This window comes from Uloborus diversus, unplaced genomic scaffold (genome assembly GCF_026930045.1).
Source record: "Uloborus diversus isolate 005 unplaced genomic scaffold, Udiv.v.3.1 scaffold_1294, whole genome shotgun sequence".
Taxonomy (NCBI): domain Eukaryota; kingdom Metazoa; phylum Arthropoda; class Arachnida; order Araneae; family Uloboridae; genus Uloborus; species Uloborus diversus.
The window spans coordinates 1-53,118 of NW_026557981.1; the positions used below are offsets into that span (position 1 = coordinate 1).

Genomic DNA, 53,118 nt, shown 5'->3' on the forward strand with positions numbered 1-53,118 from the left:
TTTCATGAACCCCTGCTTCCCAACGTTACCAAAGAATACCTAAAACTGACTTCAGTTTTGAAAAAAAATCTACAGAGAACCACAACCCTCTTTTCTACTAGCGTTGCTAAAAATTGCCTGAAACTCGGATTTTTGACTTAAATTTTTAAATTTTTGGTGGAGCCTTGATCTGTTATTTTTCTTCTATGTAAGAAAAATTTGGAAATAAGATAGTTTTCTTTCGTCATAAAATATTTTTTTAGTTTTATTTTAAATATTGTTAATCGTTCCAAAAGTAAAAAGTTCCTCTAGTTTCTTGGTTTAAAATTAACAATCTATCAAAAAAAAATACCGTTCACCGATCCAAGTGTTTAAAGATTTAACTGACTTAAGTGTGTGATTTATACTTTTAAAATGTCATTATTAGGTAAAAATTAAATCGGAAGGAAGGAATCTACTGTGGCCATCTGTCTCGATTTATGAGGACGTGTCCCGAATTTTGTAGAGAAGTTTACTAAGCAGTATGAATGTTAAAATTCATAAAGCTCAATTTTCCAAAAAGAAAAAAGAATTAACTTAAGGAACGCCGCCTGCCTACCCCCCCCCCCCCCCTCCGTATCTCCTTTGACTCCCTCTTTTTTCTGTGAACCTGCCACCTCAGGAATGGCACCCCAAGGAGAGAACAATCAGTAAAAACGTAATGTTCATTTGCTTTCATAATCTTCCTAATTAGCTTTTAAAACAAAAAGATGCTTTAAAACAAGACTCAACGCGTTATTTACAAGCAAGTAACTTTTGCAGCTAATACGAACAGCCTAATTTGTCATTAAATGGCTAATTAAGGCAGTGATTTAAAGAAGATTAAAGTTTATTCCTTTTACGTAGTTATTTTATCTTTCCTTCCGAGGACTTATCAAGAAGGGGCTTAGATGTGTTTGTAAAAATTTGAAGAAATTACCGGTCATTTTTGTCCGGTCAAATTTGAGTCTACGTTTCTTGATGTTTTGAAACACTTATTTGTCTAAAAAAAATTCTTCTAAAATTTTTTCCCATATCTTCTGACTAAAAAATGCAAATTGAAATTTTTATTCGAAGTGTGCTCCGTGCTGTATGCGGTTGTTAAGACAGTTACATAAAAGATTTCCTTTGTTGTTTCAAGAATCTATTATATTTAGTATGTTGCAGCTTTCATGAAACTTCGTGCTCAGACTTTCAAATACACTCTGTACATACTCTGTTTGTTTGTTTTTAATTACAAAAGATAATCTCCCACTGGCAGCACTTAACAGTAAAAACTAATAAGCACCAGTTCAAATTGATGGTGAATATCTATATAACAACAATTATCCGATTTCAAGAGAAATAATTGTGTAGCATTGTAATAAAGTTCGATTTCCTCACTCGCTTGGTGAGGCTCGCATTGAAAATTATCAAGCAGCAGTATCTTTTGTTGTTTATCTGTATAAAAACTTTTTGCTAAGTTCTTGCATTTTCTCTCGAGATATGGCAGTCATGCTTACCTAGAAAAATGTTCGATTGTGCTACATCCTCAGGCAATCAAAAACTTATTATATCCTTTCCTCATCGATGTTCATCTATAAACCATTTTCTTCGAATCTTTTCATCACTTTTTGAGATACATCAGTCAAACATGACGAAAAATCGCTTGATTTTTCCATCCTTTTAAAAGCTGTCACTTTATTTTGTAACATATTTTTTTCAATAAATTTGACTCCTTCTTCCCATATTGTTCTAAAAAGGTGTAATATCACACAGCTTGTTACCCCCCTGGGATCCCTTTGTCACAAACTGTCACAACTTCAAGAGCGACCTTATTTGTGGACTTCCCGTTAGAGCAATCGGTTCCAAAACTGTTCAGGATCAGTCTCAATCCGAGTCCACTTTGTGTCCCGAACTTTGTTCGGCTCTTTGCATTACTTTTTGACCAGAGCGCGCGAACTAAAAAGTATCTATAGTAATTTCCACTATATATTTTTTAACCCTGAATACATTCTGCGTGCCTTTGCGCTGCCTGTGACGCCATCCTTGTGATACCATGAGCGCCGGATATTTGAATCAGTGGTTAATTGAATCAGCCGCTTTAATGAATCAAATCCTCAAAAACAGAACGAAATCCAGCTTTAACATTGAAAAACTGGCGGATATTTGAATCAAACATGCCGCTTAAATGAATTAAAAGTGTGTGATTAACCATTTTCCAGAAACATGTCGTGCATCAGCACAGTCTGTTTTTCTTTGTATATTAGAAAAGAGATTTTTTCTTCTTTTGTGAACAGTGAAAAGAGAGAGAGCGTCTAGAGTAGGGCTGAGAGATATACCGATATACCTTCATATATCGATACATATCTACTACCGCGATAACGATATTTAGATTTCTATCCGTCCGATATATCGTTTGAGAAGGAAATACGGGACTTAAAATTACGGAGAAGTTAAACTACTGACTCAAAGTACATAATCTTTCATAGCTCTGTGTGATGGGTGAGTGTTTGAAATTTCAAGATATTATCTGCATTCTTCAAACAGTTATTTAATATTCAATTTTGAATTATAGTAAAAGGGAAAAATTAACAAGGCCGCCGAAGGTAAATGAGGACCTTTTTGCCTGTTTGGTCTCCGGATCCCCTCCCCCTATGAAGTTCTCAAAACTTATACTACTATACGATTCAGAATGGGGCCCTTCCAAGGACCGCACCCCTAGTTTCTGACAAAGCTGACATGGCCTCTCGTGGGCCATTAATAGTGAATGAGTGTTGGTTAAGAAAGCATCTTAATGCAACAATTAAAAATTAATGAATTGAGGTATCAAAACGATTCATAGTTCAAATTAAACATAAACCATTGATATCGAGCAGAATAAAAGGTTTAAGAAAAATACTGAACAGAAATATTTTTATTTAGAAAAAATGAAAAACCAAAAAATCCTAAAGAGATTGCTTTTGTCGCACATTTGAAAAGATGATAACTCGCTATCGCTGGCAGCCCTGAACTCCGAGCGAAACTGAGATTTCCAAACTTCTGTTGTCGCCAGACAAGCAAGCGGCATATTCGGAACTGAAGGAAATTTTTAACTCCGATGAATGAATTCAACTTCCGGATGCATGTGCGAAAATAGGGTTTTTATGTAAGTTATATACGCATAAACGGATTTGAAGCTGTAATGATTATAGCAATGCCAATGCGCGAGTACTTTCGGTTTTACGTTACTTCGGTAGTTCATAGCAGCTCTTTTGTTTGGTATTTTTTGACTTCAGTTTAAGACCGGAATTGAAAAAGTGAAGAAATTTTCGGGGTATTCGTTTTTCGGTTAAACTGCTTGTGAAATAATGATATTGATGAGATAATTGATTTTCCTAATAATATGCATTTGGGATTGAATCTGCTGAAGAAAAATCAATTACTTTTTCAAAATTAATATTAAAAAATGTGTGTGTCATTAAAAAACAATTAGGAGTGTGTTATTAAAAAACAATTAGGAAAACAATAGTTGAAAACGTATTTATATTATAATTAACTAAATAACAATTTTATTAATGCAAATTCACAGTTTACGTATGATTTTTGCCGAATTGTAATATAGTTTAGCCTTGCATATTTAATTATTTCATCAAATGTTACTTTTAATATAATTGTAATGTTACTTTTAATATAATAGTGAACGTGACTTCAGGTTTTTAAAATATTGTCAGAACGACTTACGATGATTTAAATGTTGTAACGTAAAGCTGGTTCCCAAATTCAACTAAAATAAAATGCATATTAAACGTCAAGGAGTCTCAATACATTATATGACATGGTGGCAGCTGAAAACGAACCTAAATTCAGCGATTTTGGCATGATAAAGGTTAGTAGTTATGCAATATAATAAAAGGTCAGTTAATAGATATATTCTGGCTATTGTGAAACTGAGTTTTTAATGCTTGATTAAAGATTAGTATACCTTAAAAATGGAGTTGAAAGCACCTTCAAGTATGAAATTATCCGGCAATTTGTCCGAGAACTGGAGTAAATTTAAGCAACGTTTTATGCTTTATTTGGAGGCATCCGATAAAATAAGGAAACCAGATAAAATGAAAGTAGCTTTATTATTAGGAATAATGGGCGAAGAATGTATAGACATATTTAATAGCTTCAAACTTAGTGAAGCAATTGGAAATAATTTTAACGAAGTTTTAAATGCTTTCGACAATTATTTTCAGCCAAGGACAAATACTGTGATTGCACGTTATAAATTCTTTAATAGCAGACAGAAGGAAGGTGAATCTGTTGACTCATTTGTCACAAATCTGAAAAATTTATCGAAAGACTTGTTTTGAGAACCAAGAGGACAGCTTAATTCGAGATTTATTAGTTATCGGTATACGAGATTCCGCGACGAAAGAAAAATTGCTCATGGAAACCGAGCTAACTTTGGGAAAAGCTATAGAGTATTGTAGGGCAAAAGAAGCCAGTACTAAACAAATTCAGATTATGAGTGAACATTCGGACTGTAATCCGAAAGACATAGATGCTGTTAAGGATAAAAATAAATACGGGAAAGATTTTAATAGACATAAAGGAAATAATGACAGCCATTGCAAAATGGACAAAAGTTGTTCCAAATGTAAAACAGTTCATGATTACGGAAAATGCCCAGCATATGGGAAAAAATGCTATAATTGTTCTCTTTTGAACCATTTTTCCGTTGCACGTAAAATGAAAGAAAAGAAAAAGAAGAAAATAAATGAACTTAACAGTGATGATAATTTTTCGACATCAAATGAAGACGAAGACAATTCAGTTAAACTAAACTCAGTAAAGTGTCAAATTAATACTTTAAAGTCAGAATGGAGAGAAAATGTTTGCATAAATAATAAAGAAGTATCTCTCAAAATTGACACTGGAGTCGAGGTTAATGTTTTGCCTTTCAAGATCTTTAAAGATGTGAAGAAAAATGAGAGTTTAGAAAAAACAGGGAAAAAGTTAACATCATACACGGGGCATAAACTGAAAGTTATAGGAACCTCTAAACTGATGTGTAAATTTAAAAATAAATCAGAATTGATTGAATTTTTTATTGTTGACCAAGAGTCAAGTGCTTTATTAGGAATTGAAACATGTGAAACTAGTATGTTGTGGCCATCACGAAACTTTCTTCTATATTTTTTTTTTTTTTTTCTGATCCCTCAACATGCTTGAAGAGGAAGCAATATTCCCAACAAAAACAAAATTTCACATGAAAAAACTTGACGACCATTCCAATGTCTGAATTATTGCAAAAGCAAAGCAAAAAGCGAAAAAATGAAAGTTATTTTAAAAACCTTGCTTAAATCAATTACAAATATTTTATTTATTAACAAACATAAGATGGCAACAGTTAAAAATTTTAAATCATTGAGATAATATTTCCGATCATTTCCATACAACTAAAATCACGAGAAATACGCAGACGACAATCTATTACGATTTATCTTTCTTATTGTTGCATTAATAAAGCTATTTTTATTCGCAAAAAAAAAAAAAAAAAAAAAAAAATCAACACCTCTTGGAGCGATTATCGTCCAAATTGAACCAAAGCCTGTTTACATATGGATTCACATATATTCCAAATTTCAACCAGAACGTAGCATTACTTCTTGAGATAGGGCACTCACAATGGAAAAAAAGAACGGGTGATTACGCTTCCCCCTTTTTAGCTGTTGACACCAAAATAAAATCAGCTCTTATACCCACTAAGGGCTACTTGCCGATAAATTTTTCTTTCATTCCGTTCATTATTTCTTGAGATACAGCAGTCACAATTGACGACAAAAAACGTTCTATAGCTCAACCCCCGTTTGAGTTATTGACACCAAAATTGAATCAGCAAAAAATTGAAAAAATTGAATCTGTTAATGGCAACATATGGACCAAATTTTGTTTGATTCCGCCAGTTACTTCCTGAGGAATAGCAAGCACGCGTAACTCAAAAAACGTCCCATTGCTCCATCCCCCTTGGAGGAATTCGCGCCAAAAACTAATGGGCACAAGTTCACATAGGGGCACATATGTGTACCAAATTTCGTTCGATTTCATGCGGTAGTTTTTGCTGTAGAGCGGCCACAAAAAACTGGTCACACACAGACGTGACACACACACACACATACACACACACACAGACAGACAGACATTTTCCAAAAATAGTCGAAATGGGCTCAGCACACCTCAAAACGTTCAAATCCGTCAAAATTCGAAAATCGAAAATTTGCACGAATCCAATACTTTCTTCTATATATTAGATATAGAAGAAAGTAAAAATGGGATTTGTTCATAGAAAGTCATCAGTTCATGTTGATTCTGTGCTTGGGAAGGATATTGTTAAAGATTTCCAAGATGTGTTTACTGGAAAATTGGGTAAATTACCATACGTGTATAAGATCAAGCTCGATGCCAGAGCTGAACCCCAAATTTCAGCTCCGAGAATAATTCCATATTCACTAAAATTGAAAGTGAAGCGTGAACTCGATAAAATGGTAGACCAAGGTGTCATAGAAAAGGTTGTTGAACCGACTGATTGGGTACATCCTATAGTGATAGTTCAGAAACCAAATAATCAAATTAGAATTTGCATGGATCCTCGGATATTAAATAAATACGTTAAACGAGAACACTATCCTATTCCTACACAACAGAGCTTATTTTCTCAGATTGAAGGAGAATTCTTTACAGTTCTGGATGCATCTTCAGCATTTTTACAGATACCCTTAGATGAAGAAAGTTCAAATTTATGTACAATTGCCACTACATTTGGGAGGTTCAGGTTTCGTAGATTACCTTATGGCTTATCGAGCGCTCCTGAAGCATATCAAAATACGATAGAATCTATTTTTAGAGATTTAGAGGGTATACTTGTCTATATTGATGATATCTTAGTTTTTGGTAAAACTGAAGAGGAACATGATAGACGACTCAAAGCAGTTTTAAACAGAGCCAAAGAAGCTGGTTTGAAACGCTCCCAAGAGAAAAGTCAAATTAAACAAAAGTCTGTTAAATATTTAGGTTATAACTTAACTAATGAAGGAGTTTCAGTTAATGACGATAAAATTAAAGCTATTGTTGATTTCAAAGCACTTACTAATAAAATAGAATTGCAGAGATTTTTAGGAATGATTACATACCTAGGAAAATTCATCGAAAATCTCTCAGACAGAACAGGAATATTGAGAAAACTACTGAGTAAGAAGAGTGAATTTGTTTGGACTAGTAATGAACAAAAAGTGTTTGAAAATTTGAAGAAATGTGTATCCATTGCCCCTGTTTTAGCGTATTATAATCCTGATTTAAAATCTACTGTCTCTGTTGATGCTAGCCAATACGGCTTAGGAGCAGTTTTACTACAAGGAGATCACAGAGTTTGCTATGCGTCGTGTGCGCTTAATGACACTCAGCAAAGATACAGCCAAATAGAGAAAGAACTTTTAGCTGTTGTGAATGGTTGTAAAAAATTTCACTACTTTATATATGGTACTGATACAGTTGTGGAGACAGATCACAAGCCTCTTTTTGGTTTGTTGAAAAAACCAATTGAAAATCTTTCGCCAAGATTGCAAAGAATGCTTTTTGAACTTTTAAAATACAGAATTAAACTTGTATATGTCCCAGGGAAGAAACTTTATGTAGCAGATGCTCTGTCTAGAAGTTCTACTAAGGTCTATGCAGACACAAGTTTCTTGGAGGGAGGAGCTGCAACTGTACATACGATTCTATCAACAACAGATGAACGAACAACTGAAATGCAAAATGCTGTAAAGGAGGATGAAGATCTATCCAGATTAAAGTTGTTAATACAAAATGGATGGCCAAAACAGTATAGTCAAGTTCCAGAAAAACTAAGACCTTATTGGAATTTTAAAGAAGAGTTACACGAGAGTAATGACTTGATTTTTCTTGGACATAGACTTGTTGTGCCAAAGACCATGCAGTCCTACGTGTTATCTAAATTGCATTCTGCACACCAAGGTATCACTACATGTCAAAATAAAGCTAAATTGTCTTTGTACTGGCCGAAAATGAATGAACATATTAAAGATTACGTGGAGCGATGCCAAGTCCGCCAAGAGCGCCAAACTGCAAATCAGAAAGAAACATTAATGCCTTATGATATTCCAAAACTGCCTTGGGAAGAAGTTGGCGTAGACTTTATGCATTTAGATGGAGATAACTTCTTACAAGTAATAGATTACCATTCAAAATTTGTAGAATTGAGGAAGCTGAACACGAAAACAGCTACAGCAGTGATCAGTGCACTTAAACAAATATTTCGTGCACATGGAATTCCGCAGAAAATACATTCAGACAATGGCCCACCTTTTGACAGTCAAGCATACTTGTCATTTTTGAAATTATATGATATTCAACCTATAACATCATCTCCTAGATATCCAAGATCTAATGGAATGATTGAAAGATCAATAGGGACAATGAAAAACATCCTTTTGAAAGTCAAAGCTTCTGGAGGCGATCCTAATTTAGCAATCTTGGAGTACAATAACACGCCAAAATTTAAATTGCCTTCTCCAGCAGAAATGTTGATGGGAAGACGCTTAAGGTCAGTGGTACCCCAGAAGACAATTTTATTAAAACCTTTATTTTCCACTAGAAGCACCATTCAGCAACTCAAAGAAAATCAAAACAAGCAAAGATATTATAATGATTTTTCAACAACGAAGTTAAAATCTTTAAATGTAAAAGATCCAGTGTATCTACAAATTCATCATCGTAAATGGATACCAGGAACTATTATAGAAAAACACAGTCAAAGATCATATTTAGTAAAGTCCGCAGAAGGAATTGTATATCGCCGTAATAGAATACACTTAAGACCAAGAAAGTTAGACGATTCCACCCCAGCGAAACAAACTGCTCCAGCTACTCCTAAAATGGCGAGACCCAAAAGAGCTATTAGACCGCCAATACGTTTTAAAGACTATGTTTGACTTTTTATTTTGCTTTGAAACTTTAAGCCAAATTTGAATTTTTAATTTTTCTTTTTTTCGTTTTATTTTATTGTTTCATTGAAAAGAAAGGGCGTGTAATATAGTTTAGCCTTGCATATTTAATTATTTCATCAAATGTTACTTTTAATATAATTGTAAGTGAACGTGACTTGAGGTTTTTAAAATATTGTCAGAACGACTTAAGATGATTTAAATGTTGTAACGTAAAGCTGGTTCCCAAATTCAACTAAAATAAAATGCATATTAAACGTCAAGGAATCTCAATACATTATATGACAAAATGTGGCACATAGGTCCTTTGATGGTCAAGAATTCGGGAAGATTTCGATAATTGGGAATCTGGCGATCATTTTCTATTGGCGTCAAATCATTGGCACCAATGCATGCGCGGGGATAATTTTTCCTTTCCGAAACGTAAACAAAGGGAAAAGCGTAGGGTTTTATTTACCAAAACTTGAAATGATTTTAAAGGCTCAACAAGATTTATGCAAAAGAAAGAAAACAAGATAATAATGAATTTCTATGTAATCTTAGCACTTATTATCTATAAAATCATACAACCATTTTCCCAAGACAATTCAACAGGACAACATCTTCACATTTAAACATTTTTTTTTTAATTTTAAGTTTAAAAAGTTACAACTTTTTAAACAAAGAACATAATGACCACTATTTACATTGGGTATAACTTTGATATACCCCCCCCCCCCCAAAAAAAAAAATTATGCGCCAAATATGGCACTACTACTGACTTTTTAGGGTTGCTGTTTCTTATTTTGGTTTTGCCAATTTAGGTTTTTTTCAGCTTTTAGGTTTTTGCTGTTGCCAAATTTAGTATTTTCTTGTATTTTGTATAATTTTTTGAGTTTTTTAAAAAAAGTTTTGTGAAAAAAAAGGCGCCAAAAACAGGTATTTCCCTTGGCGAGAAAAAAAAGTCGCCAAATTTCCGATTTGGGGGGTATATCAAAGTAGTTCCTTACATTGCAGTAGGTCATACGAATTTGTGCTAATAATAAAGTGAAAAAAAATATATCACCAATATTTTTGGAGAAAAAATATTTCAAATTTGGCACGGATCAAAGTCCGGATCATCATCTTCTTCTTCAAAAAAGGGAATGTCTCTCTCCAAATCTTCTGTACCTGAATCTGTCGGAACTCTATATTTCGGCATCAAATTCCTTCAGACTCAGCAGTTGGGGGATCAATATATTGCATTTCTAACCCTTGTTTGCCGTAACCAGGATAGACAGCAGCGATGTCCCTGAGGAATCGATCAAGTCGAGCGCCATTGTTTGCCAAACCCTGAAGACGGAAACGCCGATAATAATGCAGTGCCATATATTGGCGAAGCATTGGCATCGACCTTCGCGACTTCAGGGTTGTTTTTAGGATCCTGTTTTCATTTTCAAGGGGATTGATCGTATTTGTGGGATCTTTTTTGTCTACAAACTGACCCTTGCTATGGTTCGTTTTTTTTTTTTGTGAACCGCATAGGTAAACAGATTTTTAACGTTAAAATACTGTTTCGCCTCATCAGTACATATGTAGCTGGTATCTGGGTGGCAGTGTTTTTTAATAAGGGGCCACAAATCCCTCTTACTCTTTCCATTTACAAGGAAAAAAAAGCCCTTCTTTATCATCCCTAGAAAGATAAGGAGAAACGAATAAGCAAAACGTGCACACTACATAAAATGATCGATAGCGGAAACATCTAAAACATATATTTGCAATAGATTCCTAGTACGACCTGAGTCATATTAGGTGTAATTCTTCCTCGATTATATTTCCTAATCGTAAGGAACGTCTCGTCTAAACAAATGGTTTTTCCTACTCCCCCTAGAAGTTTAGAATGGTGGGAGGAAAAGACTTCAGCAACCTCTCGCATGTAGCTGAATAAGTTGACGATGGTTTCAGTGGACATCGTAGGATTTTTGGCTTTACTTTCCCACCGAAACTCACGCACCTCCTCCAGAATTTGCGTAAGAGGAAACTTCATTAAAAATGCCACAATAACCACCAAAATCTCCTGAAAAGACAACCGCAGATCATCGAAAAAGGTGTTCTTGGCGGGAGAAATCTAAAACAAGTACACCAAATTTAGCGAGAAATCGTTAGCTACGCATTACCAGGCTTACCACTGCATATAAATATTAGTATTGTAAGTTTTAAGCATTTCTATAATACAATAATGTTAAAATATTCATTAAACTTTAGCTTTTTAGCGTTATTTTCTGGCAGTCTATTTAACATTAGCCTTTGGCATCCAATCACCTGGCGACAGTTAGAAAAGTCACCAAAAATCTCAGTTACCGATTTTTTCCCCCTAATAACTTGGCTACAATCTGTGTGAGAGTTTGAGATTTATGGTAAGACCGATGATGAAGAAGTAGCAAAAAATCAAGTAAGGTAACCTACTAAAAGAGGGGAAGAAAAAGAAATACCTTCTTATTACATGGTCGACAGAAATAATAGAATCCAAATTTTCTGTTCTTGTCTTTTCTGGCATGCATTTCCTTTCCACAAGAACAAGGAGGACATTCATTAGGGTCAGGGGCAACCCCCATCTCTGTGAAAAAATTCAGGGCTACATTTTCCGATTCTAGCAGTCCGCTCCAAGAAATAATATTAAAGTGCCTTAATTTAGAATGCAAATCGTCTCGGGAACCACTAGCCATCTACGGCCAAAATTCGATAATTAAAATAAATTCAGGAAAAATTAAAAATGAACTAAATCAACGAATATAAAAAGTAAACTTACAAGTATATCCCAACTTCTGCAAAACGATTAAGGGTAGAATTACGGTAACCGGGTCGCGTTGGCGTATTTTTCCAAAAGCTGCCAAATTTGGCACCTACGACTCAATGTAAACAAAGCACTACAATGTAAACAAAAGAAATCATCAAATGAAAGTTGACCCAAAGACAAGGGGCGGAGCTTCGGATTGCTCAAACTATCACCTAGGTAACTACAACTGTTTATTAACCATTTTCTTTCTCTGATTGCAACCGTAAAGGAAAAAAAGCATTAAAATTCTTTTTTCTTTTTTAAAATATTGTACAATTTTTTTACAACTTTTATTATTTTTCTTACTTTGAAATAAATTTTGCAGAAAAGACAAATAAGAGGTAACTTTTTTCAAGACGTTAACTTAAACGTCGGAAGATAAAGCGAATGAGACATAAAAAGAAACGTGTTTTGGATTCGATACTAACAATAGCGAAATGATGAAATTTGACCTTTTAGTTTTTTCAGTAGAAAGCAAGTAAGCAAGCTTGTACAAGAAAGCTGAAATACAATCCATGACAAAAATGCGAAAAAAATTTTTTAATAAAAATATGCCGATACTGCTCTATACGTTTCCATTGCAGTAATATTGAACTCATTTTTTTCTGTGGAAAAGAAATAAAATATCTTGATGTATATGAGTGAAAAGTTTCATGACGCATATGGTGTTACACTTTTTATTAACAAGTTTAATCTCCTAAAGAACATTAAAATGAAACATAATTTTTTACCGAAATTTAACAACAGTAAAAGTTGGATAGAACACGACTTTAGTCCGAAATAATCTGAGAAAAAGCCATTAAAAACACTTACTGTTTAATTAAGACTTAAAACGATCTACTAAACATGTTAAATCACTTCAAAATATCCATTCAGTGAATGTTTTCATAACTAAAATTGTAATTCTCACTTACTGAATAAGTGATTACGATAATTAATGAATTTTAAATTTAAGATAGAACAATAAAACATGAAGGAAATAACTTACTGCGATCACATTCCAAAAACGTATCCAAAAGGTATGAATAACTAATTTTTAAATCTATAACTTAAAAGAATTAAAAGTGACAACATTTCGCGATGTAAAATTTCATAAAATGTTTCGAAGATCTAAAAATTGAAAAAACACAATATGTTGCCAATTTTCGGAAAAAATCACATTTGAGAAAATTTAAAATATTATTCCATGGAATTAAAAAAAAAAAAAAGTAAGATTTATTGTACAAATAAATTACAATTTTTTAAAGGTGAATTCTGAAATGGCTGATTGGCCGAACGAATGGCAAATCAGCTTGGGTGTAGGGTTACCAAAATTGCTCCGTCGCCAAATAAGGCAGCGGGTTGCCAGAATGAAATATTTATCGCCGCGACCCGGTTACCGTAATTCTACCCGATTAAGAATTGTGCAGGAGTAACTATGTTAAGAATTTTGAATATTAATGCTGTGAAAATTCAGCTAAGATCAAATTTAAATAATTCTCGCTCAAAACGTAATTTATTTCACGAGTTTAATTACTCGCGACACAAAAATTTAATCAAATCCTTTAGATTAATAGTAGGGGAAAAAATAGGGAAATATTTGGACTCGTGGGATTACCATAAAGCAACAGATAGGAAGAGAGTTGCCAAAATAAATAAGTATCGCAAAAAATTTGGCGACCGCGCCAGATTCCCAATTATCGAAATATCCCCAAGAATTCACATAGGGCACTCTTCGTTCACAATCAGAACCCCCCCCCCCCCTCTCGCATCGGGGGTTTCCTTTTAAGAATTCAGTTTTTGTCGGATCTTTGCCTAATTTGACACAGCCGTTCTTTCATGCTTAGGAACTTTCATAGGGAGTTTTTCGCCTACCTATGAGGGAGGGGGTGCGGTGCAAAAACACCCCACGGAGGTTTTCCTTATACAAATCCAATTTACGTAAGAATTTTGAAAATTTTTGCAGAGAGGTCCTTTGCTGCTCAAGAATTAACATACGGTACTTTCCGTTCGCACTGGGGGAAACCCCCCCCCCCCCTCCCACAAGGGATTTCCTTACACAAATCCACTGTTTTCGTCGGATCGTTGCTAAATTTGGCACAGCGATTCTTTGATGGTCAGGATTTGTCATAGGGTTTTTCACCTATCTATGAGGAAAGGGGGAGGGTTACACCACACAGGGGGTTTTCCTTATGCAAATAGAGTTTTCGTCGGAATTTTTTCAAACTGGCACAGCGGTCCTTTGATGCTCAAGAAATCACATAAGTTTCCTTCGTCGGGTGTGTGTGTGGGGGGGGGGGGGGGGGGGGGTTCGCCAGAAAATCCGTGAAATGGAATTATTTTGAAAAAATCCAATGAAGTCTAAATTTAAATTTTGAGTCACAGAATTGTTCTTTGTACACATTGACGGGAAGTTGACAGCTATTTTTTTTTCTTATTTTTTAAACCTAATTGTTAAACATGTGTCACTAGACGATACTTTTATTTTCGAGGTAGACCGTGCAACGCCGAGTTATGCAGCTAGTGACATATAAATTAGTAGAGGTATATTTCATAGTTCAAAGGTATATTTCACTGTGTGCTTAATGGGTGTATGGTGTGATTGCTTCCAAAATTTATAGCTGCATTCTTTAAAGATTTCTTATTAGTATCTTACTTTAATGTTACTCAATTAAGAAGTAAAAAGTCTTAAAGCAAGAGCTATTAATTGATTAAAAATAAACTATTTAAGACGTCAATACGAAATATAGTTCTAAGTAGAGATTCTGTATACGGATACTATATACGTATTTAGGATCTCTAGTTCTAAGTATATTCAAATTATTAAGACTGCTCAAATTAAAATACTTAAACAAAATATTGAATTGAATATTTAAAACGTTTTCGTTGCGAAGCACTTTTGTCATGCATTGAACTATACTATTTGCACGTCCCCCTCCCTCCAGGAAAGTTTTTAATTAGAGAAAAAATTGTATTTATTATATTTGGAAATGTTTTTTGTTGTTTTTCGATATAATATGCATTGAACTATAGCCTTTGCAGCCTCTCCCCCCCCCCCGGAAAATTTTGAATATTTCCGAGACTATATCGATATATCGAAAATATCGATAGTTGGAGAACGATATATCGCGGTATTAAATTTTTGATATCGCCTAGTCTAGAAAGAAAAACTGTCTAGAGTGCACAGATTTCTTCGGAAAGGCAAAAAAAAAAAAAAAAAAAAAAACAGTAAGATGGAGAGAGACATGGTATCGATGCGCTCTAGGTTTCATTAGAGTAACAATGTGCGAATTCTGATGCCTATAATTAAAGAACTATGACTATGACATTGAATAAAGAGGGCCTAAATTAATTACTACCTATTTTTATCAATCAACAGCAGATAAAGTTTTCGAAGCAAAAAAATTAAAATTTGAATTTTGTAACTGCTTTTTCATATTGTTTTATTATAAAAGTTCTTTAAATTATCAAAGAATTAAAATTTTGAGGAAACGGTATAAATTTTAATTATATACTTTATCTTGTTTGACTAAGAAAAAATAAAGTTCTCTTAAGTTGTGTGCAGAATTCCACATTGAAAAAAAAAAAAAAATACACAACTTCACTTGATTGAATCAGTCGCTTTACTGAATCAAAGCTGTTTGAATGAAACATGATTCAAATAAGCGGCGGTCACTATATTTGTTATCGTAACGTTTGTTGCTCGTGATTTTGTTAGCGTAAAAGACTGAAATTGGAGTATGTCGACTTTCACCGGAAATATTCGGACTTCCGCCGATGTCTTTGGTATATGAATGTTGATGTTCACCGGCTTAATGTCGACATTTATCAGATTTCGGACTTTTACGAGTAATGAATATATAAACAATCTTTCTGTCGAATTGATTGTCCCATCTCACCGATCATAAAATTTCTTTGTTTCCTGCTTAGACATTACATCGCTCTTTTAATTTAGTACGCCAGTGTTTGTACTCTAAGTATGAGCGAAAGACAAATAAGAAGCAGAGATACACCGAACCTATGTTTGTGTATTAACATTTTATTTGTGCAATTACTGAAACAATTTTTGACTCTGGAAAAATGAGCTTTCATAAAAATTTTTGAGTCAGAAAGAGAATTCTTCCGGGAAGAAATCACTGCACAAAGAAATATAACTGGAATTCATTGCGTCAGAATAGCAAAGAGCCCACAGAAAAAGAGGAAGCAAACTGAAAATCACAATAAACAGAACAAATACTGATTCATTCTTGGTCTTTTTGGCGTTTTTTGATCTGTAAAAAAAAAGTACTTATGTAGCAAAGTTGTTTTTACCTGCTAAAATTTTCAAGATAAAAACATCATTATTAAATAAAAACGTTTAAAATAATTTGAATGGAACATTGAGAGTTAGTACTAAAGGGCTAAATTGGGAACTAGATTTAAGTTGCATGAGTAGAAAATCATAAAAAGGGCACAACTGGTCGCCAGAACGAAAAAATAATCTTTACTAATAATGAAATGTTTAAAGTATCTCTGTTTGTCTGTAGGATGTCCTGATCTCTGTGACGCGCATAGCGCCTAAACCGTTCAGCCGATTTTCATGAAATTTGGCACAAAGTTAGTTTATAGCATGGGGGTGTGCACCTTGAAGCGTTTTTCGAAAATTCGATTTTGTTCTTTTTCTATTCCAATTTTAAAAACATTTTCCTGAGCAAAATTATCACAACGTGGAAAAGTAAATTACCAAATTATCATAACGTGGAACCGTAAGATGGGCAACCATAGCAAGTTGGCAAGATTATAAGCAAATTGGCAAGAAATTCATCATCCATTATTTGTAAATATACAGGAGAACCAAATGACCTTTTAATTTTCTACTACGTGCAAAGCCGTGCGGGTACCACTAGTAATAAATATACTGCTCAATCCCGCACTCGTTCAACACTTACTTTTCCCGTTTAGCACAATAAAGTTTATAAATTTCCTCTCTCGCCCCTCTATCGTTTCATAATATAATCATTGATGTTTGAAGATTTCTCTAAAGGTTTTTCTTTTTTAAGATGCGCCTTTGAAGCAAATAAATACAATTGATATTTTCAAATAGCCTCTCAAATTCAAAAAGAAAAGGCAACGCAGACCAATAACTGTTATCCGGAATTCTTTAGATCAGAGTTAAAAAGGTTCGGCTCACAGAAATTCTACTTCACTTTTGATTGATGCGTTGCTTTACTCAAAAGTATTGATACTAAACGTTTTGAATTATCAAGAGTTTATGTAGCCACTAGCCAGCAATGAAATTATACAGAAGTATTGAAGAAATTTAGGGTTCACTTCAGGATTTCAACATAATGTGCGACAAAGTTCATACTTTAAGGGCCTGGGAGCAGCAAAGAGGCCTTCCCCATGTCCATAAATACATCTACAGAGTTTTGCTGTTGAAGAGAATCCGTTGTTGATTTTCTGCAGTGACACCACGGTGGAAATATACACCTATAATTTTCAAAGAACTAGTGAATATATTTTTATGAAAATAAACTTTAATATAACAAGGTAACTGACAATCTGATATTTTCAAAGGATAAATGAATAAGAAAAATTAATAGGAATAATGAAGGAGTGCTGCTGTGTGGCGTAACAATTCAAAATCTTTAAGTGTTAAAAGTATTGTTCTATTTCAACTCAATATAAAAATAAAAGAAGTACTATTTCATTGTGAAATCGTTAGATATTTGACAGAGCATTTGTGACTATAAAATATATTAACTTGGGGCATCAATTCTGATTTATTTAAGTGCAATTTGTTATGCTGGAATCAAAGAAGGGTCATATCTTAATTATAAATGAATTAATACATGAATAAAGAATGAATAAATAAATGTAAATAAGCAACTAAATAGAAATAAATAAATTGCAATAGGGTTTTGGAAAGCCTGTTTTAAAAAGAAAGACTAAGAACAATCATTATGAAGAAAAGGGTAAAACCTGCAACCTCTAAAACAGTGCTAGTTAGCAAAAAAAAAGCAGCGACATGTTTCATGGCTGCAAAAAACTTATTCTTCAATGTAAAACGATGCGAGCTAATGTATGTAAAGGTATGCGAATTCGAATATTTTAACAAAAATGGGGTTGTTTCCTTCAGTCAAAAGTACCACTTTTATATTAAGTATAAAAGTACTACTATTGATAGAATAAGCAACAAAATAACATGGAGCGAGGAAAAAACTTTCATTTTCCCAACGCTTTATTTTTAATCAATTTTTTAAAATGTCCGATTTAGAAAATAAGGTGTGGTATTTACGACGTCACGAATGATGTACTTTGGCGCATCTGTCTACCGCGTTTCCACGTTATGATAATCAAGAAGTGAGTTAAATATTGCGCTCTACGCTTGCTATCAACCATACCGTTGCCAACACACGTGAGTAAAGAAGTGAATCAAATATTGTGCTCTGTGAATGGTATTTTATCATTCGTGATGTCATCGGCAGAAGCATAAACAATGAAAGCGCACCGATTAAAGTAAGTTTTTAAAAATATTAAACTTAGTTAAATACTGTAAAAAATGGTCAGATCCTATGTTTTAAGCATTCTCTTTCAAATAAAAATACTTTTAAAATTTCGGAAACGACTCCATTGTTGGTGTACCAAACCTTTCTGATTGGACTTAAGACTATGTTTCTTTAGAAATTAATACAAATCAATTGTTTGAACCTGTAATAAAAACCGAGAAGAGAGACAGATATTGATGTTTAATTGAATTGTTTACTTCAGAAAAGGGATAAATATCGTTTTTTCCCCCCTCCTTAAATTGTAGCATTAGGAGTTTCGCTGTTTTTTTTTTTTTTTTTTTTTTCTTAAAGAGATATCAAGTGGTGCAGAAGGAAAATGAGTATCATTAAAATAGAACACTTTATTTAGTGGTCCCAATTTTTGCTCGCAGTGCAGAAAAATTATGGGTCGCGGTTACACGCTGCTTTCTGTTTTCAATAAGTTCCATTGATGAGATTTATACCGTTTCCAAAGTAACTGATTCTTTTGAAATTGAGACATATTTTGTGGACAACGGGAAAAATATTTAATATTGACCGTTACGGACAAATTTAACGCTTTTTTTTAATCCAAAACTCTAATAACGATGGAAATATATGTATATTTTTCGATCAAAAAATTAAAATAAAAGGGGGGGGGGGAATTGGGATACAATGATTACATTTATATCTTATTTGCTGTCATTAAAAATAAAAACTAGTAATTAGTATTTAAGTTTTCCGCCGCTTTAACACTGTTCTGTCAAATTCATGATTATTTATTGATTTATTAAATTTATAAATCCTTTTAAGAGTTCAGAAAGTGCAAAGCATTTTGCTTTTAGTGCAAAAATACTTCATTTTTCAAAAATCAAATTAATATACAGATTTAAATCTTTAATTATCTTCGTATTTTATTATTATAATCATTATTTCCATTGTCATCATCATCATTATCATCACTATCATCACCATCAATATTATTATTATTAACTATTGTTACTGTTGTTGCAACAAACTAATGTTAAGAAATCGATGTTGGTATAGGATAAAGTAAGATCGCTTAGTTCTGAAGGATGTTCTTTTTTACATCTAAAAAAACCAAGATAAGCTAATGAATTTTTTTTTTTAATGAAATTTTCATTCATCAGAAAGTAATTTTTGTCATTTCTTTGTTTCTACATTTCAGGTTTATGACATTAGTTCCAGAGTGAGAGTTTCATGGGAGCTCACAAAAGCTCAGCCCATCTACTTCTTTTCAATTTTATGTTGTTTTTTTCCCCCTTATAAAACGAAACTCAGACTCTTTACGCATTAAAACGAATTTCAAAGACTATAGGGCTCTTGAACTTATTTCATTAGAAATTAAGCTTTGAATAATCCCATATTAGTATATAACAATACATGGTACATGCGAAAAAAATAGAACTGTGAGAAAAATACATTGAATAATGCATATTGCTCATTTGGAAGAAAAGCGCTACAATAAAAAAAAAAGAAATTTTACAGGAGAAGCGTTTGAAGTTGAACTCTTCAGGCAGTTTGCATTAAGAAACGTAAGTTTGCTGCTCTCCAGCGGTTAATATTAGAACAAAAAATCTGTTATTATTTTCCAAAGAAAATAGCGTCTTTTGAAGGCATTAAGAGAGAAAAAAAAAGAAAATAAAAAATGTCGTGTTGTGGCACTCTTCTTCTAAACAAGCGATATCTGAAAATTGAAATGTACGAAATATACCGAGAGAAAAGGGTAAAATTAAAGTCAAGAGTGGAAACGTAGCAAGGAATACTTGAAGGTGAAGTAAGGGCAAAGAATGCATGTTTGATATTTAATTGGGACATATTTAGCTTGAAGTGCATTGTAATTAATTTGGTCATCAAAAAACATTGTGGAAGACATTGCAGGTATTCCGTCATAGTCATATTTCAACAAAGAAATCCATCGCAATTTTTTAAGTTGCTCTTTAAGATATCTAAAAAGGAAAGCGAAAGAAGAAGCAAAACACAAGAAAATTACCGTTCACCAAACGCAAAATAAACAAAAACATAAATCGTGGTGCAGTCGTTTAGGAAGCAAGTTTAAAATCTTCGAAAACCGCATAATTTCATTGCTGGCATGCATCTTATGCGACATCACCTGAAACATAATTAATAGATTGCAAATAAGATCAAAAAAGCTGCGAAAAACTTAAACAGGAATAAAATAAAGAATAAGAACATTTCTCTCTAAACTTTAAGTGGTAATCAAAATGGAACTCGTTATTTTTGTTAATGTAAAAAAGAAGCATTTTGGCTGCCGTTCAGTGGTTTTATTGGGTGCCAAAGAAACAAAATTTAAGTTTGTTGAACATCATACATAATTACTTACTTCTGTGAGTGTTATAAAATAAAAACGGGATGCGTGCCCAATGTTTATATTGTAATTACATACACAAAATGTGACACAATCTGGTTCAAACAAGATAATTTCCTAAACCTTTTTTAGGTAGGGGAGGGTGTTGTACCTTGGGACATTGCTAATTTCTAAGAATCTATTTTTAACAGCTATGTTTTTATAATCTCTAATAGTAACCTTCACCACTAAATGGTGCCATAGTAAAAATAAGCATCAAATGAGTAAAATTGACGATTTTGTGGGATAAATAAAATTTTATGACTCCCAAGTAAATATTTTCTTCATTTTTAATACATTTTCTGTCTTTGTATTTGTAAATTTAATCAACTGAATTTTATTTTGTTATAAAAGAGTAGTATTTTAAATATTTTGCTTATGAGAAAATAATGATAGTGCATCCTGATTGACCACCTTTTTTCTTCTTTTTAAACAACGTGGTGATTGTACCTTGAGATAGCCAAGCATTTTGTACCTTAGGACACGTTCCAAGGTACAGCATGCATGGTTCTTAATAATTAAGGTATGTTTAGGAGCATGGAACAATGTTCCAATCTTATGTAGTCTTTTAAACGCATTTAATGTTAGATAATAATTCATTATTCATTATTCATAATTCATAATTAATTATTCATAATTTAATTCCCAACCATGGATTTTTTTTCTGGTGCAAAATTGGTTTAAGTATATGGCTGTTTCCTGAATCATAAAGAATTTCCCATAGTACAGCAGGATGTGTCCCAAGGTGCAATAGGATGTTGTACCTTGGGAAAGCTTGGTACTTTTACTTTAAATGGCTGGCAATATTTTAGTTTCAAACTGTCTGAACTTTTTTAAAAAATATATTGCATAGAAGGATGTTTGGGTATTTTAATATGACTTTTATATTTGAAATTTGATTCAAAAAATTGACGTTAAATATTAAGATATGAAAAATGTCCCGGGGTACAACACTCTCTCCTATACTAGATTGTTTGCCACACAAGAAAAATATGTGAGCGACACAAAATTCAGATACTTACCTTATAGCAGGCGATTGTTTGCAAATGAACATCCATATCGTGGTGATCATAACTCCTGCTAATTCTCTAAAACATTAAAAAAACAAAGAAATAAATTCTCTTCGGCACAAATTCACTTCAATTCTCTATTAAAAGTTTTGTAAAAGCAGACCTACACAAAAGTATTCAGCTGATGTTCCTCAAGCATAACATTTATTTATGTCAATAACATATATTTATTTATTGAACACTATGCAACAGTTTTTTAAAAATAAAAAGGAATAAGTACAATAACTGATGAAAACGTAAAATAAAGAAAAACAAGAGGTTCCCTTCAGAACTAAACGAGCCTTTCCCAAGCACCAACACCGATCAATTATCTTTGAATTAGCTAAGACTGCAAATTGGGTCAAACATAAATTTTTACACTTTAATCTGATTTCTAGCAACAAAACATGCCTGTCTCATCTGATTAAATAGATATGTAAAGAAAAAATAATAAAATAATAGCAACTTTTAAGCAATGTAGCAATTTTTTTAATAAAAAAATATTTTATCATTAAAAAAAGAATTAAAAATAAAAAGCTCATCAAAACAAATACATTTTGTCAAAAAAAAGAAAAAAACCCTCATGACAGACTGACAGACACGCATTTTCTCCATCTAAAACCCCCCACTTATCAATCTTAAATATTTCAATATTTATTTGCTTAATTTTATTTTGACTTTTTTTTTTCGTTTTTAGCGATGTTTTTGGATGCATAAAGCTTTTTCTCGTGCTTTTTTGACTTTGACTTATACGGGAAAGTAGGCTAAAATCAGAAGATGAAGAAATCGTGCACGAAGTTTCTGTCGAAAGATAAATATTGAAACTCATTTAGAGAAAGACAAAACAAAACAATATAACTGCAATAGTTGAAAAGGATCACCGTCCTCCAAAATATTCAGTTTAGTATTTGAAAAATAATACAAATTGTTTTAACAAACAATCCTTTTAAAAAATATTTGCTTTTTAACATAAAGTTGGCTAAATAATTTAAACTGCCTTTTTTAGGTAGCAAACAAATCCGTCAGTCATGACAACTTCCTTTTAAATACGTGTAGGTGTATATCCACAAATATATTTTAATGAACTTCAGCCTTGTATACAATCAATGTATAAATAATACACAAAAGATAAGGAGAAGTAGACTATTTATTAAGTAAAATTATAATAAAAGATTAAAAGCCCTTTCCACAACTCTAGGCTACGTTATCGCTGCAAACAGAAACAAACGCGCCTATCAAGGGTACTTTAAGCTTATATTTTTACGAGGGCAGAAATTCTAAATTTATCGACTCGAACCCAAAAATTTTTCGAATGGTAAAATATGGGTATGTACACATAAGTACATCTAATTAAAAGGGACATTCAGGCTTTTAAAAATTGCAGCACTACAACTATGTTTCAAAATTTTCCGAATCGTCAGACAAAATTTACCGAAAAGGAAAATTTTGGGAGGTCGCAGTCTCTCGTGACTTTCCATCGGGGTGCCCCTGACGCATCCATAAAGAAAAAAAAAAAGACTTCAAAAATACTCATGCCAAAATACATACCTTCCCTCTTCGTATGTGAGTGGATTTAAGGATCCATCAGACTGCGGATTTGTAGCTGCAATTACCAACTCTACAAAAACGTAGAAAAACATTCCTATGCAATAAATTGTATGCATCCAATATCCCAACTGCCACACTTTGACATCTGAAAAACAGTTGATAAAATTAAATATTTTCCAGAAAGATTGTCCTTTTTCATGATATCTAGAAAATTATGTAAAAATTTTAACTTTCAAAAAGTGGTTATACTGGGCTATAAATTTAAGTGTGTAAGCTTTGTGTGCCTTAAGGAAGTTTTTATAAGCAGTTTTTTTTTTCTCGTATTGTGATTCAATTCTATATGAGTGTATGTGAATTATTCTCTTCCCAAGTGATATAACTTTTACAGGATTTGGATGCATGGTTTTCGAAACATTCGAATCTTAGCAGTCTTAGCATGTTCAGAAAAGAACCGAAAGAGAAAAAAAAAGGAAGAAAGAAGATTTCAATTCATAATTACATTCTGAAATTAATAATTTCCTTTGTCTGCGCTCCCCCCCCCCCTATTTTTCAAAAAAAAAAAAAAACACTAAGACCAAAATAACGCCGATTTTTAATTCTGTACTCAGGCAATTATCTCCGCTTTGTGGAAATTAAATACTAGAATCTCCTAAGAGACTCTGTATGGAAGCAATGTTAAAAAGGACAGGTTGTTTTTACTGCATCGAAACTATGCTGGCAGAGAAACAGTTTCTACACATTTCATTTATTTTTTTTTAAAGAAACTCCAAACGGAGGTTTGAAGACCAAAATAAAAATAAAAAAAAATCGGAAACAATTTTGACAATACTCTCAATATCTGTAAAAAAAATAAATGAAAAAATAAACCTCTGGAACCTAGCGGCTGGAACTAGCAATAAAGTCTATTAACAAGAGAAATTGACAATAGATTACTTAACGTTTGACTACGACAGTTCGTGATTTATTTTTCTCAAGCTGTTTTGATCAGTATTATTTGTGCCATTGTATAAAATCTGTAAGTAGATTAGGACAAATTTTTGTTAGCATAAATCGTTTAGAAAGTGCTGTTGTAAATACCATTTACTTCATTAAAGTATTTTATTTTATCCTTGCTCTGATCGCTTCGTGATTCCTGTTACGACATAATCAGTATCAATAACACTTTTTTCAAAATATACATTTTTTTAAATTCATATATTATTCACTTATTTATTTTTTCATGTTAACACTGTGTAATATTTTTCTTTCTGGGAGAAACAAATAGGAAAATAAAAATAATTCTTAACAAAACTTTTGCGTGTGTGGTGGGAGGGGGGTGGGGTAAAAATGTTTGAACACTTTTTATCACAGTTGTCATTTTTTGCAGGAATCAATAATTATCAAAACAGAGCAGTTTTTGAGAGTAAAGGAATATTATTAAGTAGCTTTAATTAAATTTAAATACAGTATTGCTTATTACAAGTGAAAATTAAAATACTTGTCAGAAAAGGTCGTACGGCTACACAAGCAGTCAAAAGAGCAGCAACTCCATACAGGGGCTGTTGAAGAAAACAATAGCTATTTACAGACTATGACATAGCTTAACCAACAATCTAATACAATAAAAATATTCTGGAACTCAGCATGATTTTTTAGTGTTCAACAAATTAGTTTAATTTTTATTTATTATTTTATTTTCGTTTTTGCTTATTTATTTATTTATTTGTATACTTATTTGCAAAAAATGCAAAAAAAAAAAAAGAAAAGAAAAGAAAAGAAAGACGAAACGTATCAATTAAAAAGTATACAAAATTTGAATTGAAAGGTCTTTTTTAATTCAAATTTTGTTTGCTTTTTAATTGACGCTTCAAGTTGTTTTTAAATTAGGAAATCTTCGATTCCTTTTCAAGTGAAAATTGTGTAACATTTCTAGAATCTCTGAACTTTTTGATGAAATTCAAAATTCTACTTACCACCCATAAGTATGGATCAGGGTCATTGAACTGGAATAAGGAAGACAAAATATTTCAATTAGAATTGAAAAATAAAAAGATTTCAATTTCGCAGTATACAAAAATCAATGCATTTCATTTTCTAAACAAAACGTTTCTAGATTATAAGTATGGCAATAGGTATTGGATTAGGAGCTGTCTATAAATGATGTCACACTTATATTAAACACTTTTGATCCCGTACCCCTATTGTCACAAAGAGTCGCACTTCACCTAACGCTTTCCCTTCCCCTTTTCACATCTCACAAGTTTTTCATAAGTAAAATTCTCACAAAAAAACAAGAAGTTCTGTCTAGAACTAAACGAGCATACTTTCCCGTATACCGATATCGAATTTCTAGTATCTGATCAGTATTCTCAAAATTAGCTAAAGTCGTAAATTATTTCAAACATATTTTTTAATATTTTAAGGTCATTTCGAGAAATAAAGTATGCCTCGCTCATCTAAAGAATTAGATACGTAAAAAATAAATAAAAGTACAAATAAAATAGCAGCACCTTTTAAACAAAGCAGCTAAATACATTTTTTTCCAAAAAAAAAAAAAAAAAAACTTTCAACCGCTTTCAAAAAGGAAAAAAAAAGAATTCAAATTAAAAGCTCATTGAAATAATCACATTAAAAAAAATAGTTCGTTTTCTCCTGTTGCAAAAAATAATTTTAAGAATGAATTAATGTACTTCCAAAAATAAATAAAAACAATAAAATGTCAACTTAAAGAAAAAATTTTCATTGTCGAAAAAAAATCGTCTGCACATATCTTTATGTAAAAACATAAAGGATTTCTCTGCCAAAAATGAATACATAAATTAAAACTTTAAATTGAAAATAAAATCAAAATATATTTAAAACAATTATTTCACAGTAAAAACCATGGCTGTGGAGTCAGAGTCGGAGTTCATCTGATTTTGGGACAAAAGAGTTAAGATTCGAGAGTAGAAAGTTTTAAATTCAAAGACTCGGAGTTGGAATCGGTCATTTCCCCAAAAAGTCCACAAGTCTGCCAATATTTGCAGAGACGGAGTAGGACTTATTATTTGATACAGGAGTCGGAGTCAGAGTCGAATTTCCAAGAGTCGGAGTCAGCCATTTTTCCTCCGTGCATAAATTTTTGCCAAAGCAGGAGTCGAAGTCGGAGTCAGGAGCACCAAAAATATCGGAGTCGGGAGTAGGTCGTCAAGAGCTATTTCCAACAAAGTTTGTTTGAAGTAAATCCGCCTTTAAGTTCAGAATCTATACTGACTTACAGTTTCCCCGTAGGCGCTAATGTTAAGAGATTTGAACTGTTCGAAATTGAACGAAAACTTGTTCAAATCAAAAAGATATTTACGATACATGTTTTTCATCAAAAGCTTTTCCCTACAAAGTTTGTTTGGAGCCACTTCGCCTCTAAGTTCAAGATTTATTTTTGCTTTGAATTTCCCCGTAGGCGATAATGTTAAATTTTTTTGATCTGTTCAAAATTGAACAAAAAATTGTTCAAATCAAAAAATGAATTATGGGAATGAGATATCCTTGCCAAGATCTTTCTAACAAAAAAAAATTGTTCGAATCGGACTATTCATTCAAAAGTTATTATGGGGGAGGGGATGACAGACCGACAGACAGACAGACATTTTTCCCCATCTCAATACCATATTTTCCAATTTTTAATTTTTCAATATTCATCTAACTATTTTATTTATTTTGACTTTTTTTTGTTTTTCGGGATATTTTTAAGATGCATTAAGCCTTTTTTTCATGCTTTTTTCTTCTTTTTCTGACTTTTACTGGGAAAGTAAGCTAAAAAGTGAGAATATGCTTATGAAAAACTTGTGAGATGTGACAAGGAGTGTGATGCTTCAGTCTTATTACTCCCTCCCTTTCCCGTGTCACAAAATGTTAAAATTTCCCGAGCCCGTCCTCAGTCAAAGCGTGACATCATTTCCGGACAGCCCCTTATCTCAAAAATTTGCAATTATTATTCAACACCAGAATTTCATTAGCAGAAGTTGTTATAGGTGAAATCGTATTATGAAAATACTGTTATAATAGTTTAATTTTCATCGGTGAATGGATGTATTATAAAAGAATTTACTGCCGTAGGAAAGCAAAGGGCAGTAAATTCTTTTGCTATAGGAAATTGCAAACTTTTGATTTTTCATTTTTTTTGCATTGTTGTCATCTATTGTACTTCAGCTTTGTTGTACAAGCTTGCTTGTTTGGTTTCCGCTGTAAAATAAAGATCGAAAAAAAAAGTTTCATTCCAACGTTTTATTCCAACGTTTTCTTACCATTAGTACGGAATCCAAAACGCGTTTCTTCAAATAACTCGAAAACTCATTTCTGCAGATACTGCCGTTTACTGACCACGGCAGTATAGTTGTCTGACGTGTTTGATTGTATCATCATAACATTAGGAATAATCGTTTTTAATTAGTGCTTTGAAAAATGGAATAGGCATCCCCACCCTATCAAAAATGGGAAAGGGGGGCTTATTTGACCTTCCATACCTGGGAGAATCCCTGCCTCAGTAGAAAGCAAGAAGGATAGACAAGCAGAATATTTTCGAATTTTAAAGAGGAGAAAACATGGAATAACGATATAACCGTAATCGGTAACCGTAATAACGGTGCAACCGATCGTGACGTAAAAACTATACATATTGGCATTTAAAATGAATAGGAATGATTCGGGACTTTATGAAAATGACGTATATGTTAAAGACGATGTTTTACTGTACATGTAACATAAAAAAAACCTTGAAGTAACTCGCGCTTTTTTTTTTTTTTTTTTTGAGAATGGATAGCACAATGACATAGAAAAGAATACGAAGCAGCTGGGAAGTTGAATTAATATTTTGGACTGACAGTTTGATTGCTAGTTGAAACTAGTTGAAAAGAAGGCTATGTTTTGCGAATGTCACAACTTATACGAACTGAAGCAGGTCTTTTTCGACTGAAAAACAACAATAAATCTTGTATTCGTGTGCAGCTGCAAGTGGCAGCTAATGAGTGAGAAAAGCATGTATTGCTGTATTATTTTGAAAAACGAGCATCAGAAGATGTTCTGCTGCTCTTTTCAAGCTCAGAGGAATTACGAAAAGGGCTGTCCACAAATGATTTCATGCTTTGAGGGGGTGATTGTGATAAGGGGCCGGGAGAGGGTCACACTAAATGTGACTTTACGCATTTTTTTTTGGTGAGAACATGTTTATGAAAATTGGCGTGATATTTGACACTTTGTGAGAAAGAAAGGGGGGGGGGGGGTCAAAATTTTTTAAAAAGTGTGACATCATTTGAGGCAGTGAGAAGCAAAGGGATGTAAGTGGATATTTTCAAGTTTTGAGTTAAACGACTATAAAGATAACGTCCTAGGTAGGTTTTCATTGATTTTTTTTCTAAATCATGCTGTATAGCAGCAACTACCAGGGCTACTAGTGCCATCTCTTGCCCCAAGACAGAGGAGAAGTTCACCTACCATTTGTACTGGTTATCCCCAAATTTTTAATTTTGCCACTTACATCCTTTTGCTTCTCACTGCCTCATTTATGGATTGTCCCAAAAAATAAAATACAAAAACTTTCCTAATTATTATCCTATTTCATTACATTAAACTCGAGTAGATAGTAATTTGAAAGATAATTGTTAGATACAGGAAAAAAATGCGTCATTAAGGCACACGATGCAAGTTAAACTTTAAACTTTAATCTTTCTTTTTTTTATATTTTCTTTCTGAACTCTCAATTCATCCGCACGTTTTCTCACATGCCATGCTTTTGTTCTTTCAGCGGCTGCCTGGCTTTGGTATATCCACAATAAAATTGTCTATTTTAATGAAGAAAATAGATTATAAACAACGAGAAAACTAAACAATACTCGAAATCCGCTTTTTAATTATTGCCAAAAACGATGGGAAATGTTAGTAACTATAAAGTTAATTTTGTTAATAAAAGTTAACAAACTAACTTCAAGACTGGATTACACTTTAAACTGATGACTTGATTTGAATTATATGCTTGATCAATTTCAGTCTTGAAATTAATCTGTTACATTTAGTAACAAAACTAACTTTATAATTACTTTTATTTTTTATGGTTTTTGGCAACAATAAAAGACAACTACGTCACCTCCGTCACAAAAAAAGCTTGCAGATCAGAATTTCAAAGCCCTCGGAGAAGATGTTTCACTTCAAAAGGGAATACTTATCAAAATTGAATTTCTTTTATGAATTTGACTCAGCAAATATAAATTGGGAAAAAATCAAGCCTCTTCTCTCCTTTTCCAGACGATATTTCTTTTATCTCACACTCCATTGTAAACTCTATCGTAAAGATAAGATCAGGAATTTCAATCTCAGCATTGTTATGTACTATTTTTAATCTTGTGTTCTAATCTTCTCGCAGTCTTGCTTCACAGATAAAATGCCAAGACTAACGGACTTATTTAACAAGTTTGATAGCAATGTAGGATTTTGCATTTCTTAAATATTAGTTGCTGATATGTGCGGAGTGACAAAAACATTTCTAATTAGATTCGACATTCATTTTTAGTAAAGGGGTGGTCCATAAATGTCACACCTTTTTCTCAACATTTTAGACCTTCCCCCCCTCTTTGACACAATGTGTCACACTTCACCCCTCCCCTATTGCCACATGTCACGCATTTTTTATTTGCATATTCTTATTGAAAATGGGTGATTGACACTTCTTGCTAACCCTTCCACCCCTTGTCCCAAACTGTTCAATTTCAAACTCCCTCCCCTCCTCCCTCAAAGTGTTACATCATTTGTGGACAGCCCCAAAATACAGATGAATAGAGATCTGAAAAGTTGATAGATTTGCTATGAATTCAAGAATTCAAATTTCGCAGATAATTTTATTAATATTGCTCAAGAAGCAATTTTGTCACGGTTTTTCTAAAAATTAAGGAATTTAGCAATCACCTTTACCACAATGTAGTTTCCCGGGGTGATATTAATTTTTGGTCAAAAAAACATATTTATACTAACATTCCAGTATAAAATTACTTTCTAACATTGCTTGCCTTGGGGAAAATGTATCCTTCCGCCAACTACAGAATCCAATGTAAATCTTATAGCCAAACCCCATGTTAGTTCTATACTGCCGTGGACAGGTAAACGACAGTTACTACAGAAATGAGTTTTTGAGATATTTGAAGAAATGTGATTCAATACTAACAATAGAGAAATGTTGAAATTAGACATTTTTTTGCGTCTTTTTTTCAGCTTAAACCAAATAAGCAAGCTTGTACAATAAAGCTAACGTACAATAGATGACGAAAATGAAAAAAAAAAAAAGGAAAAATGAAAAATTTGCATTTACTGCCCTTAATCTGCCCACAGCAGTATAGCTCAGTGTTCAACGTATAATGACTATTTAATTTGCTGAACCCCCACAGTATGAAATTTTACGCTTATGCAAATAATACATGTTAATAAATCCTAGAGTTGTAAAATTTCCGGAAATCATGAAGGGGTGGAAAAAAACCGTTTTTTTCGGGAAAAATTGGAAGAAATGGAAAATTTGATTTCTTTATGAATAAAATCGGGGTTTCTTAATAGCTCTGTGTTTCTTAAAACATATAAAGGGTTAAGTATTAAAAAATATATGCTATCCACACATCTTCGTTTTCTGCTTGACAGAAATACACATAAAGGTAAGATTAATTAGAATAAAAAACCTTTTTGTTTTATAACTGAGTAGAGGACTTTCATGGTCAAACCAAGAAATAAGTCAAGTCCTCACTCAACCCATAATATTGGGTAATGTGTGTCTAATCATAACAATTACATTTTCTATTTTAGATTGCCTTTGAAACTTCTGAAATTTTCGACTTTCAAACATGATTGATTTTTTTTTTTTTTTTATTTTTTTGGAAGAAAAATAATACAATGTTACTGTCTGAAAATGAAAGCTATTGAGTTTTGATTTTTTCCAATCCAGTCTAAGTTCAAATCAAAACTAAATTGGTTTTTCTTAAGCTGAACGAAAATTAAGCCGGAGTTTAAGTTTATTCATACGGCCGTGCTAAGCATAGTAGTAAAAGTAGTCATACCAGCCCTTTTGAACAAATGTGAGTTGTTATAACCAAGTTGTTCTCTGTTTCGTATTTTACTTAATAAATAAAATGTTTTAGGGTCATTTGATCAAGACTGAATAAAATATATGGAAGAGTCACACTTTAAAACACAATATCTCAGCTTGAGCTCAACTGCAAAGTCCCGTTTTTCTGTTAAGCACGCAGTATACAGGGTGCGGTAAAAAAAAAATATCGGACAAAAATTGTATCATCGAATGGAAGAAAGGTAATTTCATTTTAATGAGTACCTAATTTATTTTTGTTTCTCACTTTATTAGGAAATAATTTACAATAAATTACCTAGTTTATGTATTGTTTTTCGGTTTTCTTACAATTTTAAGCGAAATACCTGTTATTTTAATTTGTTTAACCAAGTAGAACGACAGTTCGTTTGCTTGTTGTGCCTCGACAAACAGTATTTGAAACAGCATGCCGTTTCAAGTGGCTTGGAAATGATAGTCGATGTCCGGAAAGTGTACAAAAACGAACAGTGAACATTTCAGTTAATCGTTAGGTTCTACAAAAGTGAGTTCAATGAAATCCTCGGGTTTCCACGAGAGCAGTCGTTTGTGGGAATTTGTAAGGGAGGGGGAACCGATTTTTTGGGAACCGACAAGTGCGATTAAGGGAAAAAAACAGCTCAAACAAAAGTTTTGCAAGTTCCGAAAATTCAGGCATTCGTATGACTCTAAAGATGTCAGAAACGTTTGAGACGGGCCCGCAAGTAAACGCTGGAAGAGGATACCTTTCACTGATTTACCGTTCAACCAGCTCATATCCCCCCAGAACCATAGGATTTGGTCTGTAGACACCATAGGCTCCCATATAGGGGGGGAAAGTGGGGGCTCAAGCCTCCCTCTCCCCTTTGGAAATGAGAACTTCCTTCCTTTCAGTACTTTTTTCTTTGTAAAAATGTAAAAATATTTTTTCTCCAGCCATTAATGAATTAGTTATCAAAAATGTTAAATTTTATAAGCTTTAATCTGTACTAAAATCGGTTTCCATGGGGAAAATATCCTGCTAAACCATGGGGAAAATATCAGAGCTCTCCCCATTAAAATTTTGCATATGGGCGCTCTTGCTAGACACTCCAGGCACCTTAGAAAGTGTTAGATATCGCCAAAATCCGAAGTCAGGCTTGGTCTGAGATGGAATCAGGACAAGCGACAAAACATCTCTAGTTTTTTGTGGATGATGGCCGTGAAATGAATCAAAAAGTGAACCAGAAGGACATTTTAGAAGTTATTGTACTTCTGTGGACCTAATAGCACTTCAGCATTCTAGACTGGACATTTTCCTTTAACCCCACACCGATTCATATGGCCAAAAAGACGAGTGGTGCAAAGCGCATTGTTTTTGACAAGATATCATCTTTTTAGTGGACGCTCTACTCGCTCGACCGCAATCCCATTTATTACACTGTATGGCCTATTTTAGAATCAAAGGTCTACCCTAAACTACACATAAAATTGAACTCTCTAAACCAATTGCTTTATAGGGAATAGGATTGATAAAAGGACTTGCTGCCCTTGAATGAAAATTTCAATAAGCAGTTGCATCTCTGTATTACTGCAAAAGGCTGCTAGTTTGAAACCAAATAAATTTAATGAGTGCTAAAGGTCTTCTCATATTATTAGTTTTTTGTTTTGTTAGTTTATTTATTTTTAATAAAGTTTCTTGGAAAATTGCTTGCACGGTTTTTCTTTTTTTTTTGCTGCACCCTGTACCTTTGATTCGCAGTCAGCAGAAACATAGTTTTGTGATTAAAGTTATGCTTGTTTGTTTTATGAGGAAGAAAAATAAATTCTTCACTAAGGTTATTGGTTTAAGCTTTTTCGTAAAAAGTATTATTAAACATTTTTTGATCTATATGCAAATTATATTGTCATACAACAACTTGCATTAACGTTAGACAGTATATAACATAAAACGGGAGGGGGGAGGAAATTGCATCAGAATTTAAGCGTGAGAAATTTTTAATCACTTTTTGCTGAAAATGTCAATTAAAACCCTAAAAAGTGGAAAAAATTCTTTTTTTCAATTTTTCCGAAGTGAAAATTTATTCCTTCGGAAAAAAACGGTTTTTTTTCCGTTTTTTCGGAAATTTTCCGGTTTTTTTCCGACTGTTTTCATCTCTAATAAAGCCACAAGTCAGAGTTGCAATCTAATACCGAACAGTTTATTGTCATACAGAGACTGGAGTTTTGTCCTTGTTTATGCTCGCCAATCTTGAATAGCCATACCTGAGCCGAATGCCTCATTAAGGAGTTGAGTATATCTTCATACTGATAGCTAAAACTTTTTCGTCAGCTCTTTTCGTTGGTGAGCTGAAACATTTTTAGCCACCAATGAGTAGATATGCTCAGCAATGAGGTTTTCATCCTTCATCTGTGCTATGGCTATTCCAGAATGACAAGCTCAAACAAGGATAAAACTGCAGTCTCTGGACGCTGTAACGAGCCGTTCGGTATTTTCTTGTAACAAATATGTGTTCAGCAGAAATATTTAGTGCTTATTATCAGAAGGGCAAAAAAAATCTTCTACACTCCATGCATAAAAAGCTACATCTGACTACCTTTCGGAATTCTTACCTGCACTCCAGCCGCCATCACGAAAAATATGACCATCATCACGTTAGCTCCTCTCCATACCACTCTGCCATCCTTCTGAGCAACTCGTTCTTTTTGCGCACTCTTAGCCATGAGTTGGAGTTGGTTCTCTTCAGCATCAATGTCGGCACTACAAAAGATATGCAGATATGATGAATTAGTGATATATATTAGTAATATATTAGTAATATATTAATATATATTAGTGATATATTAATGCACTGGCAGTACTCGCACAGCGATGCCCGTGCTAAAAATTTAATGCAGGTCCGTCGAATAAAAAACAATTGACGCTCCCTTCCCCTCTGATGTGAAATGATCATTTTTCTTTGTATAAATTGCATATTTATTGCATATATTGCATTGCTTTGTATAATTTGCTTATCAAAAAAAAAAAAAAAAAACTGTTTAAGTTTCTTTGGAATTCAAAACTTTTCGTCAAATGATTAAATTAGATTTACATCTGCTTTAACACTCTATTTAGCGAGTGAACCGGTTTTTACTGCAATATAAAATATTTCGCCAAATAAACAAAAAAAGACATTAAATAATAACTTTCAAATATAAAAATAATAAATCCATAGTTCTATTGTTCATCACCAAACTTGCCCAGCAACCACGCTATCATAATCCATCCGTCTAACGAAAAAAATAAAAGAAACATGCCGTGGACCATTCAAAAATCATCGCAGAAAAAAAGAAAATGTCGTACATTTCACTCGGATAAAAACAAATCAAAAGTTTCTTTTATTTCAAAACAAATCGCCAAAACAATGAATTTCATTAACGGTTGCCTTAAAACAATAATCCTAGACTGAACTGCTCAGCTCCTAACACGCCAAGCGACCACGCTACCGGAACCCAGCCCTTTTGCGAGTAAAGCGGATGTTTTTTCTTTGGCAATAATAAATGTTTCGGCAAACAAACAAAAAGATTTAAAATCACATTAACAGTTGCTTTCAAATTTTTATATATTAAGAGCTGTGTTTAACGGCTTTGCCCGGTGTACCTTGAGAATAAAAATTGTGTCGAGTGACATATATTCAACAATCAGGCTTAAATAAAAGAAAAAAAAACACCATGCAAAATTACCCTTTCAAGCATTGACGATAGGTATTAAAATACTTTTAAGAAATTAAAATGCGAAAAATGGATTTTGAAAGCGCAACCATGGAAACATGAAATAAAATAAGCTTAAGATATTAAATGCAAACTGAGGAAATAAACAATGGATTCAAAAAGCGTAACCGTGGAAACGTGAAAATAAAATAGTTGACAACCTGAATCAAAATGACATACAGTCGAGTCCCGACTTACACGAGGGATGCGTTCCAAGATCCTTCGCGTAAGTTGAAATTTCGCGTTGTGGAAAAGGGTATGTGTAAAAACTTTTATAAACATACCCATACGATTAAAGATACTTGTAAACACCACCTCAAACTGATAAAAACCATTTCTTAACTATATATTACTGTTTCTTAAACAAAAAAATTGAATTTTTATTTATTGTATTTAAAAAAAAAACGTTTTATTTAACATAAAAAACTGCTACGATGCACAAAGTCAATGGTCAATGGGAAAAGAAGACGTAAAATAAACCACTACGGTACGTATACATTATGTAGTAAGAAAAAAAAAGCACAATAGTTGTTGAAACTTTCTCTTTTTCCTTCTATATTCACAGTTTTAAATGAAACAGAGCTCTTAGGTGTCATTATGTTTCATCAATTTTACCATATAGAATGAAAAAAAAATAAATAAAAAATGAGAAGTAGTTATTTGAATAAGCGATGTTCATACTAATACGGTGTGGGAACATCCGCCCTCAGCGATGTCAAAGGGATGAAGGTCCATTTACAAAAAAACCGCGATTACCTTCGGAAAATTTTCATGCTGCGGGTGAAGAATTCGTGTTGGGAATAAAATTCTTTACGTGGTAAAAAATCGCCTTATAGCCATTTTGCGTAAGTCGGATCGCGTTGTAGTGGGAGTCGACTGTATTCCGAAATTGATTTAATAAAATAATAGTTTAAAATACTAAAAAAACACGCTTTCGTAGCAAAATGAACTAAAAAGTGAAAAATAATCTTTGGATGATAGTAGTTGACCAATCACTTAATTTTAATGTAATACAAAAAAGCGTGGCGTGCTGTCTATTTACATTTTTGCTTGGACAACAAATGGAAGAAATTCAAGACAACTGATAAGAAGCCCCCCACGCTTTTTTGTATTACATTAAAATTAAGTGATTGGTCAACTACTATCATCCAAAGATTATTTTTCACTTTTTAGTTCATTTTGCTACGAAAGCGTGTTTTTTTAGTTTTTTAAACTATTATTTTATTTTTCTGTTTTTTAGTCTTTTCTTAGAGAATTATCAGGCGACGAAGTTATTTATAAAACGAGTGCGAGGTAATATGTTAAAGTTAAGACAAGAGCACCCCGATGGGAAGCTACTGTGAGTCATCGATGTATGTTTGCGGAAATCATATTTATATTACTTTGAAAATTTGAGATGCATTTGAATAAAAGTTTTGTTAAACAATGGTCTGATCAGCAATGAATTTCCAATTGATGGCTCACCTAAATTTTGGCATGAAATTAGTTAAAAACAATTATATTTCATGTTCTAATTATCTTGAAACATTGGAACAAATTTTGTCTGATGCAGAAAAATTAAAGGTTTTTGTAGATACTATTTTTAAATAATTTTTGTGAGTATTTTTTAATGTATTTTTTTAAATTTTTCCTTTTTCACATTGTTGGATTTATGCCAAAATATTGATTAAAATTAAAGGAAACTAACAATTAAAAGAGTTAATTAATTAATTTGATAATAGAATATTGCATTGTCATCGGGTCTGAGGTCGCGTGCCAAATTTCAAAAGAATCCGATCGCAGAAAAGTTGATAAATTTGAGCTGCAAGATTCCGTTACAAGATACATACATACATACATACAGGTGAAGCTAATAAAAGCGTGTTAAAAACGCTTGTAACTTTTTTTCCCTTGAAGATAAAAGTTAATTTTTTCGATCATAGGTCGAGATATTTCTAGAGTAAAAAATGTCGTTTTTTTCAATGGTGTGAAAAAGAAAACTGTGGGACAATTCCTTCACTTTTTATTGATAGATTTAATGAAGAAATTAGTGCCTAAATTTCAGCTAAGCCTAAAAAAGTTCAAGATAAAAACGCAAATTACTCCCGTCATAATGAAGTTAGAGCATCGAAACAAACTGCTTAGAACGCGGAAAATTCTACCCTTTTCAACGATATATAATATTAATATATGCAAATAATTTTTCACCCCTTTAATAGCCAATAATAGGCAATTTACGAGAAATTTGGGCCTAAATTGGAATAAAAAAAGAACAATTTATCGGATTTTTTTCGAATTATAGCCTATGTTACTCAGTGAGAAGGCACTTTTCATACAGTGAAAGAATTTTTCAAATAGGTGCAGTGGTTCCGGAGATTACCTCGAACATATAAACACACAAAAATTCGTCCTCTCTCTTTATAATATTAGTATAGATATACATACTAGAAAATCGCTCGTCATGGTATGACGGGTAAAAATTGTTTCTACATTTAAACGAAGCAATTGCCTGTTTGGTGATATTTTGATAGTTGAAATTTTAATCCTAACATCAGTGGATTAACCCTAAACTCCAGTAGGAAGCGTTAATTGTTTTGGTTTCTTCGTTTGCCTAAAATTAAAGTCTTACCAGTAAAACAGTTAAGTTACAGGATCGAGTTCAGCCTTGTCACAATAAAGCCTTTCCCTGCATGTTAAACATTACCAAAACATATTATCAAGCTATCATGCCGTGGCGCCTGTTTCATTGTTGAAGCATGCGGGTTACTCGATTATCCGCTATTATTTATGTAAGAATTAGTAACATTTTTGCTGCATTGTTTTAAAGATGCTACTACTTTATTTGTCCGTTTATTTTTTTCATTTACACTAATTTTTAACGTATCTTATTTCATCAGATGAGTGAGGAATATTTTGTTTCTAAAAACCAGGCAAAAATTTTAAAAAGATATGATTGACATAATTTGCTGTCTTAGCTAATAAAGAGAATATTGATTAAATACTAAAAAGTTTATGTCGGTATACGACAAAGTAGGCTCGTTTAGTTCTGGACAGAACTACTTATAAAGGGAATATTTTTTAGAGTTTTTATGTTTCGAGATGACTAGAATTTAACAATCTCATTTTCAACAGGCTTTGATTTACTAAATTAAAACGTTCAGCAACTGATAATGACATATTTTTGTGAAAAATAGAATTATATGTTTTTAATCACGCACATGCTAAGGGTAATAAATTGTGGATTACTTCTTATTCTTTAAAATATTGAAAAAAAAATAATAATAATAACCGAAGAAGCAGAAGAATAGCTAATAAATTTTAAATTGGTTAACTATGTTACTTGAAAACTACTTACAGTTTTTTAACACCCATTTTCACGTTTTAAGTAAATTTGGAACTTAAGACAATTTTTTAACGTTGGCTATTTATTTTTTGAAGCAAACAACTGTAATCTCGGAAACGAGAATCAACAAAAATGTCTGAACATTATTTTTCAAAATTGCATTACTACTTTTAAAAAATTTTACTTACGAGTTTTGATTCATTGTAAAAGTGTTGAATGAAATGAGTTCTAGAAATGAAATTTCAATTGGAGAGCAAATTCGAAGACAGCTGAAAACAAAGCAGCAGAAACGGTTTTTGAAGATTGTTAGTTACCTGTCTCTTTCATTTTAACTGTTTGTCTTTGGCGATTTTGTTCTCAATCAATAAACCCTAAATCGCCAAATTAATTTTTCGTTGCGCGTTAATTTTACTTTAAAACATTTTGATGATTGTTTAACGAAATATTTTCTTCTGGTTCATTTCCTTATCACATTTAATCTTTATCTTTACTAATATTATAAAGAGAGAGGGCGAATTTTTGTGTGTTTATATGTTCGAGGTAATCTCCGGAACCACTGCACCTATTTGAAAAATTCTTTCACTATATGACAGGTGCTTTCTTACTGAGTAACATAGGCAATAATTCGGAAAAAATCCGATAAATAGTTCTTTTTTCATTCAAATTTAGGCCCAAACTTCACGTAAATTGCCTATTATTGGCTATTAAAGGGGTGAAAAATTACTTGCACATATTAATATTATATATTGTTAAAAATGGTAGAATTTTCTGCGTTCTAAACAATTTATTTCAATGCTCTAACTTAATTACGGCGGGAGTAATTTGCGTTTTTAGCTCGAACTTTTTTAGGCTTAGCTGAAATTTAGACACTACTTTCTTCATTAAATCTATCAATAAAAAGTGAAGGAACTGTCCCACAGTTTTCTTGCTGACACCATTGAAAAAAGCGACATTTTTTACTCCAGATCTCTCTCGACCTATTGTCGAAAAAATTAGCTTCTATCTTCAAAGGAAAAAAAGTTACAAGCGTTTTTAAATCAATTTCGAAATACGTCATTTTGATTCAGGTTTTCAACCATTTTATTTTTGCGTTTCCATGGTTACACTTTTTGAGTCCATAGTTTATTTTCATCTTTCTCATTTTCAATTCTTAAACTTATTTTATTTCATGTTTCCATGGTTACGCTTTTAAAATCCATCTTTCGCATTTTAATTTCTTAAAAATATTTTAATATCTATCGTCATTGTTTGGAAGGGTAATTTTGCATGGTGTTTTTTTTTCTTTTATTTAATTTATTCTTTAAGTTATTAAGTTATTCTTTTAATTAATTGGTTTGCCCATGTTACGGTTCCATGTTATGATAACTTGGTAATTTACTCGTCCATCTTATAAAAATTTTGATCGGAAAAATTTTCTTAAAAATGGAATAGAAAAAAAACGAATTTTCAAAAAATTGCTTCGAGGTGCACACGAATATGCTATAAACAAATTTGTGCCAAATTTCATGAAAATCGGCCGAACGGTCTAGGCGCTATGTGCATCACAGATATCCAGACAGAGAGACTTTCAGCTTTATTATTAGTAGAGAAGATAAAGATGAACGGTGTGCTATATATACTTAAGTTAAATTTTCAAACTTTACTTGAAACAAATATTTTACTTTTTTTTAGTGAGAATACATTGGACAGAATATCGATTCGGATGTCGTAACCCATTAAATTAAAGATAAAAATGTATTTTATTTAGGAGCTACTTTTTAACTGTTGCTCAATTTTACTTGAATCATTTAGACATACAAGGTAAATCAATATCATATTTAATTGCTTAGTTTAATGGATATGAAACATAACAAGCTAAAGCATTCAGCAGAATTTTCGATATTTAATTGTGAGAAGTTCCTTTATTTGAAAGTATCAGCAATGCATACATTTAATTACTTTTTTATTATTTTTGGCATTTTATTCTTCACTCACTTATAATTTCCCCCCACAGCGAATCCATTGATGATTTTTTTTATATTTTTTAAACTTATTGATGAACGTTACATATGCTTCATTAGAAGTGATCGTTTTTTCTAAAAGGTTTTCTACTTCAAACCTTTTGCGTCTGCACATTTTTGCTACTTTCGTTTTAAAATGATGAACACATTTTAAATGGTTTCAAAAGACAAAATTAGTTCACTTTTTTTCCTCGCGTCCGAAGTTCTAGAATTAATGTGTCCAAAAACATCCTAATGACTGCATGTTTCTTTTTTTTTTTTTTTAATGTTTAATTTTCCATTTATGTACTTAAATAGGGTTTTAGAACACAGAGTAATAAACGGGAAAAATTTAAAAAATCGGAATAATGCTACTTAATGGAGCTAAAGTTTTTTCTTTATCTGCATGAAAACTAATGTCAAAAAAATTGGCCATTGTTAATTGTTTACTTTAAAGCAAAATATAAAAAATAGTTACTTTGTGTGTGGTCCAAATATCAATATTTTATGACGATTTTTCATTTGATGCAGTGGACGCCGGTTAATTGAATCAGTCGCTTTAATAAATCAAACCGTCAAAAACAGATCAAAATCCAGCTTTATTAAATAAGCCGCTTTATTGAATCAGCCGCTTTATGGAATCAAAACTGTTTAGAAAAAACGTGATTCATATAAGCGGCGCGGCCACTGTATTCTTTTTCCTGTACTAGATCTATAACTATACTGCCTTCATAGGGTATTATATATACACACACACACACACACACACACACATATATATATATATATATATATATATATATATATATATATATATATATATATATATATATATATATATATATATATATATATATATATATATATATATATATATATATATATATATATATATATATATATATATATATATATATATATATATATATATATATATATATATAGATAGATAGATAGATAGATAGATAGATAGATAGATAGATAGATAGATAGATATTCATTTTTAGTCGAACTCTCTTTTAAAGACCGCGAATGAACCACGGTATTTACTCGTCATAAAATAAATGCATACTTGCTTTTTTATTTTATTTATTTGTCTTTTTTCACATCTGTGAAGAGTGGTCTGAAAGTGTACATACCCCTCCTCTTTATTTTCAATATTATGTTATATATGGTTGAAAGTTTGCAATAGACAGTTACTCTGAAGTCTTAAAAGTCATAAACATCAGCATAACACCATCTATAACGTAACACAGCTGAATTCTGCGCCATGTTGTCACAGATGTTTTTCTGCAAAACATCTCCAAATTCCTCCGTTACAACAAATTTTTCATGATGGGTTCATATGAAATTTTTTGAAACTGTAATTTACATGCATATAAACTACTTTATTAGAATTGGCAATATGTGTTAAAACCAAGAGTTCAAGGAGGGTGGTTTTAACTCCAAAGCTTCCCCCTGGCTGCGCCACTGAACTACACAAAAATCTACGAGAATGTGGCACAGAATTCAGCTATGTTACCACATGAATGGAGTTCTGCCAATGTTTATGACTCTTAGGACTTCAGAGTAATTGTGTATAACAAACATTCAATCATAACTAGCATAATGTCGGGGGGAAAAACGGGGAAAGAGAATACGTTCAATTTCTGAGCACTCTGTAAAATAGCAAATAGCAAATCAGTTCTACAATTTGATTTGAACTGTCTCATTATCTTTTTTTTTAATTATTATTTATTGTTTTTCGAGACACATTCATTGGCTCAGAAAACATAGTCATTTGCACCCTTGGATTTGAAAAAAGTTCGAAGTTTTCTGCCCATCAAAAGCCGTTGACTACATTGATGGGGTTTCCTCTTGGTATTCTTCACGTTTGTCGTTGTCGTCATCGCTAATCTTATTTTACTAGAAAATTGGCCGTCAAGGTATGACGGGTAAAAATTGCTTCTACACTTGAAGGAAGCAATTGCCTGCTTAGTAATATTTTGATAGTTGAAATTTTAACCCAAACTCTAGTGGATTTACGCTAAATTATCTTTTATCGCTTATTATCTTTTTATTATTATTATTATTTATTGTTTTTCGAGACACATTCATTGGCTCAGAAAACATAGTCATTTGCACCCTTGGATTTGAAAGCAGTTCGAAGTTTTCTGCCCATCAAAAGCCGTTGATTACATTGATGGGGTTTCCTCTTGGTATTCTTCACATTTGTCGTTGTCGTCATCGCTAATCATATTTTACTAGAAAATTGGTCGTCAAGGTATGACGGGTAAAAATTGCTTCTACACTTGAAGGAAGCAATTGCCTGCTTAGTAATATTTTGATAGTTGAAATTTTAACCCGAACTTTAGTGGATTTACGCTAAACTCCATCAGTAGATAGCATTAATTGTGGAGCACTTTTTCGTTTCTTCATTCTCCTAAAATGAGTCTTACCAGTAAAAGAGTTTCGCTACCGGATCCAGTGCAGCCTTTTCAAAATAAAGCATTTCTCTGCATGTCGAACATTAGCAAAAAATATTATCAAATTATCATGCTATGCTGCGCGTTTTCTCGTTGGTAACGTCAGGAGCGTTACTCGATCAGTGAATTGACTATTATATATATGAGGATTCTCTTTTAACCTTTAAATGCATTATTTTAAAAACCATTTCAACGTAAGTTTTTCTGCATACTTCTGTTCAAATCATGAGAAAAATACTTCAAAAATCACAGTTTAATTTAAGGATGGTTTATGGTTAAACAACTGCTTGGTAACATGGTGATTTAACAGAAAAAACAACAAATAAATTACCATCAACTATCCCAAAACATTGATAAAAATTGTAAAAATGTCTTGCTAGTTAATAAGTAGTAAAATTTATTCGTCATATGGAATTAATGACGAACGTCCTCGTCCATTTGCGCATTACGAAAAAAAGAAATCTGTTTTTGTTTTCCCTCATATTGATGCATTTACAAATTTAAATTAGTAATATTCAGTAAGTTACTGGTAATTAGCTGTTCGATGCTAATTCCACATTAGTTACCAGTTTGTTTGGCACTCTTGGCTTCCATAAGAGGTTTTCCACCTCCAGCTCATTCACTTCCTATGCCGGGCTGATGAGTGCTAATAACCACGAAACTGCAGTCCTCGGCTGGAATTGACTGAGCTGGCGGTGTATTTCATGATTTAGTAAGATCTTGAGTAAATATTTTCTTGGTTGATGGTAACTACAGAGCTTCAATTTGTTCTCAGATTATTTTAGAAGACTTGAGTATGTTTTCAAATGAAAACATGATGCATTAAAAGGTTAACTTGAATTTGAGATACCATATTTTTAGAACTGTTAACACTGGCGCACACAAAATTTCAAAATTTTTAGAACTGATAACACTGGCGCAGACAAAATTTCAAATGCTTCACTGCTCCACAAATTAGAAAAAAAAAAAAAAAAGCGCCGCCATCACTTGCTCTCAAGAATTGTGACTCATCATCCACTTTCGGTTTCCTTTGGAATCATAAAAGCATTTGCCTAAATTCCATGAATCACTATGTGGTCGCTTCGAACGAGGATTCATCTTAAAAACAAGTTTTTCTCTCAGAGGATTAACATTGACCAACCAAACGCATCTGGTTTCCTCGTAAAATCCGAGTTCCCGTTAAATCAGGTCTCGTTGTAAGTTGTAAGCGAGTTCAACTATTTTACTCTCAATGAAAGCAAAAGAACTCTGTAAAAGGTGTTTCTTAGCCAGTAGAGTGTTAACGTAAGAAAAACAACCTGTCCTCCCTACATTATGCGCGGTTGGCGCACGTGTGACAAGATAAAGAAAAACAGCACAGTGAACACGTTAGCGTTAAAATGGACAAAAATGAAAGTACATTTTTCTTATTTTTTTTTTCTTACGAGACAGCTTTAGGTTCTAAGCTAAAAGTGCATGTGCTGCATTTTTTGATTTATGGGCATATCTGCAAAATGCGGTCCTACGATTTTGTTGTGCAATAAAAGATTTTGGATCAAAATGTAAGTAGTAGAACGAAGAACGAACGCTCTAAAATATCTAGAAAGCAAGGTTCGTTTATCGCACTTGATAGCTGGAGAGGGGGGGGGGGTGTTTTTCTGATACGCAGAAGCATAATTACTCAGAAAACAAAATGTTTCCACGAAAATTTTTGCACATTTTTGTAAAGCTTAAAAAAAATGAGTTGTTTCGACTGCATATTTTATAATTTCCTGGTTTGAGTGAGTGTGAAAATTAGAACTTATGCTAGCAATAGAGCCCCGGGTGCGGAGATCCTGAGCTAAAAAAAAATTTACATTAAAATTTCTAACGTGTGAGCGAGCATGTTTTCATGACAAATTTGCGAAAGAATGTATAATTGCTTTTAATTAAAGCTTTTCGTCAGTTAGAATTTCTGCATAAATGAAGTCAGGCTAAATGAGTTGATTGGAAAATTCCGATTCTTTTGTCACGTGTCGTTTAGTAACTGCAAGCCATTTTCGAGGAGATAGTGTGACATATATGCTATTTTTGTAGGATGATTTGGAGAGAAGGGAAGAAAGCCACTTGTTGGGCGAGAAAAAAAAAAAAAAAAAAAAAAAAAAAAAAACAAGCGATCTTGATATTTAAACAGCAAGTTAAACTTACTGCTTAATACCCAAGCTTTGCCTTCAATTTACGAGTTGAACCACATCATACCGTGCCTGCGCATTCTCACTGGTGAGGTAAATTTACTTTATCTTCCAGTTTGTTGGCACTCTCAGCTTCAATGGGATGACATCTGCTTCCAGCTCGGTTATTCTCTATTTCAGATTGATGCCACAAAACTCGAGGTGAGTTCACCACACTACATCATTCTATAAATCCTCATATACATAATAGCGAATGATCGAGTAACACTGACGTCACCAATAATGAAACTAGAGCCACGACATGCTAATTTGATAATATTTTTGGTAATGTTTGACGTGCAGGAAAGCTATCTACTGGAGTTCAGAGTCAAACCACTGGAGTTGAGGTTAAAATTTCAGCTATCAAAATATCACTAAAATTTCAACTATAAAAATATCACCAAACAGGCAATTGCTTCGTTAAAACGTAGAAGAGTACAAGCAATTTTCACCCATCATACCTTGACGGTTGACTTTCTAGTATATAATAAACAGTAATTGGACAATAGACATGCTGATTATAAATTCAAGTAGAACAAAATGAAGAGAAATACGATAAATTCCGAGAAAATATCTTTCAACAATAAATCAAATCATTACCTGTTTGCATCTTGTAGTTCGATAACTTCATATGCGTCCACTTTGTTGCCCTCGGCCATTAATCCCAAAGAAATTGGTGCAAAAATTTCCTCTAAATGTTCTTAACTAGTTCTCATTATCGTACGTGAAAGTTGTGTAACAGGCAATTAGTAAATCAATTTCAACAATATGTTCCCCAAGTCTAATTCAAAACACACCTCTTTTTGACACTTCAGTGAAATTTAACTTCTGAAAAATACGCACTTGTTCTGTTGATTGTAAGTGTGTTGCAAACATACGGTAACGAGGAAGTTGACTTAGCTTCTGTAAGTGCTGCTAAAAAAACACACTGCAAAACATGCTATTAAAAATCTTTACTTTTCTCTCCGCATGCAAGCGAGTAAACATGCTTATCACTTCTCAGCTTATCTTTTCCCTACTTGGCCGGAAAATTTTGGAGCACGGTTTTGGGGCTGTCCATAAGTGACGTCATGCTTTTTGTTTTTCAAAATGTCTCCCCCCCCCCCAGTAGTGGAACTATAGGGACTAGCGCCCCTGGCAAACTAAAGAAACTGCGCTCCCCCCCCCCCCCCGGCAGGGGGGATCACCGGATGTTTTTTTTTTTTTTTGAACATTTTGATTAGTTGATTCGAATAGGAGGCAGCATTGTAATTTTTTTAATGATGCCCAATATTCCTCCTCAGTAGATGTTATGTATGTGTCTCTAGCTCTTTTTCTTCCGAGGGTTTTTTTTTTTTTTCATTTTTTTAAAGCATTTTTCAAATTCTATAATCAAAAAAAAAATCTTATTTTTTTTTTTTTTTAATCAGTTGAAATGCCGCCTTTTCTGGCTGCTGCGCCCCTGGCGAGAGTCACTCCCTGCCAACCCCAAGTTACGCTACTGCTCTCCCCCTTCTCTTGTCACATATCACACTATTTTTCATTAACATATACTTTTTTTACAAAATGAGTGATGTCACACTTCTTGTTACCACCTTGGTTACCGTTTCTTGTTACCCTTGGCACAATTTCACGAATCCTCTCCCCCCCCCCCCCCCCCCGGACTTCATATTTTTGAGCAATCGCTTAAAAAAACCCTCACTTGACCAAAGTCTCTAATTTTTCATATTACCATGACGACGAGAATAAGTTAGTTTGTTGTTTTAATATTTTTAAAAGGACAAAATTTTCGTCGCCTTGGTTACAAATCATTTGCTTTCATTCAAGGCTTAACTTAAGCACATTCATTTTTTTTAAAGGGGGGGACGGGTGACTCCATTTAAGTACAAAATTTCCAGATTACTTATCCCTATCCTTTGAGAAATAAAAATACCAGATAGGTATACACTGTAAGCTTAAACTTTATATTGAGTATACGAGTGCAAATTTTCTATAAAATCATACCTTTATCACCGAATCCTAATGACTTTTTTTTTAATAAATATGCCTCGTATTTACTAAATAATAGAAAATCACTAGTCATAATACGACGGGTGTGACTTACTTTACTATTTCCCTTCCATTCCATTTGTAGAAACAAGAAATACAACGAGGGTCCTACCGAAATTGCGAAAAATATAATTTGATTTCAAGAGGTCAAAATTTAAATGAATTCTTTTTCAATTTTTACTATATTTCAATTATGATTTTCCAGTCAGATACATGGATATGGGTTTCAGTTTAATGTGCTTTTTTTATTGACAGCAAAAAAAAAAGAAAGAAAGAAAAGAGCACATGCTCCTATGAATATTTTCGGACAGGGCTTTGAGAGCCCATCCTCTAACGACAGCTACATTTCTTATTTTAATAAAATAAGAAGTAGTTTTGTTTCTTTGTTATTGCCAGTTATGTCCACTGTCCGACTAGGCATGATCATGGCGCAGTGAGCGCAATTGAAATTTTTAAAGTGGTCTTTTTAAATCAATAATGGGGTTGTTTCCTTCAGTCAAAAGTAATACTTTTGACTGAAGGAAACACTTACACTGTCACTGAAGTTGATAGAATGATCAAAAAAAAAAAAAAAAAAAACATGAACCCAGAAAATACTTTCATTTTCCAACATTTAATTTTTAATTAATTTTTTTTAATGTCCGATTTTTCAAACAATGCGGGGTCTTTATGACGTCACAAGTGATGTACTTCGACGCGATGAATGCTTACGTCTACTCTCTACCGCGTTTTCAGGTTATGATAATTCAGAAGCGAATCAAATTTTGAGCTCTACGCTTGCTATCAACCATATCGTCGCCAGTAAATGTGAGTAAAGAAGAGAATTAAATATTGTGCTCTGCGCTAATGGCATCAGTGAATGGCATTTCATCACTTTGTGATGTCATGTGCAGAAGCGATTAAAATAATTGTTAAAAAATACTAAAATCTGCCAAATTATTTTTTAAATGGTCAAGTTTTATGTTTTTAAACATGCTCTTCAGAAAAAAAAAATACTTTTAAAATTTCGGAAACAACCGTCTGCGGTTTTCCAAAATTTAAGATGTACAACTAATGACGCCAGCGAGCGACATGTTTAAAACTTGTTTGGCAGGGCAAAAAAGCAAAGCAAAAAGCAAGAATGATTGACTCCATAGCTTTACTTATACATTTAATTGACAGTTTATACATTTAATTACGAGATTTTTGAAAGGAATTAAGTTAAAAAAAATTAAATGGCTATGTTAACATGCTCTTTGAGCAGTATATGACGTTTAATCTTCCAATTCTGCTTGCCCCGAAATGCTCAAATAGTACATAGGATTCGCTTCCCAAAATGGTCAATTGAAAGCACTGGAAAACCATGAAACCACTAAAATAAAATACATCTAAGTATCAGACAATACAGTTTGTAACCATGGCGACAAAAATTTGTCCAAATAAAAGTTAAAAAAAAAAAAAAAAAAAACGAGTTAGCTTATTTTTGTCGTCATATGGTAATCTGAAAAATCAGAGCAACATCAACTTTGGTAAAGTGAAAATATTAAGCAATTCGTGATTGCTCAGAAAAAAAGCAGACTTCCTAGAAAGATGAAGAATATCAGACGTGCTACAGTACTCAAGGATAATTTTAAAAATGATTTAATTGTTCCGTTATTTGAAGAAAAAATAGTAATAATAATAACAGTGATGACAACAATAAAAACAGAAACAATAATAAATGAAGAAAATGATTTTCAAAGGAAAAACTATTTTCCAAAATTCTTGGTTTATCTGAAAAACAAGGGCGGGGTCAGGGGGGGGGGAAGCATCAGATAAGGAAAATATCTATCAGAGCAATTTTTCGGGAAGGGGAAGAGGAGAGAAGGTGGACGGCGCGGCGACGAGCGACCATTGAGAAAACTGAATATTTTTAGGCGATGGCGATGGTTACGCTTTGGCGAGAATATATTTGGCGATACATTTGTAATAAATAGCACGAGAAGCGTTGCTCTTTGCTTCGCTCTGTTTTCAAGAAAATACTAAAATAGTATTCAGCCACGTGAGTGAGAGTTCCTGTTATTGTTTTGGCAGTGTTGATTGCTGGTTTTATTTCAAAAATTTAACTCTCACTGCGAGAAAATTGCAACGAAATGCCTTCAGAAGTTATGCTTCCATATCATTTCTGGTAATTAATGTCTTTATATTTCATTAAATTTTTTGTTTAAATGAAACTTCAAATGAATCTTATAATATCATCAAGCGAAAAAAAAACTTGAAAATCGTAAAAAATCATAACTTTTGTTCTTTTTTGGTTGCAAAAACACTGATGAAAAAAATTACAAGAACGATTCTTTTCTTTTTGATTGTATACACAACGTAATAAGGATGAGTCCCCCCCCCCCCCCTCATCAAGAATTAAGATACATTTTATAGCTGTATAAAGTGCCCAAATTGGATTTTACTTTTCTTAAACTAAGGTTTTATAGAAATTTTAGTGTATTTTTTATGAAAATATTGTTGGGAAAAAGTTTCTGCTTATAATATTTTAACAACAGCTATTCATTACTGATAGCTGAAGAAACAAAAAGTTTACTTTCTAAGCAACATTAAGCAACTAATCTTCTTTAAAAGATATTGCTTATGTGTAGATTTTGCCGACCCGGCTCTTGGGGTAGGCGACCTAGGGCGGCAAATTTCGAAATTGAAACATGTTTTTTAAAAGTATGAATATCTGTTTCAGCTTCATAAAATTCACTTCTTCAATGCTAAAAAACATAATAATAATTAAGAGTGTGTACCAGTGTTTGGACATGCAAAACATATAGCTCATAATTTAACAAGAAATTCAATTTAATTTTAGAGGCGGAAAATTGCATGACTTAAAAGTCTTTTAAAAATAGTAATATCTGTTTCAGTGCCATAAGTTGCACCACTTTAATGTTAAAAAAGATAATTTAAAATTTGTATTAGTGCTTTGATTTGCAAAATCTAGTTGGACCTGTGCAAATTAAGCATGATGACACCCTAATTTTCAAACAATATTACTATTATAATAAGGGATGCTTCAGATGTTTAGTTCGACCGAATACTTTGATGTTTGACAACTGAATAGTATGCAAATATAAATATTCAACAATTGACAAGCAAACACATGTTCTTTTATACTATGAGTTAAAATTATAGAATAGTATAACGATAATGTGATCAGATTTTTCAAATCGATAATTGGATCATATCCCTGATCGGAAGGGGGCAATGTCTTTTAATTCCCCCGTTATTCAATCTGACTGAAGAATCTCAGACCTTGCATAAAAATGATTTTGACCTCACCCCCCTCCTCTCGCAAGATACCTATTTCATGAAATTATTGTTGTTGGTTTTAAACTTTGAAGGTAAGAACACAGCTATTGATGAATGAGTGATAATTCAGATGTGCCTAAAGAACCAGTTGAAAAATAACTCAATGTTGTAAATTACAGAATCTTGCACTGCACAACACATGGGGAAGGGGATCATGGACCACAGTATGGCCCACTGGATCTGCGCCTGTTATGAGTGCATCACTCAAATAAAACTTCCCAATAGTTTTATTAACATTGCACATTGTGAAGTCAACTAGTTGGAGCAGTGTTGCCCACCTGAGGGGGGGGGGCAGGTGCGGATTTACAGTCTATTCAAGGGGGTGGCAGTTGAAAACCGTAAAAGCCGTTCCTCCCCCCAAACCCGTTACGCAAGTGGGGGCAGGAAGTCAATTGTCCCCCCCCCCCCTTTATTCTATCTTTTAAATACTAATCGCCCCTCACCAACTTATCGCCCCTTTGAAGTGTCGAATCTCCCCTTTGGGGGCTATCACCCCCAAGAAATACAAAAACTATTGAAGTTCAAAAAAAAGGGGGGGGGATTATTGTTTTTGCCAAATATTAAAGGGGTTTTAAAAAGTGCAGTTACACAAAAGCTACCAGTATTAGACAAAATGAATGAAGGATGTGAAAGTTGCTACCATCCTATAACGCCCAATCCAAAGTTGCGGGTGTGACATTTACACTAACTAAATTAGTCATCAGCAAAAATATTTTAGAGTATAGGTTTCAATTTTTATATTTTTCAATAAAGATCACTTGCAGGTACATTGATGCCAATTTGCAAGTTGATTGATATTTTATTTATTTTTAAAAAATTAATTTCTACCCGTTGCGGGTGTGACATAAAAAGGACATGCATTTTCACCTTGCGATCAAAACATTCAAAACTCTGAATTATATCAACTGATCAAACTGGTTTTTTTAAATGTTAGACAGTAATACTTAACAAATTATTCTATACAAAAATTTAGATACTCACTCAATTAGTTTCACTGTAAAAAATATTCAAAGTTGCCGTTGCGGGTGTGACACCCCGTTGCGGGTGTGACTTGTGTGGCCAATAAAATAACAACATACACGAATAGTTATCAATCAGACATTTTATGATTAGTACAGTAATAAATTAGAGAAATTGCAAATAACTAAGGAAATTTTTTTTTACATAAATCTCATTTCCAATCTAGAATTGATGATTTCAGGGGGTGTTAGTTTTCTTATTACAATGTTCTGTTTCTTCCATGATATGTCTGACTGATTGGGCCAGATGTATACATGTTCTGAAGGTTTTTTTCCAAGTATTCTACTTGTATGTCTTCTCCATCTATTTGCTTGATTTGACCTTTTTTTTTTTTTTTTTTTTTTTGAGGTAGAAAACAAAACTAATTCTACAAAATCTCCAATAGCATTTATATTACCGAGGGAGATCGTTTCCGACTGAGGCAGCAATGAAACTATCTTCAGTGCACTTTCTGCAGTTAGTGCCTGCCACTTGAATTGTACCCATATCGATCGGTACAACATGGTGTACCGATTGTAAGTTTGGTATAGCTTTGTACAAGACAGCAGCGTGCGTGAAGCATTTTTGCAACATCTTTTGTGATGTCGCTCTCCCGCAGAATAAAGTACTCTGATTTTTTTAAGAGCCTTTTCTGCTCAAATGGCAAAATCCGATGCAGAATTGACTGTTGCTCTACGCTGTAACGGCAAGTGACACCATTTTTTATTTGTTACCGCACCAACACCATCCACAGCTCCTTATCTATGAGTCCTTGCAAAGTATGACCATGCAATTTTAATGTTGTTGTTTTTATGGTTGTATGACATTAACAGAAGATTGTACCTGTCTATGGATTGCATTACCAAAGGTTTGATTTGAGCTCTTCAAAAAATTGCCATCGACTCTGCTTCTACAGCTGGAGATGGTGTGGCCCCTTTTGTCGAAGATTTCTTTCTCTCTCTACATTTTCTCTGCCTCACATTCTGGTTTTGCCTCTACATTTTCTTTTCTTTCATGGCCACAGATGTAATTTTTTAAAGTAGTTTCTTTGTAATTTCTATTCTTGCTTTGTTTCTTTCCCTTTCTTTTAGAAAATATTCCGAGTATTTAGCCGAGTTTTCTTTCATCTTTTTACGATGATTTCGGAATCTTTCAGTGCTGTTCATTCTTCTGCAAAAAAAAAAAAAAAATGTGTAAAGTGAATAAATATAGCACTACAAGTCCCAAAATATATTGTTGAACATTTTTTTTTTTGAAGTTCTTTGAATTTTTTAACCCCAATTGAAATTAAAAACATTAAGTTTTGATTCATTTAGAACTTGAACTGACAGAATTTTATACAAAGTTTTTTTTAATAAATATTGTAATAAAAGTTTCATTACTATTTTTATTATTTCTTTATATTTATTTTGAATTTGAAGTAAAAAATAATCTGTCCCTAATATTACATTATTTGTTTTAAAAAGTAAAGGGGGAAAAAGTCAAATGCTGAAAGCAAAATTATGCATTTTTATACATATTAAAAAAGATAAAATATTGTTTTGGTTTTTTTAAAGTTTTATTTAAAAAAAAAACAAATCTTACCTTATTGATTAGTTGCCTTAATTATAAATCAAGAAATACAAAAATGTTTCTTTGGAGAACCAATAATATAGAATACCAAGCTAAATAAATCAACTGCACATGCTCTAAAGATACTAATTTTGAATTAACTGGTGTCTAGACAAATAAGTCAATGGCCAAAGGTTAGGTCAAAGGTTAAAACGTTAGTGCTGTCATCTACATGC

General features: G+C 32.8%; 1 protein-coding gene across 1 annotated transcript; it reads right to left on the reverse strand.

Moving 5' to 3' along the window:
• Positions 1–15,777: 15,777 nt before the first annotated feature.
• LOC129232578 (transmembrane protein 220-like) lies at positions 15,778–45,642 on the reverse strand. Its single transcript, XM_054866711.1, has 8 exons — positions 45,584–45,642; positions 33,892–34,039; positions 25,184–25,213; positions 24,709–24,769; positions 23,232–23,376; positions 21,657–21,722; positions 17,087–17,208; positions 15,778–16,010 (listed from the first exon to the last, which is right to left on the reverse strand). Exons 1-7 carry the CDS (start codon positions 45,640–45,642, stop codon positions 17,088–17,090), a joined length of 630 nt encoding a protein of 209 aa, XP_054722686.1. The 3' UTR covers positions 15,778–16,010; position 17,087.
• Between the last annotated feature and the right edge of the window lie 7,476 nt (positions 45,643–53,118).

Bases quoted from the DNA above. Each gene is read 5' to 3' on its own strand.
- LOC129232578 (XM_054866711.1), bottom strand. From the start codon at position 45,642: ATGGCCGAGGGCAACAAAGTGGACGCATATGAAGTTATCGAACTACAA. The intron at 34,040-45,583 runs GTAATGATTTGA...TATCTTTTGTAG, and splicing joins GAACTACAAGATGCAAACAG to TGCCGACATTGATGCTGAAG. The intron at 23,377-24,708 runs GTATTTTAATTT...ACTGTTTTTCAG, and splicing joins CGTACGACCTTTTCTGACAA to ATGTCAAAGTGTGGCAGTTG.